The 63642-nt window shown below is 36.4% G+C and overlaps 1 protein-coding gene across 1 annotated transcript; it reads right to left on the bottom strand.

The window, feature by feature from the left end:
• Nucleotides 1-13452: 13452 nt before the first annotated feature.
• On the bottom strand, nt 13453-52868 carry LOC115514924 (cysteine-rich secretory protein 2-like). Its single transcript, XM_030317077.1, is given in 11 exon segments — nt 13453-13757; nt 31349-31530; nt 35013-35166; nt 37112-37200; nt 39565-39661; nt 40317-40463; nt 44179-44269; nt 45201-45271; nt 45274-45316; nt 51119-51189; nt 52838-52868. Coding segments are annotated over 10 exon segments (1248 nt in total). The 5' UTR covers nt 51188-51189; nt 52838-52868.
• Nucleotides 52869-63642: the final 10774 nt, after the last annotated feature.

The raw sequence follows: 63642 nt of genomic DNA on the forward strand, positions 1-63642 counted from the left end.
CAGGCCCCTCCACTTTTGCAAGCCGGACTCGGGGGCTCTGCTTGGCTGGCGAGCCGCCCCTCCGCCCCGGCTCCCTCCCGCCAGTCCGTGGAGCGCGCACCGCCTCGCCGCCCTTCCTACCCTCTTCCGTGGGCCTCTCGTCTGCACTTGGGTCCGGTGACTCCGTTCTGCTAATCCTCTGGCGGTTTTCTGGGTTATTTAGGCAGGCGTAGGTGGAATCTAAGTGATCAGCAGGACGCGCGGTGAGCCCAGCGTCCTCCTACGCCGCCATCTTCCTGCGCCTCCAACTGTGTGCATTTAAAAAATCACCAAACTACTCTCCTCAAATTTGCATTAATTTATGTTTTGTTAAGAGGGATTTTTTTTTCATTGACTTTGGATGCAATTAAACTTTAAATCCTCATGAATATAACACATGAAAAATGATAACTTTTCATTCTCTATATCTGCAAGTAAGTGTAAAGCTGGGCCTCTTTACATATTAGTGATTATATTTATTTTGTTATCACCCGATGAAGGCAATTTCTTTTTGGATTTTCTTGATTATGTTGTTCTGTATCAAGTCTAGGCATATTGTAGAAATTATCCCTTTGGTGGTCACATAATTTTATTAGGCATCCCTTGTCTTTTTTTCACATCATTTTTTCATTACTGAGTTATGTGATTAATGTTTGTGTTATTGAATGTATCATTCCATTCCTTTGTATTTCTGGGTTTTATTACATAATTGGAGGATTTTCTCTGTATCAATATTATTAAAATATTCTTTCATGTTTTCTTCAATAAATTTATGATTTCAATTTAGTTTAATTCTTTTGACCATCTGGAATTTGATTACATTGGGGTGGGATGAGGTAGAAATTTATATATATTTTCTTTTCAAATGAGTAGTCAGTATTTGCATTGACTGAATAATCATGACATATATATATGCACGCGTGTGCATATATATATGTTTGTATAAAGATTCTGATTAAAAGAAAAAAGGCTGAGGGAAAAGGATTTTACTATATAATAATTTTCAAAAGTTTATATTGAAGAAAAAAAAGATACATTTCTTTCCTGCCTAAAACTACTAGAGAAAGAGGGAGTTACTCCTTAATTGGATGCAGTTAGAAGGTCAATGAGGAGTATCATCTTTTCTTCATTTCTATGTGACCCTTGTGGGGGCCTGGGTAGGCTGCCCTAAAATATGCCACAATGACATTTTGATTATTTTTAATTAAAGTTACTTAAGAAACGGCCAGTGCAAGAAGCCCTCAAATTCCTCATTATCTTCCCAAAAGACAGAAAATACATCTCTCATGTGAAGGGTACCTTCTTTGTACCAGGAGATAAAGAGACATCTCCAGACATAGGGAATTCAGGACCAATAGTGCTGCATACACAAACCTCATTACTTTTGCTAACTTACTACTCCAGACCAGATTCTGTTTAGAATTTCTTACCAATGGAAGCTCTCAGACATAAGTTTTCTTCTTTTCTGTTAATTCTTCACAGATGTATGTTTCTTTGTCTAAAATGTATAACAGCTGCATGACTTGGTCATTTCTGTAGGACTCAATTTTATCAGGCCTCTGTGTGGGTGTAATTAAATTTTTTTTCTCCTGTTAATGTGTCTTTCACATTAATTTAATTCTTAGACCAGCTAAAAGAATCTTGAAGGGTAAAGAAAAAATTTTCCTCTCCAACACTCTTGATTTAAATCTTTCTTCCCTCTATATACAAGTGATATTGCCAAGCTTACTTGTTGATATGCCAGCTTCTGAGATCTTCACAATACTAATATTGTTAATCTTGCTAATAGAGGCAGGTTTTTGTAGTATTTAAGATCATGGGCTCTGGAGTTAGTTAAACCTAGCTTGTGAAAATTACTGGCCTGTTTCCTCATGTTTAAAATGGGTTCATAGGGGCGCCTGGGTGGCTCAGTCGGTTGAGCGGCCGACTTCGGCTCAGGTCACGATCTCGCGGTCCGTGAGTTCGAGCCCCGCGTCGGGCTCTGGGCTGACGGCTCAGAGCCTGGAGCCTGTTTCAGATTCTGTGTCTCCCTCTCTCTCTGACCCTCCCCCGTTCATGCTCTGTCTCTCCCTGTCTCAAAAATAAATAAAAGTTAAAAAAAAAATTAAAAAAAAAAAAAAAATAAAATAAAATGGGTTCATAGTGGGGCACCTGGGTGGCTCAGTCGGTTGAGCGTCTTTCGGCTCAGGTCATGATCTCACAGTTCGTGGGTTCGAGCCCTGTGTTGGGCTCTGTGCTGACGGCTCAGAGCCTGGAGCCTGCTTCCGATTCTGTGTCTCCCTTTCTCTCTGCCCCTCCCCTGCTCATGCTTTGTCTCACTCTGTTTCTCAAAAATAAATAAATGTAAAAACAAATTCAAAAAAAATAAATAAAAATAAAATGGGTTCATAGCAATACCTGCTTATGGGGTTGTTTTTTTGTTTAAATTAGTAATTTGTAAAAAGACTTTGCCATAGTGCCTCCACATAATAAGTGGTTAATAAGTGTTAATAATTACTATTACTATAACTTTTGTTACTCTTATTATACTTATTATTGTTCTCCCTAATTCCATCCTTGGAAATTCTAATCTAATTGTCCTGAGATGAGGTCAATTATCAGTAGTTTCAAAAAGGTCCCAGGTGATTTCAATGTGCAGCCAAGATTGAAGAACAAAATAACTTTTTGATTCAAACCAGCAGCCATCTAGTTAGTCTGGATAACTCACTCATATCATTGTCCTAGGTTATAAGCAGCCAGGGGATTACAATATTCAGATGATGCTTGCAATTGCTCTTGGCTACTCTCATTCAGCCCATGTATTTGTACTTTCGGCTCTCTAGAGAAAGCTATTCCTAGTTAAATTTCAAAATGAATTTTATTTTTGACCTAGGCTTTACCATATTAGAAAGATCCAATAAAGATTCAACTAGTCAGGGCCTCTGAATGATGATGTGTCTATAATGTCTGTAATGGTAAAATTGGTTGGTGTCACAGAAGTTGGATGAACAAGACCTAAATACCATATTTTCTATTCCTAGTTGAGGAGCTATATCCAGGACAATAATTATCAAATTAGAATAAATTACCCATGTTATATTTCAAAGGTCCATCTTTTGGTCTGATTCACTCCTTAATTTATAAAAGATAAATGGCAAATAATTACACAGAGCTTTTTTTTTTTTTTTTTTTTTTTTTTTTTGGTATGGTGAAAGTTCCCTTGGTACTACAATGTAAAGCAAGTTTTTAAGAGTTAATAAAATTTACATCATAAGCTAAAATTAAGCTGAAAGAACTTTCAATATTCTGTTATAAAGATTGGCTGCCATGAAATGCTTGTAAATATTGCCAAATTCCTACAGTGCACATGCCCACATTTTAATTAGTAATTCCTATAATATTAGGGAGAGATAGTTATAGGTATATTGGCAAAAATGTCTTGAGTTGGTTACAGTTGTCTATTATTGCCATCCTTATTCCTAATGATAAACTACTAATAATGTTGTTTCAGTTTTTTCTTCTACTATATTTTGTTGGGGATATTTGGTTAACATAACAGAATGTATTATTAGATTTTGAATTTTTTGATTATACTTTTCTAATATCTGGAACTGAGGACATAAATGTATTATGGTTCAAATGTTTCCAAAGTAGATACAGAAATAATACACACAATATTTATTTGGACTATGATTATTGTTACTGGTAATTTGTTTTTTTCACAGGTAAGAAGTAGTGAAGAGTTAGTGTGGTGGATTGAATACAGGTTTTTATTTCCACTCCATTCTCAAAACCCACAAATATTTGGGTAACAATATAAAAGGGAGAGAGCATCAAAATTTTGGAATCTGGACACTCATTGGCTAAGGGGCAAATGATTTAGCAGAACAGAAAAAAATTGAACACTAATAGTGGAGAAGCTCCAAAGAGCTGATTCATGATGTAGAACTCCAGAAAGTCTCAGGAAATGGTAACATCAAGTACTTCTGAAATTGCAAGTATAGATAGGAATAGAAAAATGAGAATTGGTTGAAAGTCTTCTATTTAGAGGAATCCCCCCTTCCTTTCTAATCACTCAGGTAACTACCTTTTCCTCCCTCTAATAGAAGATCAAAGCTTTACTTTTCAGACTGGTTAAACCAAGAAGTATTCATGCTTCAGGGAGACCAAGCATAGCTGAAGGAGAAATGCCATACAAAACACACAAGGACTAAATGGATGCCCAAATGTTTGTCTACCTTCCTCTAGTCAGGCTCTGAAATTCTGGAGTGTGGCTTGTGCTTCACGCTCAGAGATCTGAAAGATTTCTTTCTCCATAAATTGAGCAGCAAAAAAGAATATATCAATATAAATTAACGGATAACAGTGTTCTAATTACATAGCTGACTTCTTGCAAAATTATCCCAATATGATGCTCTCCTGTCAAGAAGTCCTGCCTATACAAAACTTCTGGTCCATATTTTAGTGTCCTATTTTTACATGTGAATTCACAGAGTCACCGGGGATTGGATGAAATGTTCTAATACCATTTAAGGTCAAAGTGTACATTGGTTGATGAATGGATAAAGGAGATGTGATATGTATATACAATAGACTACTATTCAGCTGTAAAAAAAATGAAATCTTGCCATTTGCAATATGTATGACACTAGAGAGTATAATGTTAAGTGAAATAAATGAGGTGGAGGGGCGCCTGGGGGGCTTACTCAGTTGCGCATCTGACTCTTGATATCAGCTCAAGACAAGATCTCATAGTTCATAAGGTCAAACTGACAGTGCGGAACCTACTTGGGATTCTCTCTCCCTCTCTCTGCTCCCTCCCTGTGCTCTCTCTCTCTCTTTCTATCTCAAAATAAATAAACTTTTTTTTTAAACAACAATAAGTCAGCCAAAGACAAATAACATGATTTCATTCATATGTGGGATTTAAGAAACAAAACAAACAAGCAAAGGGAAAAAATAAGGGAGAGAGACAAGGCAAGAAACAGGCTCTTAATTATAGAGAACAATCTGATGGTTGCTAGAGGGGAGGGGATGGGGGATAGGTTAAATATGTGATGGGGATTAAGGAGTATACTTATCATAATCACAGAGTGAGGTATGGAAGTGTTGAATGACTATATTGTACACCTGAAATTAATATAACACTGTATGCTAATTAATTGGAATTAAAATAAAATTTAAATTTAAAAATATGTATGGAAAAGAAACTCAGAGGTAATAAGGGCAATATAAAGATCAGAAAAAAAAATAAAACTCTTATCATTATTATCCTTTGAGAGATGAGAGAAGATATAATGAAACAAGAACAGGCTACTAAATCTCCATCCACAGATGAATGGATAAACACACACACACACACACACACACACACACACAGGGGTGCCTGGTTGGTTCAGTTGGCTAAGCGCCTGACTTCAGCTCAGGTCATGATCCCACAGTTTGTGAGTTTAAGCCCTGTGTCAGGCTCTGTGCTGACAGCTCAGAGCCTGGAGTCTGCTTTAGATTCTTTGTCTCCCTGTCTCACTGCCCTTCCCCCACTCATGGTCTCTCTCTCTCTCTCTCTCTCTCTCTCTCTCTCTCTTTCTCTCTGTCTCTCTCTCAAAAATAAATAAACATTAAAACACATGCGCGCGCGCACACACACACACACACACACACACACACTCAACGGAATATTATTCAGTCTTAAAAAAGGAAATTCTGACAACATGGGCAAACTTCAAGGGTATTACTCACAGTGAAATAAGCCAGATACAGAAAGATAAATATCGCATGATCTCCCTGATATGTGATTTGTAAAATAGTCAAACTCACAGAAGCACAGTAGAATGGTGGTTGTGAGAGGCTGAAGGGAAGAGAAAATGAGTAGATATTGGCCAAGGGGTACAAAGTTTCAGTTATGCAAGATGAATAGCATAATATATCTAATATACAGCATTGTGAATACAGTTAACAATACTATATTGTATACCTGAAATTTACTAAGAGAGTAGCTCTTTTATTTTTTTTTAAGTTTATTTCTTTATTTTGAGAGAGATAAAGACAACATAAGCAAGGGAGGAGTAGAGAAAGAGGTTGAGAGAGATAATCCCAAGCAGGCTCTGCACTGTCAGTGCGGAGTCTGATGTGGGGGCTTGAACTCATGAAACCTAAGCAGAAACAAAGTCAGATGCTTAACGAACTGAGTTACTCAGGCACCTCTAAGAGAGTAGATCTTAAGTGTTCTCACCGCCCCCCCACATACAAATAGTAACTATGTGAGATTAATATGTTAATTAGCATGATTATTGCAATTATTTTACAGTGTATAGAATATCAAAACATCAATTTGTACACCTTTTATTTTTTTAATGTTATGTATTTTTGAGAGTTGGCGGGGGGGTTGAGGGGCAGAGAGAGAGGCACACACACAAAATCTCAAGGAGCCTCCAGGCTCTGACCTGTCAGCACAGATCCCAACACGGGACTAGAACCCCTAGAACCCCTGAACCATGAGATCATGACGTGAGCTGAAGTCAGATGCTTAACCCAATTTGTACACCCTTTATATATATAATTTTCATGTCTCAATTTTACCTTAGTAAGGTTGGTGGGAAAAACAAGATATTAAGAAGAATATTGAGAGAACAAAAAAGATTTTAGAAATTAAAAAAAAATAAATGACAGTAGAATCTTCAAACATTCAATAGGCGCTTTAGAAGATAAAGTTGAAGAAAGCAGGAAGTGAAACAACATTGACAACAAAAGAAATGCAAATAAAAGAAAAAGTAAAGCAAATAAGATAAACAATCAAAGGGCCCAATGTCTGAGTATTTTTAAAAGCCAAGAACAGAAAATTGAGAGAAAATTTTCAAAAAATTAATTTTTAAAACTTCCCAGAATTAAAGGGTTGAATTTAAGATTAAGAAACTCCATCGAATGGCTGCTCAGTGATTGAAAACAAAACAAAACAAAACAACAAAAAAACATACACCAGTGCCATCATCATGAAATGTGAAAAAAACTACCAATAACTACTTTTATGAAAAGTTAAACTTTTAACATTTTTGAAAGAAAATAGGTGAGTATCTTATAAAATCAGTGGAAAAAGCATTTATGTAACACCAAAGGAAAAAAGCAAAAAAAAATCAACACATTGGAATGTATCAAAATTTAAATTATTTGTATCAAAATACATCATTTAAACATTGAAAAAGTAAGCCACAAACAAGGAGAAGATACTTTCAAAGCACATAACTTACTATAGAGAATATATAAGGAACTCCTATAATAAGAAAAATCATGCCCTCACCCCATTACCATAAATAGACAACTACAGTAGGCAGTATACTAAGGAGAAATTGCCAAATGCCAAGGAACATATGGAAATATTTGCAACCTTACTAATAATTAAAGGAATAAAAATTTAAACCATAACAGAGTATCATTTGTAAATTTTTAAAAATGCAATTAAACCCAGTGTTTTAAGGATATAGAGAAACTGGAAATCCTATTCTCTGTTGCTGGGAATGTGGTAAACTGGTTCTGCTAGTTGGAAGAGTAATTAGGCAATTTCCAGTAAAGTTGAAAATGCAAATTATCTTTCACCCAGCAATTATCGTCCCAGAGAATGCTGGTGCATGTTTACAAGGACATGTGTGAAAATATTTACTATAGCCATGCTTGAAATGGTGAAAAATTGGAGACAATCTAAGAGCCACAAATAACAAAGTGAATACATAGTGTTAGGGAATCAATTATCCACAGTTACTGAATTTACTATTTTTATTGCCTGATTTTCTTTATTCAGATTTATCAAAGTACACAGGGGCAAACATAGCAAACAGGGTACCCAAATCTAGCTCACACTCCATTCAACAAACCATACAAAGGAATAGTATTGTATGCTAGCAGACACTCTGGTGTGTATATTTATGTGTGAATGTAGTGTCTAAGGATTAATAGAAGGTAGCTGGAACTTATAACATAGGTGCTTAAAATAGCCCAAAGTTTCTTTTCAAAGTTCTTTTCAGGTGCCTGCTTCCCATGAAATGCAGCTATGAGGGAAGAATCAAGTGATGTAGTTGGTAGAGTGTGTTTGTGAGTGAGTGTGTGTGTGTGTGTGTGTGTGTGTGTGTATGTGTGTGTGTGATGGGAGAGGTGGCCACATTGGTGGAGAACACCACCCAGTTTCTCTTTCATACATTCCTTGGCTTTTCTGAAGCCTGACCCTATCTGAGACTGTATAGTCCATTTCTATACATTTGCCTTTCCCCTCCCTGAGAAAAAGGAGCTAATAGAAAAGAAGTACTTAAAGGAAAACTTCATCTCTACTTTGGCTTAACTTTGCTCCTCCCGACTACCTCAATGCCTACCTTATTTTAGTCACCACCAGTCTCAAATGACAGCTGAACTTACCATTTCATTTTTAGTTCTGTTATCACTGCCAAGGTCAAAATGCCTGAAGTAGGAAAAAGGACTCAGAAGCAGAAGGGGGAAATACATGTATCAGGGCAGATTCTGAGGTTGTCATCCTCTGTGAGGTAGACATAACCACATAAAGATGCAGGATGGATATTAATTATTGCAAAGCCCATTATCACAATGATGGGGGAAGTCTTCACATGGCTTGCCTCTTTTATGTGGAGTCTTCATGACTGCCCCAATGTTTCCACTGGCAATGGAATATTCAAGGGACAGAATCAGTGACAACACTAAGGAATACAGGTTGTGCCATGTGAATGGAATACACAACAAGAGTCACGGAAGCTCAGAAAAAGGAGAGAGAGATTTCTGAAGATTGGAACCACAAAGACAATTTCAAGGTAGATTGGTAGGATTTAAACATACATAGAAAAAGGAGATGGTGTTCCACTGTCTTTACAGTTCACCAAAGGTATGCAAGCAGAAGACAGGTTTGTAGTAAGGTTCCTAAGAATTTTGGGGACTGGCATCTCACAGAGTATTTCTTAATTTTTATTGAATAAATTTGCTTTCATTGAGAATCTATTATGTCCTATGAAGTAGGCTAGGTACTTAACATAGCCTATCATATTTACTCTTTAGAAAATCCCTGCAAGAAATGTATTGCTACTGCCTCTTTATAGATAAGGAAAAAGGAGCTCTGGGTTAAGTCATTGGTGAACTGAAGGCCACAAAACTACTTAGTAACAGAGCCAATGTTTGCACTTGTACCTCATGGACCACTGAGCCCATTCTCCATAGGAAAAGTAAAACTTTAACGTGTAATAATTCATATCACTGATGAGCAACTCTAACTGTAAAGAAGCTAGTTTAAAACATTGTTTTTCAGGGTGCCTGAGTAGCTTAGTTGGTTAAGCATCAGATTTTGGATCAGGTCACGATATCGCAGTTCTTGGGCTCAAACCCCGTGTCAGCTCTGTGCTGACATCTTGGAGCCTGGAGCCTGCTTCAGATTCCGTGTCTTCCTCTTTGTCTGCCCCTCCCCTGCTCATTCTCTGTCTCTGTCTCTCAAAAATAAATAAACAGTAAAAAACTTAAAACGTTTTTCGCAAAAAGCAGAACCAGACCTATAAATACAGGGAACAAACTGATGGTTGCCAGAGGGAAATGTGGTGGGGGAGGGGGGTGGGAGGGATGCGAAAACTGAGGGAAGAGGCGTGGGAGATACAAGCTTCCACTTATGGAATGAGTAAATCATGGAAATAAAGGGCACGACATAGGGACTATAGTCATTGATATTATAATAGCCTTGAACAGTGACAGATGCTGTACTTGTGGTGAGCACAGCATAATGTACAGAGAAGTAGACTCACCATGTTGTACACCTGCAAATAATGCGACCCTGGATATCAACAACATTCAAATCAAAAGAAATTATAAAATTTTATTCTACATGGATTAAAAACAATCACTTGTTTTTAAAAACTTCTTTTGGTCATAATAATCTTTAATGTACCACTGAAAAAAGCAAGTAACGGGTCTGCAAGGATATTCAGCAAGGTGGTAACAGTGAATACTTCTACAGAGTGATGGATTATCATTTCATTACACTTTTATTTCAGATAATTCTCTCCTGTTATTATTATGTTACTAAAGAGTTGCCAAGTGGCACTTTTATAATAATCTCTGTTTTATTTTAAAAACCAGTTCTTTTTTTAAAAATATAATTTACTGTCAAATTGGCTAACATAAAGTGTGCTCTTGGTTTTTGGGGGTAGATTCCCATGGTTCATTGCTTACAGACAACACCCGGTGCTCATCCCAACAAGTGCCCTTCTCAGTGTCCATCACTCATTTTCCCCTCTCCCTCACTCCCCCATCCACCCTCAGTTTGTTCTCTTGAACACCTTTTTTTTTCCCCATTAAATTTTTTAAAATTATTTTTCGTGACCATTAACAATTAAAGTTGGCTATCATTGTCTTGTTAGGGTTCCTGTCTGAAAAGTTGGGTAGCCAACCACCTTCAATCAATTTACGTACAATGTAGTTTTGTAGTTTTGAATATTATTACCCTAGCAGCTTTGTTCTGAATGCATTCCAATTTATCTATAACTCCTATTAAAAAGTGTTATGCCAAATATAAACACACTGTTCTTTTTTTTAAAAAAAAACTTTTTATTCATTTATTTTGAGAGAGAGAGGGAAGGGGAGGAAGAGAGAGAGAGGGAAAGAGAGAGATTCTCAAGCAGACTTCTTCTGCACCAGCAGTGTGGAGCCCAACACGGGTCTCGAACTCATGAACCATGAGATCATGACCTGAGCTGAAACCAAGAGTGGGTTTCAACCAACTGACTGAGCCACCCAGGTGCCCCTAAACACACTATTCCATGCATGATCTATCTTTTGAGTTATTTGGCAGACATACTGGACTAAAGCAATGCTGAGAAAATTTTAAAAATCCTAATAATTTATACTCCCATCTACTAGTAGTAAAGTTGAGAATAAAATTAAAGGTTACTAAAGGTTTTCCTTTTAGTAAAAGGAATAGCTCTTTTTATTAAATAATTCAGCAAATGTTTTACCTGAGATAAGCAGATGGGAAAAATAATATGTTTTATGTCCAAAAGGGAATGAACATATTTTGATCTTTGGCACAGCAGTATATATGTGTGTGTGTGTGTGTGTGTGTGTGTGTGTGTGTATGTATATATACACATATGTATATATATATGTAAATATACATAAACATATATATGTATACATATATGTTTATGTATATGTATACATATATACAGATGTGTATATATGTAAATATACATAAACATATATGTATATGTATATATGTAAATATACATAAACATATAAGTATATGTATATATATGTATATATTTACATATGTGTATATATATATAGGTAAACCATATATGTATATATATACATGTGTGTATATATATATATATAGAGAGAGAGAGAGAGAGAGAGAGAGAGAACACCAAGTGCTTCTTTTTCCTGTTTGGTTACTCTGAGTTGTGCAAGGTGGTAGTAATGTATTTGGAAAAAAAAAAACAAACATCCTAAAAGATCTTATCATCTGCTTCAGTACTACAGTACCATTATTTAATTCTAAAGAGGAACTTTGTTAATAATTACTGTTTTCTTATAACTAGGTTTAACAGTGTTCGTAATAATGGGTTAGGAAGGGTTATGCTTTACTGCAATGGTATCGCTCGATAGCGTAACACTATTTAGCTACGGGAGAGATTTATGTATTTTTTTTTCTTAATAGCATTCCATGAATCACAAACTGATCACTCAGCTTTTAGTAAATTGCTTTATGTAGTCTAAGATTTATATAATACATGTTATAAAATCCCACATTATGTTCCATTATTAATTTGATCATACCTTCTAATATGAGATTTAATGAACATAGAAATTAATTTTTACTTTATTTTTATTACCAGAATGCCACCATATTGAAACAAAATGTTCCAATAATTTTCTAGAAATGATTATCATAACTTAGTGAAGGAAAAGATCTCCCATATAAATCAAAAGGGAAAAGATGAGCTTTATGTAAAAATTTTTGTAATACATTTTTTTCTGAAAACTGTTAATTTCTCATGCTTTCATTAAAAAATAATTTGCCTCCAATATTGTATTGATCTAGATTAGGAAGGCAGCCACATTTTAGGGGGTGGTCCCTGGAGGCAGTCACCCTTGTTCATACCCCCTTTGCCACTCACTAGCTGAGAAAACTTGAGCAAGTGATATATTCTCTTTGTGCCTCCATTTCCTCATCTGAAAAATGGAATAATATTAATAATCATGAGATGTTGGGGTTATTATTAAATAAGTTCATTATCATTAAGTAAGTTCATTCATTAAAAAAATCCAGTGCTTGCAATATTGTAGGTACCTAGTGATTATTATTCCATTTCACTAATTTTTAAACAATTTGTTAGCAACACTAGACTAAGCAAGATACTATGAAGAATATAGAGAAGAATATGTGGGAGTGATAGCAGCAGGGCAGTGTAAGACATTCTCTTTTTATCTCCTGTATTTTTCTAAATTTTTAAAATTTAATTAATTATTTTTAAAAATGTTTACTTATTTTTGAGGGAGAGGGAGACAGAGAATCCAAAGCAGGCTCCACGCTGTTAGCATAAGCCGATCTCCATCCCACAAATCTTGAGATAATGACCTGAGCCACCCAGGCGCCCCTTTTTATCTTCCTTTTAAAAAAACGGAGAAGGGGCGCCTGGGTGGCTCAGTCGGTTAAGCATCCGACTTCGGCTCATGATCTCGCGGTCGGTGAGTACGAGACCTGCCGGGCTCTGTGCTGACCGCTCAGAGCCTGGACCCTGTTTCAGATTCTGTGTCTCCCTCTCTCTCTGACCCTCCCCCGTTTATGCTCTGTCTCTCTCTGTCTCAAAAATAAATAAACGTTAAAAAATTAAAAAAAATAAAAATTAAAAAAAATAAAAACAAACAAACGGAGAAGGCATCCATTCCTGAATACAAGCGACTTTGTGGTATTTTAGAACCTAGTAATGACTCCAAGAGTCCACTGAGGAATTTCACCTACCAGTGCTGCTGGTAAAACACAGACAAACCTCCGGAAAGGCTGTGGAACCAGAGGAGCCAGCAAAACTGCCTAGATCCCTCCTGCTTCTGGGCTTTTATGCTGGGACAGGCATTCAGGCCCAAGAGAGAACCTGCATAAGTCCAGCCTTCCTCCTCTAGGAGACTCCAGCACACGACTGGAGGGTGGAGGGGGAGGGGGGGAATAGGAATTTGGCCCCTCAAGGAAACACTGTGTGGGCGACGATTTATCCAGCAAAGGCTATCTCTTCCGCAGGGGAAAAACAAAGTGGTGCCCGACAGTCCACTACCCCAGATAAACAGGATATGGCTGGAGAAACCGATTTCTCCCCACCAACACCTGGAGTAGGGAGTTGGGAGCTCCAGCCCGGGTCGGGGGTGGGGTGTGGGGTTGGGGTGGAGGGCATAGGGAGGACAGTCAGGAAGACACTGATAAGAATTTCAAATGGTGTTAAAGGGATTGTGTTCAGCAGAACCATGAATGTCTTGGAGTGACACCCTGGAGATCTCCCTAGCAGATCCACGTGCACCCTCAATGCGCTGAGTTCTACACCTATTATCTAGTCCCCATTCGTTGCTGAGTCCTTGTGCCTGCTCCTGAGTGAGCTTGGGAGAAGGAGCCCAGTAAAGTGAGCCCAAAGAGAAAACAGGCCATAGTTGGTGGACAAAGGACAAACGACCAACTTGAGCTATAGCGCCCCCTTCTGGGAACAAAAGAGAGGTTTCTAAAAGCCCCTGGGTGAATTCTAAGAACCAGGGTAGACATAAAAGATTAGATTGGGGAAACAAGAGGAAACAACAGTGAAGCAAACACATTTTCACAGAGGACAAACACACAAACCTTTCAGATCAGAGCAACACCATAGAAATAACACTTCATCTGCTAAAGGCAAGGGGCCTTTACTATCGTTAAGGAGACGTCTGCTCTGAGCCCCCTGTCTTAGACCTCACTGGGACAAACCCAGACACATAAGAGAATGTTCTGCAGGCCTTTAGAAGTGACCTTCACAAACAGCACCCTCTTGATCTACTACACTTACCATCGGTAGATTTTATTCAAACTTATTCCAAAGCTGAAACTAAAAGAAATAGGGAATCCTACTTTGAAAGCTGAGCAGCTCCAGGAAAACTAACAACCACCCACAGAAAACTCCAGCAGGCTACCTGTACAAAACATAGGGAGCCCATTCTTGCAAGGGCTTACTTCAGTGAGAAAATATACCTAAGGATAACTTGAATCTCAGATGGCCCAAATGGGGTTCTTTTGACATGTCTGAATTAGTTTTCTTGAACACACAATTAAAGAAAGCTGGCTATTAAGGGTAAGCAACCAGAAACTAGGAATCCTTTTGGTTCAGTCAGTAGAGCCCCCAACTTTTGAGAATAATACAGGTAGGCACTCTGGGCTTCATCTGTTTTTTTGGTATCTTTGGACAAAACTGACCACGTTTTAACTGAAAAATGGATAATAACTAATGGATCCCTAAATTAGAATGCTACCTTGCAATTAGTTTTGTTTAATAAAAGAAATACTTTGGAAATTGGGTCTTTAATATCTTTGTACAAATATCTTTGTAGTGAAACAAAGACTAGGTCTTGTTTATATCTTGTTTGTGTTTATGTGTCCATATGTGTTATAAATGTGTTATAAACCTCTTGCATAAATTATCTTCCCACTGGAATTAATGAACTGATTTGTTAGCACATAAATATTTCCAACACAGTATTTGTTGAAGGCCTTTTATAAAATGCACACTTTATTACTCACTCACGTTACTTCAGTAGCATGCTAACCTTTCATTCTGCTTTCATTTCTTGTCTTCCTTTTTTCCATGTTGATGGAATTTTATAAGTATTTTTCTCTCAGTGTCTCTTAATTTCTTGTTGGCTCAGATCTTCAGGTATGATCAGACTAGGGTGAAATAATAATAGCTTCCTGAATTGGGGTGACTTAATTATCAGATTGAAATGATCTTTCAATTGTCAGATATTCTACTTGTCTTTCAAGTTACAGTTTCTATTCAATAACCTGGGGCATTTCTATCAAGGCATGTAAAAGAAGATACATCTAAGAAATTCCAGGAATATCATGTGTTAACCTGCATAAATGGCTCAGGTGAATTTGAGGATTTACCTGGTCTTTTACAAATGCTCTTGCAAATAATGCCATTTATAATTTTCCTTAGTTATAAGATAAATCATTGCAGTTTATCCTAATATTTATTATTTTCTTACCAAGTTAGAGAAATGCTTTTGATACTCTATAGGTATGAAATTATTGATTATTAATTCCCTCCAAGGGATTTGCTACCCCAGAACAAGAGGAAGTGAGATTCCAGTTTGCTTTGTGCAGCTGTGAAGTATGAGCAGTGCCAATCTGAAAGTTTTTGTGGCAAGTTTCCCTACCTCCTCTTTCCCCCAGGCAAAGATGGTCTTCCATCTGTGAACTGAGAATCCCATGTCATTCTATACTGGCTTCAGATAATCTATGTGTGCAATTCCTTGTGGTATGAATTGCCCCCATCTCATTAAAAACAAGCACTCAAAGAAATAATGAAAGTGTCATTGTTGCTGTGTCCTCAGTTACTATCACTAATACAATGGGGCAGAAATAATGGGATATCCTTTATTTCCTTTTGTGCCAGTATCGGTTGAAAAGAGCCTCTTTGGTTAAGGCACCATTTAAGTCATGGACACTGCTGGTGCACACGTCTCCCATCTGTCCTGAATGTTGGTTTATGTCTGCATGGTTAATGGCTCAGCAGCCCTCTTTTCAACACAGCCCTTGCCCTTGCCCTAGGATGTTATGCACTTTCTAACATTTAGGGGAACTTAGGAGCCAGATACCTCCATAAAAAGGCCAGTTCCCTTGTTTCAAGATGGGATTAATTTTGACATGCAATGTATGCCTAGAGTGTGCTTGTAGTATGGTCAGAATGAAGTTAGTCTCCAGTAGAAACCAATTTCTTGCTTATCTCTCCCCTATCCTGTTTTCCTTACTCTCCTCTTGAGAGCATTCCCCAACAAATCACCTGAATCAGAATTCCTCCCTTTGGCTTCCCTTCTAGGAAACCTGACCCACGATACTTGTTTTCTCCCTCTAGGTTAACATTACCCATTTGATGGATTTTTTGAAAAGCTATAGTCTCATTGAATGTTAGAACTCATTCTAAAATTTAAAAGAGAGGGAGAAAGACAAATTTGACAATTAAAAAAAATTCCCTTTGAGACCATGAAATTCAGATGTAAGCAATTTATGCAGTGAGTATCTGATTTATTAATATCACTATACATATGAATTTATCAGCTAAGAAAGTTAATACAAGCTGCTTTAGAGTTATCTCAGTTGCCTCTTTGGGTAAAACAGTGTAAGGATTAGGAAACCAAATTAGATCAGATTGTATCAGTGTACAAAAGAAATTTGTAATAAGAAAACTTTTGCTTTTAAAAATAAACACAAATCAGGCATTTTGCATTGTTTATTCTAGCTACGTCTTGTCATAATCAGACATGGAGTAGAGAAAAATATTGCCTGCCCTAATGGTTTCCTTCTCATTTGAGAAGTGTCTAATGGAAAAAAAAAATAATTAAAGGAGTTGAAACAAAGACACTGGAATCAAATTCCAGTTCCAACTTAAAAGGTACACAAAGTCAGGCATGGTACTAAAAATGTCTAATTTCTACTTTTCTGATTACCAAAAGATGGCTTGCTTCCCAATTTGATTGTGAGGCTAAAATAAGAAAATACATAAGAAAGTGTCCAATAAAGAGTAGTTTTCCAATGGTTTGCTCCCCTTTTGAGAACTCTGGTCAAGCATTTAGTGACTATTATGCACTGCCTTATTTATTCACGTAAAAAAGGTAATAAATGCCCACTGTTTGTGTTTTTTAGCTAAGTTTAATAAAAATAGGCATTGCTGTGGTAGGATTTGCAGTGACAACATGGGAAAGGCATCTACTTATATAATGATTATACAAATTAATCTGGGCTGCTTCTTCTTGTCCTCTGCTTCCTCTTCTTTTTCCTCCTCTTTTCTTTGCCTCCTCTGCTCCTTTTTGTCTTCTTCCTTTTCATTCATAGTCCAGAATGTCCTGGATGACATGCATAGGAAAGATTAAGGCAAACAGATTTCATTTGTTCTGCAAAATAAACTAACAGCAATATTCATGTTTTCTTAGTGACTTGGGAAAATTTTGTCTTTATGCAGTAAAGAGACAGAAGAAAATAAGTTCAGAAACTAGTTTGTATTCATGACTTTTTTAATTTAAAAATTAATGAAAGAGAACAAACTGAGGGCTGATGGAGGAAGGTGGGTGGGAGATGAGCTAGATGGGTGATGGGAATTGAGGAGGGCACTTGTGATGAGCACTGGGTATTGTATGTAAATGATGAATCACTGAATTCTACTCCTGAAACTAATATCGCTCTGTATGTTAACTAAAATTTAAATAAATATAAAAGGTAGAGGACTTGATATTCTAGTGACACATTACCAAGTGAAATCAATACACTTAATCAAATTACCTACTTACTAGGATTATAACTCAATCTATTCATCAGGCATTTTAAAGAAAAATAATTCATATAGAACATTTAATAAGATATGGGTAATGAAATAAAAGTATATTTTCATGTTCCAGGTTATGAATTTTTTAATGGGCAGTCTTTAGTTTTTAGTAGAAATGAGTGTTATAAGAGTTATTCTACAAGTGTAATATTTATATTCAGAAACAATTGAACAATTTTAGTTTGATAACCATCTGTATATACTTATGTCCAAAATATTTCATGCTAAAAATTTAATTCTGTTCATATATTTTATTTGATTGAACTCAAGAAAACACATTTTGTTTGATGTGTGCTTAACGCAAGCATCAGCAAACACTTTGGTGTAGGTATCCCCATCCAGTTTTGTGTTATACTTGTATTGTTATGACTAAGATTTATGAAGGACATCAGTTTGGTGAACGATTTTTGATGACCTTCTAACATCATGTTTGCCTTCCTTCTTCCCATCAGTACTCATATGTACTGGCAGACTCTTGTGGTTCCAAGAAATATAACCCCACACCTGGTTCCTGACAAGGGAGAGGGCTACATAGAGCTTCAACTAAACTCATTCAGAACACTACTCAAGCCACTTTATTCCACAGTGATTGAAAAAAGCATATGACCTAAGCTAGCTCAATTCATATGAACCTTAGGATAAATGTTTACATGCCAGTGTAAAGATATTACTTACTTTTCCCTCATTTGGATGTGTTATCTGGATATGTAGTTGGAATATCTATGATTATGGTTGCCACTGTTATAATCACACTCTTCAGTTCTTTGTTGAGCTGCCTCTAATCAAAATTTTTCCCCTAGGACTCCATGAAAACTGCCTTTTTAAAGGGCATCAATGACTCAATTGTTGGTCCTCTTCTCTTGTTTGATGTATTGGCAGTTTATCTCTCATCCTTCAACCATTCTATTTTTCATGTGGCTTCTACTGAGGTGCAATTAATTCATACCTCAGAGGCCACTCTTCATTTTTTTTTTCTCAGAACTGTTAATGTTTTAGTATCCTAGGGCTATCTTCAGACATTTTCTCTTTCCTATTTACACTCCCTCTATGATCTCATCAAATCTAATGTCTTTAAATATATATTTTTATATGCTGAGGATTCCCACTTTTATACCCCACTCTGGAGCTCTTCCCTGAACTCCTTATTCAAATTTCCAACTACCTACTCAACATCTCTACTTGATTACCTAAAGGCATGCACAACTTATCCAAAATTGGACTCCTGATCTTTCCACTGAAATATGATCATCCTGAATCTTCTCCCTCCCGTGAAATAACAATTCCCTAATTCTTATTGTTCAGTTCCAAACCTCATACTCTTGATTTTTCTCTCTCTCTCTTACTCCCACATCAGATCCATCAGCAAATTTTGATAACCTTCCATTCAAAGTATACACTTTGAATCATACACTTCCTCATCATTGCCCAGAACCCATCTTCATCTCTTGTCCTTAATATTTACTACAGCTTCCTAACTGTCCACATCTAGTCCAACCTCACGGCAGTAGAAAAATTTTGTTAAAACATTGATCGAACTATGCCATTCTTCTGTTGAAACCCTATGACAGCTTCTCCAGAATCTCTCTTCCAGCATCTCCCATTTCACTCTGAAAATAAGCAAGGAGGCTTACCAATAGGCCAGGAGGCCCTATATGATTTGCTTCCCACTATTTACTCCTCTGATCCCATTTTCCAGTAGTTTCCACCTTGCTCCCTCAACTCCGAGCCTATTACTATGAATCCTAATATATATCTTTCTAATTTATACTCATAATTACCTGTCTCCCTCTTCTAGAACATAAGGGTAAGGAGTTTTGTATGTTTGTTATAAATTTTGAGCACAGGTAACATTGCCTGGCATATAGTAAATACTAAATAAGTATTTGTTGAGTGAATGAAATGATGAGGAGTCCAAAGCAAAGTAAATAAAAAAAACAGAAAATTTCGTATGATTCTTGGTTTGCTTATTATGTATAGCTTCAGTAGGAAACACCTTTCCTTTGATCAACCAATGCATCTCCCCCTGCCCCCCATTATTTGAAATTTCTAGGTTTTAAATGGAATAGAGGCTGACATACTCATTATAATTTGACAATTGTAACTGATAATCAGATGTTGTTTAAAATGTGATGTGATTCTTAAAAATAATTTAGAAGAATGGATGGGCCATATGTTCATGGACAGCCTACTTTGCTAATGCCAAGCCATTCTTTATAAGAGCTGTGACTATATGTAATTAGTAATTAGTTGATATTGCCCCATTGCTCCTTGGTCCCCATGGCCTCGTGACTATCATTCCTGGGAAGTTTGAGGTAGCAGAGAGAACACCCAGTCCCATGCCTGCCACATGCTGTTACATTCCACTAGTGAAATTTCTTTTTGTCCCTTGACTAGACAGAGAAGCCCCAGCTTCTCACTCACCAACCTACATGGTTGTCTGCCATCAGTCCTGTGCCCTGCCTGCAGTGGTAAGAAGCTGCATCTCATTACCCCTCCTTGAGTTACAGACATTCTTATTCCTTGAAATTTGGCTTAAGGAAACTGGGAGGTGACAATTAAATCTCACTTCTTTATTCATTCCCTGTTGCTGTGTAAAAAGCCATTCACTGAGGAGACAAGTATCTTGCTTTTAGTTCCATGTTTAAAACTACAGATTGATTTTTAATAGGATTGCAACATAACCTGCAGATAAAGCTAAAACAGGGAGGGGAACAGAATTGAGAGGACTGCAGAGAAACGAATCTGGTGACTTAAGGACATTGAAAACTTTGGTTCCAGCAGTGTGCCCACATTTGGTTTTTATTTTTAGTCATACAATTGAGAAAATGCCCTGTACAGTTTATATCATTTTGGATTGAGTTTTCTTATTTTTCAATGAAAGAATACTAATACATCTATGCAGTTAATTAGGGATATGCATAAAAGTAAATATTTTGAAATCATACACTCTAATGAATAAGAATTGAAATTTATAGACTATCAGGTACATATATTGGATTTAGCAGGTATGCAGTAAATGCAAGTTATGTTCCATATATTGGTGATATTGGTGCCTTAAAGAGGAAAATCAAACATCACATCCTTCCTATCATAGATGAGCTGGAATAGCCTTGGGATTCTACAACAAGAGGGAAATCTACTTATTCTTACCATGGAATCTTCTAGGGACTTGCAAATAGTTACATTATCCTACTATGGGAAATGAACATAGTTGGGAATAGAGTTTATAGCCAATTTAGAAGGTCATAACCTTTCAACCAAATGCTCTAATTTATAGGAAAGAGCATCTGTTGGAAGATTTTTAAGCAGAAGTTAAAACCATAAGTATGCTCTAGGAAGTATGGTTTGGTAGCAGTGTATATGGCGAATTGGATTTGATAAGTTAGCACACTAAAAATTAATAGCCCAGGGAATGGGGTTTAATGATATTTAAGGATAGTATCATATCCTCAGAACCTCAATTTTTATCTTGTTGTTTCAAGAGTTTATAAGTCATCATTTTCAGGGACTTTTCCTCTAAGTCATCTTTTACTGAAGGCTCGTATTCAGAATTATACATTAGAAAATAATGCTCCTCATGTAGTCTGAGCAGAATGATAATGATACCCAATGTTTGTATAACTTTTTTGTACTGTCATGAAATGTTCAGAAATGTTATGTTGTGATATCACAAGACTGAGGTAATTGGGCAAAAAAATTATTGACACTCAGAAAAACTGCAGCTCAGAGAGTTAAGTAATTGTATGATGTGTGAGTTCAGACAATGGGAGCAGGTGCTGGTCATGATTCTCTAGAGATTCTTAGCTTCTCATTTCTCCACATGGCTTCATAGTAGGAAGAATGGGTTAACACCTTCAGTATTCCACCAAAGAAGATTTAAATTAATTTAGTTTCTCAGCTACCTCCTGCTTACTCTGATTCAGTGACCCAAGAGTATACCAGAATCAAAGTCTTTTTGCTTTCTATTATTTTCTTCTTTCCTTCTTTCCTTTCCCTTCCTTCCTTCTTTTTTCCCCTTCCTCTCCCTTCCTTCCTTTCTTTCTTTTTTCTCCATTCCCTTCCCTTCCTCTTTCTTTCTTTGTTGTAGAGTGAGTTGGCTTCACCTCATTGCTCACTTTCTTCTTGACTTTCAGCTTATTCTTTATCCTTGCAAGCTGTAGTTCAACCTGAATTTGGCAAGTCAGCACCTTGACTCATAACTCCAAGTTGCCAACAAAAAAGTTGAATCAAATGGCCTACAGTAATGGAGTTCTTTATATTTAGAAAATAATATAAAATCTACCTGCATTATTTTAAGGTGATGAAGGAGATCTATACTTTCCATGATGTCAGGATTTCCCAATGCAACTAATCAGCACATGTAAAATGGTAAATCCTCAATATCAATATAAATATAATTTATATATATATATATATATTGATTATATATATATATATTTCATTCAAATTTGAATGAAAGACTAGCACTTGCTTGCCAGACATATAACGATGGTGCTGGATACCCAGTAGGTACTACATTATAAGTATAACTTGATATATATCAATGCCTATGGTTGCTTTTTACTTTCAATGTTCTTATTCCATCAAATATACTGTAGTATGTTTCTTTACATGAAACATTTAGATACTTTTATTTTTTCCTCCAATTGTACGTGCACCAAACAACCAATATATCAACTTACAATTTTAAATAATAAACATGGTATTAAAGAGAGTGGAAGAACTTCAGAATCAACTAAACTTTCATGATTCCTTTAAATAAGTTTCTTCCTTGTATTTATTATGTCTCAAAGGGAAGTTGGCTCTTATTCCTTCCTCTTCACAGAAATAGAAGTGATGTTCCATGTTTACCAAAGAGGTGGAGATGTCAACTACTCTTTTCTTTATTTTTGATAAAGGTAGTGTTCTTTTGCATAGAACAGGAAATGCATTAAGGATTTCTTTGGCAATACCTCCTTCTTGAAATATCTACGTCAGTCTCACAAAATACAGTTCACAATTTCCAGGTGAAGTTGATGCTCCTGGTTGCGGGAATGACTAATTAAGGGCCACTGCCTTACAGTGACCTACCCTGTTTAATTATATAGTCTTTCCTTATTAAGTTGCAATTTAATAAATTATAATTACATTCCAATCTTAAGAGAGTAAATCTAGGTTACCCTCACTGGAGTTTTGGGACTTCCCAAACATTTCAACTGAAATTGTTTTATTTTGGTTTAACTAAGTTCACTTGGTTTAACTAAGAAATAAAATTATATTCATAAATTTCTCAGAGATTGGTCATTTCTGACCCAATGCACAGCCTAATTGCCTGATTGCACAGAAGTTACTGGAAACATTGATTAGTAGCACCCAGTCAAGGTCAGAATCTTGTGCTAAATAAGTAGAGAGAACTAGACTTTGATATTTTCCCTCTAATTAGCATTTTCAACCATTTCCAAATATCCATAATAGTATTTGCAAAGAGTCCCCATGCTTTAATAAGAATTTAATGAAATTCTACTGAACATTTAGATGAACAGTAGGCACACACACATAGTTTTATAAAATGAGATCAATCTTGATTTATATGCATAAACTATCAAAAAGAGAAACATTGAGTTTTGTAAAACATTTTTTAGAGGCAAGTTTGTTTATTACTCTCCTTTATATGTGAAACCATGGTTCAAGATGCTAAAATATAAAAGAAAAAAAATTTAAATAATAAGAATTTCCAGCAGGTTAGTCTCAAGCTTTCAAGTTTTTTTGTCTGTCCCTTGCACTTGTCATGTCAGTCACCTTATATTGTTCTTCTTCAGCGTTTTTCAAGGCTAACTTATAGTGATACTATGATTACTTGGAAAAACTTTTCAATATCCCCCAAGCATTAGATGATTTGTTACTCTCTCCTCACAGATTAAATTGTTCTTTTCTTTCCTTCAGATAATTGCATACTGAGCTATAGAGTTTAAAGATTCATCCCTTGATAGAAGAAATAAAAATAAAATAGGAATTAGTAATCTGTCTTTGTGGCATTCATTTACACTATACTCTGTATTATGTTCTTTAATCCTTTCTAATTCTTCTGTTTTTGACACTTTTGGTGGACCTTTACATCTTATTTTCACAAGCTTCAGCATATTCTGGGATTTCGCATATTACTTCACTCACTCCCTAGGAATCTAATGTTGCATCATGACTTTATTTTTTTAATTCTATTAGTTTTAATTTGAAATATAAATATTTTCTAGTTTTTGAAACACATATTTTCTTTTTTTAATTTAAATTCAACTTAGTTAAAGTGGTGTTGTCTTGGCTTCAGGAGTAGAACTCAGTGATTCATCTCTTCATACAACACCCAGTGCTCATTCCAACAAGTGTCCTCCTTAATGCCCATCACCCATTGAGCCCATCCCCCCACCCAGCTCCATCTGTCAAACCTGTTTGTTCTCTGTATTTAAGAGTCTGTCATGGTTTGCCTCCGTCTCTGTTTTTATTTTATTTTTCCTTCCCTCCCCCTATGTTCATCTGTTGAGTTTCTCAAATTCCACATATGAAGTGAAATCATAGGGTATCTGTCTTCTCTGACTGACTTATTTTGCTTTGTATAATACCCTCTAGTTCCATCCATGGTGCTGCAAACAGCAATATTTCATTCTTTTTGATTGCTGAATGGTATTCCATTGTGTGTGTGTGTGTGTGTGTGTGTGTGTGTGTGTATAACACATTTTCTTTATCCATTCATCAGTTGATGGGCTTTGCGTCATGACTTTAAGTATCATCTATGCTGTGATGATTCCCAAATTTTTATTTCCATTCTAGACTGAATCCCAGATTCATGTAATCGATTGTCACTTGATACCTCCACCTGTAATTTGCCACAAACTCAACACCTGATTTTCTACCCAAACCTCCTGTGCCTCCTTGTCATATCACAACAATCTCTCCTTTCCTTTCCTTTCCTTTCCTTTCCTTTCCTTTCCTTTCCTTTCCTTTCCTTTCCTTCCCTTCCCTTCCCTTCCCTTCCCTTTCCTTCCCTTCCCTTTCCTCTCCTCTCCTCTCCTCCCCTCCCCTCCCCTCCCCTCCCCTCCCCTTCTTTTCTGAAACTGTTTATTTTTTAAATTTTTTTAATATTTATTTATTTTTGAAAGAGAGAGAGAGAGAGTGGACACAAGCACATGTGAACTGGGGAGGGGCAGAGAGAGAGGGGGACAGAAGATCCTAAGCAGGCTCTGTGTTGACAGCAGAGCCTGATGCGGGGCTCAAACTCACAAATGGTGAGATCAGGACCTTAGCCCAAGTCTGGCGCTTAACTGACTAAGCCACTCAGGCACCCCATCTGTGTCTGTTTAAATTAAGGCACAACTTATATACAATATGGTGCACAGAATATTAAGGATATATAACCAATTTAACTTTTTCATGTGTATTTAGCTATGTAAGCAGCACTCCAGGGTACTCCCTCATGCCCTCATTTATCAGTATGCTTCCAGGTCTAGTCTATCTCTTGTCACCTTTTTCATAATTACAGAACAGGTACTTAAATGAATAGAAATGCAAGTCAGTAGGATTGAGTCACTATGTAATTTTATGAAGTTATAGAAGGTATTCTATGCCTGAATATTATGTAACTACAAGTCTTAAATGTCACATTGTCAAAAAAAAAACATGTTTATGCGTATAGAACAAGCAGTCTAAGAACTTTATATAAAGAAAAATTTTCTTTTCAAGTAAATACATTTTAACACCCAGTGTAAATTAATTTTAGTAGATCAGGAAACAGCATTGTGCAATACTTAAAAGCATTAGGCTTTCATCAGGCTATTATATTCAGGTGGAGTTCACGGTCTGACCTTGGCTGGCTGTTTATATCTGGGAAAGGTACTTAACCATCCTATCCCTGTTTACTTTTCTGTGAAATGTAGACAAAGGACTTTTGTGAGGATAAAATGCAAAAATGCATATAAAAATTCAGCATAGCACTTGGAATGTAGTATATTTTCTAATTAACATTGGTACTCTAAGGGGAAACAAAAGAAATCTAGAACTTATTAAGCATTACTGCTATCTCTCTCTCTTTTTTTAAATGTTTATTTTTGGGTCGCCTGGATGGCTCAGTCAGTTAAGCGTCCGACTTTGGCTCAGGTCATGATCTCACGGTCTGTGAGTTCGAGCCCCGCGTCGGGCTCTGTGCTGACAGCTCAGAGCCTGGAGCCCTTTTCAGATTCTGTGTCTTCCTCTCTCTCTGCCCCTCCCCTGTTCATGCTCTGTCTCTCTCTGTCTCAAAAATAAATAAACATTAAAAATTTTTTTTTAAATAAAAAAATAAATGTTTATTTTTGAGAGAGAGAGAGAGAGAGAGAGAGAGAGAGAGAGAGAACTAGTGGGGGAGGGGCAGAGGGAGAGAGGGAGAGAGAGAATCTCAAGCTGACAGCACACAGCCTAACACAGGGCTCAGTCCCATGAACCGTGAGATTATGATCTGACCCGAAATCAAGAGCCAGGTACTTAACCGACTGAGCCACCTGTATCACCAGTATGCCCCCATCACCAGTATGTTTTACGTGTGTGTGTGTGTGTGTGTGTGTGTGTTTTATTTACATCCAAGTTAGTTAGCATATAGTGCAATAATGATTTCAGTGATTCATCCCCTATGTATAACACCCAGTGCTCATCCCAACAAGTATCTTCTTCAATGCCCCTTGCCCATTTTGCCCATCCTCCCGCCCACAACCCTTCCAGCAGTCCTTAGTTTGTTCTCTATATTTAAGAGTCTCTTATATGTTGTCCTATTCTTGTCTTTATATTAATTTTGCTTCCCTTCCCTAATGTTCATCTGTTTTGTATCTTAAATTCCACATAGAAGTGAAGTCATATGATATTTGTCTTTCTCTAATTTTGCTTAGCATAGTACTCTCTAGTTCCATCCACGTAGTTGCAAATGGCAAGATTTCCTTCTTTTTGATTGCCTAGTGATAGATACTCCATTGTATATATATACCATATCTTCTTTATCCATTCATCAGTTGATGGACATTTGGGTTCTTTCCATACTTTGGTTATCGTCGACAGTGCTGCTATAAACATTGGGGTGCATGTGTCCTTTTGAAACAACACACCTGCATCATTTGGGTAAATACCTAGTAGTGCAATTACTGGGTCATAGGTAGTTCTATTTTTAATTTTTTGAGGAACCTCCATACTGTTTTCCAGACTGGCTGCACCATTTTTCATTCCCACCAACAGTGCACAAGAGTTTCCCTTTCTTCACATCCTCACCAACATCTGTTGTTGCCTGAGTTGTTAATGTTAGCCATTCTGATAGGTGTCAGGTGATATCTCATTGTAGTTTTGATTTGTGTTTCCCTGATGATGAGTGACATTGAGCATCTTTTCATGTGTCGGTTGGCCATCTGGATGTCTTCTTTGGAGAAGTGTCTATTCATGTCTTTTGCCCATTTCTTCACTGGATTATTTGGTTTTTGGGTGTTGAGTTTGGTAAGTTTTTTTTTTTTTTTTTTTTTTTTTTTTTAAATTTTTTTTTCAACGTTTATTTATTTTTGGGACAGAGAGAGACAGAGCATGAACGGGGGAGGGGCAGAGAGAGAGGGAGACACAGAATCGGAAACAGGCTCCAGGCTTTGAGCCATCAGCCCAGAGCCTGACGCGGGGCTCGAACTCACGGACCGCGAGATCGTGACCTGGCTGAAGTCGGACGCTTAACCGACTGCGCCACCCAGGCGCCCCTATTTTTATTTATTTTTATTTTATTTTTTTTTTTTTGAGTTTGGTAAGTTCTTTAATAGATTTTGGATATTAACCCTTTATCTCATATGTCGTTTGCAAATATCTTCTCCCATTCTGTCAGTTGCCTTTTAGTTTTGCTGATTGTTTCCTTTGCTGTGCATAAACTTTTTTTTTTTTTTTAATGAGGTCCCAGTAGTTCATTTTTGCTTTTGTTTCCCTTGCCTCCAGAGACGTGTTGAGTAAGAAGTTGCCGCAGCCAAGATCAGAGGCCTGCTTTCTCCTCGAGGATTTTGATGGCTTCCTGTCTTACATTTAGGTCTTTCATACATTTTGAGTTTATTTTTGTGTATGGTGTAAGAAAGTGCTCCAGGTTCATTCTGCTCCAGTTTTCCCAACACCATTTGTTAAAGAGACTGTCTTTATTCCATTGGATATTCTTTCCTGCTTTGTCAAAGATTACTTGGCCATACATTTGTGGGTCCATTTCAGGGTTTTCTATTCTTGATGATTACAGCTTTATAATACATCTTGAAGTCTGAGATTGTGATGCCTCCAGCTTTGGTTTTCTTTTTCAGGTTTGCTTTGGCTATTTGGGGTCTTTCTAGTTCCATACAAATTTTAGGATTATTTGTTCTAACTCTGAAGAATGCTGGTGTTATCTCTATAGGGATTGTATTAAATATGTGCATTGCTTTGATTAGTATCAACATTTTAACAATATTTCTTCTTCCAATCCATAAACATGGAATCTTTTTCCATTTTTTTGTGTCTTCTTCAATTTCTTTCATAAGCAGTCTATAGTTTTCAGTGTATAGATTTCTCAATTCTGTTAGGTTTATTCCTAGGTATTTTATGGTTTTTGGTGCAATTGTAACTGGGATCGATTCCTTGATTTTTCTTTCTGTTGCTTCACTGTTGGTGTATAGAAATGCAATCAATTTCTGTGCATTGATTTTATATTCTGCTAAGTTGCTGAATTCCTGGGTCAGTTCTAGCAGTTTTTTTTTTGGTGGAATATTTTGGGTTTTCCATATAGAGTATCATGTTGTACGCGAGGAGTGAAAGTTTGACTTCCTCCTTCCCAATTTGGATGTCTTTTATTCCTTTGTGTTGTCTGATTGCCGAGGCTAGGACTTCCAATATTATGTTGAATAACTTGGAGAGAGTGGACATCCCTGTCATGTTCCTTACCTTAGGGGGAAAGCTCTCAGTTTTTCCCCATTGAGGATGATATTACCAGTGGGTCTTTCATATATGGCTTTTATGATCTTTTATGATCTTATGATTTTTATATCCCTACTTTCTTGAGTTTTTTTTTTTTCACCAAGAAAAAAAAAGTATTTTGTCAAATGCTTTCTCTGCATCTGTTGAGAGGATCATGTGGTTCTGGTCCTTTTATTAATGTGATGTATCACATTGATTGATTTACAGATATTAAACCAGCCTTGCATCCCAGGTATAAATCCCATTTGATCGTGGTGAATAATTCTTTTAACGTATTGCTGGATCCGGTTGGGTATTATCTTGTTGAGAATTTTTGTGTCCATGTTCATCAGGGAAATTGGTCTGTAGTTCTCCTTTTTAGTGGGGTCTTTGTAGAGTTTTGGAATCAAAGTAATGTTGGTCTCATAGAATGAGTTTGGAAGTTTTCCTTCCATTTCTATTTTTTTGGAACAGCTTCAAAAGAAGAGGTATTAACTCCTCTTTAATGTTTGGTAGAATTCCCCTGGAAAGCCATCTGGCCCTAGACTCTTATATTTTTGGGAGGTTTTTGATTACTAGTTCAATTTCTTTACCGGTTATGGGTCTGTTCAAATTTTCTATTTCTTCCTGTTTTGGTTTTGGTAGTTTATATGTTTCTAAAAATCTGTCCATTTTTTCCAGATTGTCCTTTTTTTTTTCCTATAATTGCTCATAATGTTGTCTTATTATTGCTTGTATTTCTGCAGTGTTGGTTGTGATCTCTCCTCTTTCATTCTTGATTTTATTTATTTGGGTCCTTTTCTTTTTCTTTTTGATCAGACTGGCTAGGGGGTTATCGATTTTGTTAATCTTTCAAAGAACCAGTTCCTGATTTCATTGATCTGTTCAAATGTTGCTTTTTTTTTAAAGCATTTATTTCTGCTTTAATATTTATTATTTCCTGCCTTCTTCTGTTTTTGGATTTTATTTGCTGTTCTTTTTCCAGCTCTCTTAGGTGTAACATTAGGTTGTGTATCTGAGACCTTTCTTCCTTCTTTAGGAAGGCTTGGATTGCTATATACTTTCCTCTTATGACCACCTTTGCTGTATCCCAGAGGTTTTGGGTTGTGGTGTTATCACTTTCATTGGCTTCCATGTACTTTTTAATTTCCTCTTTAACTTCTTGGTTAACCCATTCATTATTTTAGTAGGATGTTCTTTATTCTCCAAATATTTAATGTCTTTCCAAATTTTTTCTTGTGGTTGATTTCGAGTTTCATAGTGTCATGCTCTGAAAATATGCACGGTGTGATCTTGATATTTTTCTCCTTGTTGAGAGCTGATTTGTGTCCCCATATGTGATCTATTCTGGATAATGTTCCAGGTGCACTTGAGGAGAATGTGTATTCTGCTTTAGAATGAAATTTTCTGAATATATCTGTTAAGTCCATCCAGTCCAGTGTCATTTAAAGCCATTGGTTCCTTAAAACAGTTTAATTTTTTTTTATTATTTTTAAAAATTTTATGTTAATTCTAGTTAGTTAACATAGAGTGTTATATTAGTTTCAGGTATGCAGTAGCATGATTCAACACTACCATGTAACACCTAGTGCTAATCACAAGTGCACTCCTTAATCACCATCACCTATTTCACCCATCCCCCCAGCCCCATCCCCAAACCATCAGTGTAACATTTTTGTTTTGTTTTTTAATTATACTCAGTGAGTTCAGTTTTATGCCTTTGGGAAATTTTTCATTTAAATAACTGTACTAAATCAGATAAAATATTTTATATATTTATATATTTTGCATATTTAATCCATTTTTGTACTTCCAATATTCTCATTATATGCCTACATAGTCCATTAATTTCCACAAAATTCATAAGTAAACTTAAAATTTAACACTCATCTTTCACCCTCATTCTCAATTATCTCAGTTTTAGTATCTGGTAGGATGACAATATAGGTAGCTAGAGTCTGCATGGAGTATACGCATCCTGCATAGGAAGTTATGAAGCCTAGTACTGCTTCTTAAGCGTCCAAAGACAAAATGATAATTTTTATTATTTATTTATTTATTTATTTATTTATCTATTTATTTATTTTTAAGTTTATTTATTTTGAGAGAGAGAGAGAGAGAAGGAGAGAGACAGCAGGGGAAGGATGGAGAGAGAGATACAGAGAGAGAATCCCAAGAGAATCCCAAGAGAGAGAATCCCACACAAGGCTTAAACACACGAACCAAATCATGAGATCATGACTTGAGCTGAAGTCGAGTCGGACGCTTAACCAGCTGAGCCACCCAGGCTCCCCAGAATGATATAAATAGGTCTCCTCTTCTCTCTCTCTCTTTTTGTTACATGCTCCTGCTTGTATTCTTTATGACACTTGTAGTGTACAATATATGATTGACTTGTTGGCCTATTCACTGATATAATTTATTTATGGTACAAACAGTTGTTGAGGGCCTATGTGTGAAACACTCTGGTGAGTGCTGGAAATACAGCTGTGAAAAAAACAAGAGAGGCAAGGTCCCACTAGAATGTGAACTTCCTGAAGACAAGGCCTGGAGCCTGGGTTGGCCAGGCTGACAGGGAACCTGGTACCAAGGGTGGTGCTCCAACCTCAGGAGAAGCTGCTGCTTGGATAAGCTGGGAGGCTAAATTCATGGGATCACCCTGGAAGTTTGGTGACATGGGAGCTGCTTAAGGTTGAAGGAGCCTGTCAGGATTCTGGGGCCACAGGAGCTGCCTGGAGCTGTGGAAGCCAACATAATCCAGGGTAGATCAGCAGACGAGGTTCATGAGGCCCACTGGGATCTTGGACCCAAGTAAGCTGTCTGAAGCATTAGAGATCTACCTGGGGCCTCTAGAGCCAGTAGCACTGGGGTGAACTGGGGGCTGGATTTGCAAGTCTGCAGGGAGCCTCTGAGGGCTGCAGGAAGTTGTCTGGTGCTGAGGTAGGCCAGCTCTGAGGTCTGTGGTGAAGTCAGGTGCTCACTGCACTCTACTTCCCCACAGTCCACACTGGGTTGCTTAGGTCTGGGGTAGGTGAAGGATCAGGTGAGTGTGAATCTTTTCTTGTTTCTGTGCTTCACCCAATTGCTGTATCCCTCACCTAGAATCCCTGGCTCTTGTGAAGGTATTTTTGTGAATGATGTTTTTGGGTGGGGGATAAGTGCTAGAAATTCCTATGCTGCCATTTGCTGACATCACCCTGCAACCAATTCTATGACATTTTTTAAAAATTTTAATTAATTAATTAATTTTATTTATTTTGAGAGAGAGAGAGAGAGAGAGAGGGAAAACAGGGGAGTAGCATATATATATATATATATATATAGAGAGAGAGAGAGAGAGAGAGAGAGAGAGAGAGAGAGAATCCTAAGCAAGCTTCATGCTCTCAGCCCAGAGCCCAACATGGGGCTTGACCTCACAAACTCATGAGATCATGACCTGAGCCGAGACCAAGAGTCAGATGCTTAACTGACTGAGCCACCCAGGCACCCCAACACTATGACATTTTATTTAAAAAATGTTTCTTAATGTTTATTTATGAGAGAGAGACAAAAAGAGAGAATGAGTGGGGGAGGGGCAGAGAGAGAGGGAGACAGAATCTGAAAGCAAGTTCCAGGCTCTGAGCTGTCACCACAGAGCCTGATCAGGGCTTGAACTCATGAGCTCATGACCTGAACCTAAGTCAGACACTTAGCCAACCGAGCCACCCACGCTCCCCAACACTGTGACATTTTAAATGCTTACCTATATCATTAAATTTTTACCAAATATCCTTATGAGAAACATAGAATTATTATAGTCATTTTACAAAAGAGGAACTTTAAGTCTGATCTGCTTTGTCACTATAGTTTGCATTTTCTAGTTTCATATAAATAGAATCACACAGTATGTACACTTCTATGTCTTCTTTCACTCAGACTACTTTGAGACTCATCCGAGTTGTTGGTTAATCCATTTACATGTTAGTGGGCATTTGGATTGTTTCTAACTTTTTGCTATTACAAGTAGACCTGCTATGGATGCTCAAGGACAGGTCTTGAAGAGATCTATGTTTTCTTTTCTCATGGGCACATAGAAATGGAAAGGCTAGAGCGTATGGTAGGTATATAGCTTTTTAAGAACCTGAATACATGTTTTCTAAAGTAATTGCACCATTTTATATCCTCAGGAGGAGTATATGAAGGATCCAGGTCCCCTACAACTTCACCAGCACTTTGTATAGTGAGTGTTTTTCATTTTATTTGGTCTGATACTTGGGTAGTGGTCTCTCATAGTGGTTTTAATTTGCATTTTTTAACAAGTGGTGATGTTGACCATCTTTTCATATTCTTATTTGCCATCTGTACATGTTTTTTGATGAAGTGTTTGTTCACATCTTTGGCCCATTTTTATTGGGTTGCCTGTGTTCATCAGTACTGAGTTTTGAGAGTCATCATATATTCCTGATACAAGTCCTTTCTCAGATGGATGATTTGTAAACAATTTCTCATGGCCTATGACTGGTCCTTTCATTCTCTTATGAGTGTTTTTGAAGAAAATAATTTTTTCATTTTGATGAAGCCCAATTTATCAGTTTTTACTTTTATAGATGACTTTGTATATAAGAAATATTTGCTTAACCAGAAGTCACAAACATTTTCTCTTACATCTTCTAAACATTTTCTAATTTCTTTATTTGGGTGTATGATAAATTTTTGTATACAGTGCAAAGTATGGATCAAACTCATTTTTTTAAACATACGGATGTCAATTTTCCCACCACCACTTATTGATAAAACTCTTCTTTCTCCATTGAGTTTCCTCTCTACCACTGCCAAAAATCCACTGTCCCCATACAGCTGACCCTTGAACAACATAGGTTTGAACTGTATGAGTCCATTTATACATGGATTTTTTTGGATAAATACATTTAGGGTACTGCAGAGTAAAGTACTGTACAGAAATTATTTTAATAATATTTTTTCTAGTTTACTCTATTGTAAGAACACAGTGTACAATACATATAACATACCAAAAATGTGTTAATTAGCTATTTATGTTCTCAGTAAGGCTTCTGTTCAACAGTAAGCTATTAGTAGTTAAGTTATTGGAGAGTCAAGAGTTATACACAGATTTTCGACTGTGTAGAGTATCAGTCCCCAACCCCTGTGTTTCAAAAGTCAACTGTATATGTAGGTATATTTCCCAGTTGGTGATTATGTGTGTCATTGCTTCTATCCATAAGACAGTTTTACTCCTTCATTTCTAATTAGATGTTTTTTTTTGTCTTATCTGATTCACTGGCCAGAACTAGTATAATGCTTAGTGATGAGAGTGACATCTTTGCCTATTTTCTGAACTTAGGGGGAAAAATTCAGTCTTTCACCATTAAATACAGTGTTAGCTATACATTTGTTTATAGCTTTTCTTTATCAAGCTGAGAAACTTCCCTTCTTGTTTTGCTGAGAGTTTCATCAGGATTGGATACTAGATTTCATAAAATGCTTATTCTTTCTTTTAAAGTTTACTTATTTATTTTGAGAGAGAGAGAGAGAGAGAGAGCAGGAGGGAGAGAGAGAATCCTAAGAAGCTCCACTCTAGCAGTGCAGAGCCTGATATGGGGCTCGAACCACAAACTGTGAGATCATGACCTGAGCCAAAACCAAGAGTCAGAGCCTTAACCAACTGAGCCACCCAGTCACCTCAGCCTCCTTAACCGTTTTTAGATTTCTTGTGTATGTTTTCTCACCTATAAAATGGGTCTACTTCACCATGTTTTGTCATCAATATTAAATGAGAATGTATGCAAACTTATAAATGATAAATCTCTCTGAAATATTTTTTTTTCTTGGAAGGCTATCTTTGTATATGCTCTCAGATAATGTTTTCTTTTAACTTATCAACAAAACCTGTAGGGAGATCAAAATATCAAAGAATAAGTAAGAACAGAGCTGATTTCCACTTTTGTTAAAATTTTATAGGCAAATATTTTGGAAATTTTGCACTGTATAATCATTTATCTGGGCTGAGTCTAGCTGGGGTGAACTATGAATACTCAAAAATATTGTGCAAGAGTCATTTTTTTATTCTAAAACGTGATTACTTTTGTTTAAAGAGGAAGCCATAAGACAAAGGTACATGTCAATCTTTGAATTTAAACTTTATTCAAGTAAAAATTCATGTAGTAGGAATGACAGTGATGTTATAGTTTTTTTTTTTTTTTTTTGCATGATGTTTCAAGAAACGTACTTCTCCATTCTGATCCCTTTCAGTGACCAAAAGTCTATGATTATACAACTTTCAAAATTCTCAACTTGATTCAATTCATTAAGTTTAAAGTACCAAATTGCTATCAAAGTCCGAAGTTGTCATCATAGACTATGCTGCTTTTGTAAATCACTGTATGAAAGAGATTTCTATAAAGATCCAGGAGAAAAAAATGCATTACTGTGTGGAACCATATTTGTAACTAACATGCCTAAAATCCCCTGCGATATGTATTAACTAAATGATGCAGCCCTCTTCACTTAGTTTTGCAATGCATACTGGGCGTCTCAGTAAATTTGTTTTCACACAGGCAAGTAGCCTTGCACTTTTCCTGAAGCAATTCATGTCCACAGCCGGCTGTTGTCTTCAGGGAATCACAGTTACTAAGGAGATCTTCATACTCGCAACTATTGGCTGTGACAAAAACAAATTATTTACCTCATTATCATATTCCTTAGTAGCAGCAAAACAATCCACACATTCAAAGTGCATGAGATGGGTAGGAGACTGGACAAAACAAGTCAACATCACTTACACAATGATGGGCTTTTCCTTTCTTAAGGGACATATCAGGTGCCTTAGTCAAGCTCACTGATCAATCTAACACTTTTTTATTTTGAATTTGGTCATGTTTCTAAATGAATTGACCTACTTTTCTCCTTAGCCAAAAGAGTAAAATGAATATAAATAAATCTCTCTACACCTGCAGTATAATGTAGGGGCCACTAGTCACATGTAGCTATTGAAATTTAAATTATTCTAAACTAAAGTAAAAAATTTAGTCCCTTAATCTTACTAGCCACATTTCAAGTGTTCAAAGGTCACATGTGACTAATGGCTAGTTGTAAGACATATGCTGATAGAGAATATTTCCTTCATTTCATACTCTTCAATAGCACTGTTTCAGACTCCAAAGCTTTCTTTCTGGAGAAACAGATATCTATGGGAAGATAAAGATGCAAAACAATGATAATATGCACTCTTTCCTTCTGGTATTTCTTGGATCCCCCCCAAACTCAATAATTTCAAGCTACTCATCATACTGCCCACAAGGTTGACAATTCTTGGGTATGGTCTCCTTGTACCCCTCCCACAATCTCAGACAAATGGCTCTCTGACTACTCAGTAATTTAGGCCGAGACTGGATCAGTCAGAACTTCATCTTTCCTACTTCAGACCAGCATTCAACCAGGACGGGTAACAAACCCTGGCTATTCTATTCCTTGTTTTCCAACCCTGTCCAATTATCTCATTCATTTTGTCAGTAATGCAGTAAAGACATTTTTTTTTTTTTTTTTTTTTTTTTTTTTTACCCATAGTTTTCAACAATTTTCTAGCTGGCTTCCATCCAATTGTTTCTACATATTATTGTTAGGAAGCTCTTTATAAAACATGGTTCTGGCCCTGTCACTCTTCTGTTTAAAACCTTTCAGTTGAGTGCTTATTGATAACAGGATAAATTCCATGCTTCTTAGCAAATAGCATTCAGAAGAGTTGTTAATATGTAACCCTTTTTTCTTCATTAGTTGATTTATAGCTTTAATACAATCAATATTACGAATTATACCTATATAATTCAGTCAGTAAGAATGCTAACTAAAGGTGAATGTACTTGAAAGGTAAAAAATCTCAACAAATGATATTTATTCAACTCTTATTCATAATAATTTTAATCCAAACATCCCAACTATAAAGAGCTAACAGCTATTTTTACTTCATTACAACTTTAGAAATCATATATGATATTTTTTTAAATTCTCTCCTGTTGCAACAATATTTTTGTGGGTCTACGAGTCAGTGCTACATACAGATTTGATTTTGCCATTAAAAATATGCAGTGAACTACTATCAAAACACAGGGAGAGTAATTATTAAGTTAAACACTGTGATTTCAATTATACTACAGGAAAAAGAGGAAATCAGCATGATGAACTCATTAGCACACAAAAATATAATATTTCATTTGTCTGTCTAGATTGAGCTATAATGTGATCTTACACCCATAGATTTACATTTCAAAATAAGACTTTCGGTATAAAGATACTAACTTTGAGGAAATGAACTATTTACCAGAAATATGTATAGTTAATATTAATGAGCTTTGCATAGTCACAAAAACACATTGATGGTAGATCTTTCATTATCTTACATGTGGTAATATTTTCACTGCAAGTAATGTGTAGGTTACTAAATAAACTGTGTAAAATATTTACATAAACACAGTCTGTTAAGTAACATATTTGTCTTTTGCATAAGGATACTATTTAAATTGGTTCCTTTAGGAGATTTCTTAACCCATAAAAATAAAATAAAACATCAACTGTTTCTTATAATAGCAAGGTAATCACTTCAAACTTACTGCATAGTCCATCCTCACAGTTACCAGGGCAACTGGCACAAGGTGTTCCTTGCTGGTAAGGGGTATTCTTTTTACTCACATTGTTACCGCTGGAATTTAAAATACATAATGTCAAATAACTTCACTTTACAGTTTAGTTTATACTCCCCCAAAGCAGTATAAATTACCAAATATGCATGACTATTAAATGCCTTTAGGTATGTTAACAAAACTGAAAAAATATAATTCCCAGTGAGTAATTCAGGTAACATTCAAATTAAGAAAATACTTCACATATTGACCCATGTCCTTGACTATAATTTTTCAATCTGAGCAACTAAATCACATTAATGGGAGTGTAAAGTTTTTAGAGTATATTTCAATGTGGCAACACTTTTCATCTCCCACTAGACATGGTCAAATTTGTTAAGACAGTACACCCAATGTGAGTGCTAGGGAATACAGCATATCCGCCAAGAGAGACAAAAGAGCCTCTGGAACATAGGGATTATAGTTTGGAAAAGAATATTTAATATTACAATATCACTTTTATTTGAAACATAATAAAATACCAAATTTCATATATATATATATATATATATATACACACACACACACACACACAGACAGACACACATATATATACATTTTACTTTTAGAATGAGAGTAGTAATATTTAAGTAGTTAGTGGTGTGTGTGCTTGTCAGACAGGGAAGGAAAAGAAGGTTTGTGAATTTCTAGAGGCGGTATGTGAAAGATTTTTGTTTACTAAAAGGGAACGTTAATTAAAAAAAAGTTTGAGAAGCATGAATATCCAGAGTGTAATCACATTATAGTGACTAACTTATAACTCACTTGTGATCATTACCTATTGGCCATTTAATTCATTTGAAATACAAGGGAGTCCAAATATCAATAGTGTCAAGTGGGACAAAGACACAAGGCCATGCATTTGAATCTCAGGCCCTACACAGGATATATCTGAATGTGTGTGAGCCCCTGGAAAAATGTGAACTAGACACAAACATGTTCCGAAAGTGCTCTCACCCCTGCTTCCCCTCATTATTCACTCCAACTCTCACTTCAGATACCTGGCGTCAGACCCTCCTCTCTTATAGCCAGACAGTGAATTTGGATGCATTCTCCTAAGAACTTTTCAATTCTTTCTACTAAACCCTCATAGGTGCTTGCAGGAAGATGGCATTGGAAGTCACACTTCTCAAACGGGAGATCCATATACTTGGGTTATCGACAGTCTCAAAATAAAACCCGAAGGAAGCTTGGTTTTAGGGGTCTCCTGTCCCTGGTGGCAAGGAATTTCAAACATTTAAAGAAATTAAGGTTAACAGATATGCTGAGATTAGATCTTCAGTATATCCACAGAATTTATTTTGGGTAAGTTCAAACATAATCTTTGATGAAAGAACACATTTCCTGCTGCAAGTCAGGACCTTAAAGGATGGTTCATTATGGAGATTTTGTGCAAACTTCTGAAAAACAAGGATTAAGGATGTTCTCTCCTGACTCTGAAATACATTAAAGATCTCTTGAAAACACCTTTGAGAGCCAATGAATGAGTCATCTGTGATGGTAATAACATAGGCAGCATTTTAGATAAGCAGGGGTGGGAACATTTTAGCAGAAAGAGCTGAAATCACAATCAGCCATTCCCAGTTTCCCAGTCCAATACCATCCATTGCTTAACCATCAGGCTGCCACCTTCCTAGCGTATGAAGTTAGTGAGAACTAATGACATCAAATCTACAGAAATGCACACTACCCACGCTTTCCCTCATTATAGCTGTGAGCCTAAGGGAAAGGTCACTGAGAGAAAAGATGTCACATTAAGGAAAGAGAGTTTCAGATTTTACACTTGGAATTTAGAATGTGGTCTCTTCTCTGATAATTGAATGTATCACGACTTAAAAGGCATTTCTAAAGATCTATCCCTTTTGGATAGGCCTAGAGGGTATTATGCTAAGTGAAATAAGTTAGACAGAGAAAGACAGATAGCACACGATTCACTTGTATGTGGATTCTAAAAAACAAATCAGGCAAATAAGCAAAAAGCAGAAACAGACCATAGGTATAAGGGGGTGGGGGATGGGTAAAATGGGTAAAGAGGAGTGGGAGGTATGAACTTCCAGTTATGGAATAAATAAGTGATGGGGATAGAAGGTACAGCATAGGGACTATAGTCAATTGTATTGTAATAGCATGTAATAGCATGGTGACTGATGATAGCGACACTTGTGAGCATGGCATAAGGTATAGACTTGCCACTATGTTATATACCTAAAACTAATATGACATTGTGGATCAACTATGCATGAATTTTAAAAAATGAAAAAAAAAATTCCTTCCTTCCCTTTACTGAAATGTGTTTTATATCCCAGTTTGTTTATTCCGTAAGAATTTCAAAATATTAAACTGCACATAGGATTATTGTGTTAAACTCTAAAGTATATACTTACGCAGGACAATATTGGCAAACATAGTAGTATTTTAAACTTTCTTGATTGGGACAATAGGCAATTCCACATCCAACGTGGAAAGAGGAATACCAGACAAGCTACAAATCCAAAAAGGAATATGGGAGAGTACATTAAAGAAGATAGAAAATATTGAAAAAATAATAACAAATGTAAAACTGAAAACATGGTACTATTATAGTTTGTAGCCAAGTACCTTATGGAAATATTTAGTTCAATTATTGAAACAAAGTCACAAATTTTAAAATATTAAATTTTAACATGCATTCACTATTTTATCCAATCCTAATTTAGAAAAAGAATGGAGTATGCTTTCTTACCAAGAGTTTTGCAAACTATGGGGAAAAAAAGACAGCTCTAGATGAAGTACCAGCTAATGCTAGGACTATTCTATCTAGTCAGGTTCTTACCCAAATTAAATATTGGGCTTGGTCATAATTTAAAATTTATTTAATTATTTTGAGAGAGAGAGAGAGAGAGAGAGAGAGAGAGAGAGAGAGAGAACACACACAAGTGGGGAAGGGGTAGACAGAGGGAAGAGAGAGAATCCCAAGCAGTCTCCACGCTGTCAGCTCAGAGCCCTACATGGGGCTCGATCTCATGAACCTGAACCGAAATCAAGAGTCAGACACTTAACTGACTGAGCCACCTGGCGCCCCAGGGCTTGGTCATAATTTAAAGATGCTTTCTATATTAGAGCATTTGTGGCAAAAGTGTTTTCATTTGTTTCTCTTCCTGGGTGTAATGTCCAACAACTGAACTGGAACTCTTAGGTCCTACACCATAGACAAAATTATTGCGTTCCTCATACCAGTTTTGGATCGCATTCGACCAGGAAGCAGGGTCACTTGACATATAGAGATTCTCACCACATTTTGTACCTAAAGAGAAACATCATTCATGAGGAATCAATAAAGTATGCAATGGCAAAAGCAACCAACTATAGGAACACAAGGTTGCCTTTCAAACATAGTGCCTATACTTGCCAACTGTTAATACATAATAAAAGGACTTCTGTCCTTATCAGCTATAAAGTTGAATAGAAGAACAGATCTGTCTAGCATGCTAAGGCTGGCCTCATCATGTACAACTTTGAGTAGGTTGAGAAGACCGTATGCTTTAAAAATCCTCTGGATTGCCAAAAATGCATTCTTTTTCATGCTAAATTCACATGTATAATATCTTCTATGCTCTCAGCTTTGTATTGTAAATTTGCAAAAAGCAGTGACCAACTTTTATTCTTTTCCTCTTCTTGTTCACCCTCACCAGAGATTTTTCATATACTGGACTCTGAGTAAATGATTATGATTATGATTATGATTATGATTTTGTGTGAACTTGGATAAAAAGATCTAGAAGTGATTTTAAGAGCACCAGTTAAGAGGCAACTGACATCAGGGGGGGACGGAAGTTTTGAAAAGTTTTTGGATCCTCCCTTAATCAATGAATCAGAATATCATAAGGCCAAATCTTCTGAGGAAGATTTGGTAAGAAAAACCTTGCAGGGTGACATCAGCAAGATGGCAGGATAGGAAGCCCGGATTCTCCTTCCCCTAACAAACACACTGATTCAGCAACAATTCCCAAACAAATTGCCCTTGTGAGAATTCCAAAACTAATGGAAAGTCTTCTATACTCTGGAAAAATATGAGCCCAGACTCACTGAAGCCTGTAGGGAAATTGGGACACCCCTCTTGCTAGAATATCTACCCTCAGCACAGTGCCTGCCATATGATCAGGAGAAATCCCATGTCTCCCAGCTTCTCCCAGGGAAGGAAAGAATTGGTTTATGTGTCCAGCCACCCAACCTTCCCAAAGAAAACTTCCCAGATGGGTGGCTTCTGTCTTGTTAGTCTTGGAGCTCTGGTAGTCAGGCACAGGCTAGCCACCTGGAGGAGAATGGAGATAGTGTCTGGGGCTGGTAGATACCATATCTCCTCTCCCTGGCTCAGCACAGAGCAAACATATGAAAATGATAGTTCTCAGTTCCTCCTTGGGAAACAAGTCTTGACTGGTGTGTCTAATGCCTGAATTTCTCCAAGGCTGCCCAAAGAACTCACATATGGCTTGGTATTCTTGGAGCTCTGACAGGTTTGGCACAGTCACAGTCTTGCCCCCTGGGGACAATAGAGATGGTGGTTTGGATTGGTAGATGCCATGGCTCCTCTTCCTTTCTCAGAAACAGAGCCTGTTTCTCCCAAAGGTGGGAAAGAGTTGGTCTGGGCATCCAGGGCCACAAATTTTCCAGATGCTGCTCAAAGGACTGACTTCTGACTTGCCTCTCTGAGAATGTTAACAGACCTCACGTAACAAGATGTGGGGCTCATGAGAATAAAGATTTGCCATAGCTTCCCTCCTTGTTCAGCATAGAGTGAGGAGATAAAAATCACAAGCTTCTAGCCTCTTCCTGGATAGGGAAAGAGTTGGGCTGGAATGCCCAAAGATCCTTTGTTTTCAGGGGCCTGCCTGAGGAATTGATATGGATCTTTTCTGACCACAATTTGAATAGACATTCTCCAAAGATATACAAATGACCAACAGGTATATGAAAGGTGCTCAATGTTGCTAATCATCAGGGAAATGCAAATCAAAATAATGAGATATCACCTTATATCGATAAGGATGTTTATGATGGGTGGAGAAAGGGCAATGAGTGAAGAATGTGGAGAAATTTGAATGGTGTACACTTTTGGTGGAAATAAAATGGTATAGGTGCTATGGAAAAAAGTACAGGGGTTCTTCAAAAAATTTAAAACTAGAATTACCAAATGATCCAGTAATACCACTTCTGAGTACTTATCCAAAAATAACTGGAATCAGGTTCTTAAAGAGATATTAGCATTCTCATGTTCATTGCAGCACCATTCACAATAGCCACCATGTGGAAAACAACCTAAAATCCATGGACAGATGAATGGATGAACAAAAAGACACATATACATACAATGGATGTCACTCATCCTTACAAAGGAAGGAAATTCTACATTTGGGTGAGAAAATATAGATGAATCTTGAAAATGTTAACTGAAATAAGCCAGTCATAGACAGACAACTATTACATGATTGCATTTACAAGAAGTACCTAAAATAGTCAAATTCATAGAATCAAAGAGTAGAATAGTGGTAGCCAGGGATGGGGGAAAGGAGAAATGAGAAGTCACCAATCAATGGGCATAAAGTTTCAGATAAATAAGATGAATAATTTCAGATGAATAAATTCTTCTATGCAACATTTTACCTAGACAACAATATTGTATAGTACATTTAACTATTTGTTAAAGGTGTAGGTCTCATGTTAAGTATTCTTACCATTATAAAATTAAAAGAGAGAAAGAAGTGTCCTTGCTGCCCAGAAATTTTCTCTATCTTTTCTTTTTTTTACATTTTGTTTTACATTTTTACTTATTTTGAGAGACAGAGAGAGACAGAGCACAAGTGGGGGAGGGGCAGAGAGAGAATGAGACACAGAATCCGAAGCAGGCTCCAGGCTCTGAGGTGTCATCACAGAGCCCAACGCAGGGGTCGAACTCACTAACTGTGAGATCATGACCTGAGCCGAAGTCGGATGCTTAACCGACTGAGTCACCCAGGTGCCCCTTCTCTATCTTTTCAAGATCTCAAATAATATTTACATTTTGGTAGCTTGAAATATAAGGTCTACATACTGCTTAAAGCGAGTATAAGATATTCTTGGCTATCACCTTCAATATGGAAAAATAAACTAAGACTCTAACCATGTAGATTTGTATCATTAAGACCATTTGTTTCATCTTCTACTGAAAACCATCATTCTCTTCATAATTTTTAACAGATTAGCATCAACAATATAAGCGATAATTATAATGAAAATACAGGTAAAAATTCATTACTTTCAACTGAGTTGCCTAAATGTATTATGTTTGATAATGTAAATAATTACTTTATGTAAGATTTATGCATAAAAGTATTTTTCTTTCATAGTTTTTATAACCCTTGATAAGATATTGTATAGTTTTTGAGTATAATATATTATCTATGCAAATAAGCCCACAGTCCATACAAAGTAGTTAGCAAAACTTGAAAACTTAATCAATATATGCAAAGTATTCATCATGATTTTAAAAGCTTTAAGTATTTTCAGAGTAAAATTCAGGGAAAAAAATAACAATTTAGTATATTTTATAAATATAAAGAAGAGATATCAAAATGCCAACACTTACACAATATCACAAAATGGCAGTGGATTAGAAATCAATAAGCCTGGCTATACAACTTCAGAATGTGCTCTTAGGTCATTTCTCCCATGTCCCTAATCTTTAAAGTTAGAGAAATGATGACTGTTGACTGTTGACTCATGAGCTGGTTAAGAGGGACAAATGAAGTGTTCCTTCAGAAATTATTTGCATAATGTAAAAAATCAAAAGCACAAAATGGTACTTATAAGGATGTCTCCCTATACAGATACTTTGATTTTAAGAAGAGCAGTATAAGCAACATTTATTTAGTAGATCTTCTTACAAGGTCCCAGAATGTTCCATTCTATTTGATGTTCCATAATATTTTGCAATATTATTTTATTTGTTCACTTATTTAACAGATATTTGCTCATTTACGTACTGGTTTTTTTCGGTCCTTCTGCATTGCTGTGTTCTAAAGTGCACTTGTTTGCCCATTTTTGGGCATTTGCTGCTGTTTCTCTGTTCCATTCCTAAATGTCACAAGAAAAAAATACACTTAGAGATTCAACTCCAAAGAAGCATATGCTTTATAACATACTTGGTCAGTTGATTTGCACTACTTTAACTTCTCTAGGTATATTATCTAATTGTCAGTGGTATCAGAAGACCTATTGTTAGGGGTGTGTGTGTGTGGTGTGTGTGTGTGTGTGTGTGTGTGTGTGTTTATCTGCTCCAGTGCCAATTTCTACATGAAAAGTTCATAAATGAAGTGTCTACTGAGAGAATATCTAATAAAATAATATCTGGCAATTTATGATTGTACAGGAACCACACATAGGATTTTTAGTAATGGGGCTACTCTAAATACTCAACATGTGAAGTCTTGAATTATATTCCTTAGTAATGAATAGGCCTAGATTGTTCCCAATTTCAGTCATAGCCCATTACATTCAAAATGAGAGATATCTAGCTTTTTTGGACGATTCCCTGGAAAGCGGCTGTTATCTACCCTAAATGGCACTGATTTTGAAGGAAAGGGGACTCCGAGGGGGTGCCTGGCTGGCTCAGTTGGTAGAGCATATGACTCTTGATCTTGGAGTCCTGAGTTTGAGCCCCAATGGGCACAGAGATTACTTACAAAAAATAAAATATATGAGGGAAAGGGGACTCCATTATCTTAGACTAAAGTGGATAGTGAACAACATGGCTTCACATTTGAGGTCTGAAGATTTGGCTTCTAATTTTTGCCCTTCCCAACTTAATAAGGCTTATAACGTTGACAAATCATTTAACCATTACAAAGGAAAATTAATTTCTATTTTGCTCATAGTGCAGTTCAAATTAAATAGCAAAACAGACATAAAACTTTGTAAGTCACAAGGTTCTTAAGAAATGCCAGTACCAGCTCCCTGCTCTTACCACCACTGATTGATACCACTAGGCTTTATCACTGCTTCTTACCATCTTCAGCATGTTGCTGGCAGGTGGAGAAACGGATTTCCTTAATTCATTATGTTTATTTACAATCTCTTTTGGATTTGAGTTTGAGTGGTTAACAAAGCAGTAAAGGATGGATCCTAAACAGAAATAAAATTAAGGTTATCTTTTTAACATTTGTTAAATTGCGTATGGTGGGGGCTAAGTTAATTTGAAGGAACAAAGATCACTTTAAAGAGCATTCAGTTCAGGCTCATAGTAGTTGTTAAGAATTGCCAATGGACCTGAGCCAAAGCTATGACAAATAGAAAAGAAGTAACTTGAAGCTTCAAGAATGAGAATAAATTCATGGCATGATAACTTAAAATCTCCTCTGAGGCCACAGACGCCAATTTCTAGTTTCAAGGAACTCTTAATGTGCTTTTTCTCCTTTAATGGTCCTTCCAATCCTTTGTTATATCTCTGGTCATTTCCTGGTCTTCATTTACAAAATTATTTAAAAGAGAGATATATTTTGCTCTTTTGAATCACTAAATGTTTGCTAATAAGGATCTTTACATACCTTCTGCCCCATATGGGTTTTCTTCACCTTCTCTATGCTTTTTATAGACATATAAGTGATAATATTTTATAACCACAAAGGCACACAATAGGAACATTAAGACACATTCATTCAATATTCGATCAGGCTGCAGCAGATAGAATAAGGGTGGAGCTCAAGGTTCATCTGGGAGTTTAAAGGAATCTTAAAATCTGTATTACGGAATGCCAAATGAGTTTTGAACCCAGTGTCAGGATCTCTGGTCTGATGAGTTCTAGTCCTAGCATTCTGTGGTCTTGGATGTCCTCTTATAGAGAAGGGTTAAAGAAGGTGGGGAAACAGCAACGACCAGAGCTTCTCACATTCAGAGATTTTCTGATCAAGAGATAGACACTTTATATGGACACATACCCTCTAATCATTGAAAAGGATGATGGATTTGTTCTTGGGATTATTTAAGCAAGTAGCTTATTATCTTATTTTTTAAATTTACATCCAAGTTAGTTAGCATATAGTGCAACAATAATTTCAGGGGTAGATTCCTTAATCCCCCTTACCCATTTAGCCTATCCCCCCTCCCATAACCCCTCCAGTAACCCTCTGTTTGTTCTCCATATTTAAGTCTCTTATGTTTTGTCTCCCTCCCTGTTTTTATATTATTTTTGCTTCCCTTCCCTTGTGTTCATCTGTTCTGTGTCTTAAAGTCCTCATATGAGTGAGGTCATATGATATTTGTCTTTCTATGACTAATTTTGTTTAGCATAATACCCTCTAGTTCTATCCACGTAGTTGCAAATGGCAAGATTTCATTCTTTTTGATTGCTGAGTAATACTCCATCGTATATACACCACATCTTCAAAGTAGCTTATTCTAATTGTAAGAGTTGAGTTCAAGAGTAGGGCTCTCACATACCAAGTCTATGAGAATGAATAACAAAGCAAAACAAACACTAAGACCTTTAGAGGTTGTACATTTTAAAACATTTTTTTTAACGTTTATTCATTTTTTGATAGAGAGAGACAGAGCACGAGTGGGGAGGGGCAGAGAAAGAGGGAGACACAGAATCCAAAGCAGACTCCAGGCTCTGAACTGACAGCACAGAGCCCAATGTGGGGCTTGAACTCATGGACCGTGAGATCATGACCTGAGCCGAAGTTGGACGCTCAACCGACTGAGCCACCCAGGTGCCCCAAGAGGTTGTACATTTTCTTAATGTAAAAAATTGGTATATTTTACCATACAGTAATGATGAAAATTAAACATGGTGATACATGAAGTTGTGTTAATTTAGGGTTATGGTATTGTTAATTTCTTTTTGAGATCACACTGATATGAATTTTAAGAAGTAAATAAGAAAAGATCTTGTGGGGAGAAGACTATCATTTACTTTTTAAATCATAGACCATGGGTCCATTAGAAAAACAATTCAAGCATAATATGTAATTTTAACTTTTTGGTGGTCACATTTAAAAAAAGTAAAATAAGAAGCAGGTAATATTAATTTCTTTTATATATTTTTTATATCTTATTCACCATGATAAATGTACTCTTTAAATGTTTGTTTATTTATTTATTTATTTATTTATTTATTTATTTATTTAGAACATGCAAATAGGGGGAGGGGAAGAGAGAGAGGGAGAGAGAATTCGAAGCAAGTTTTGCATTGTCAGCATTGAGCCCAAAGGGGAGCTTTACCTCACAAACTGGGATCATGACCTGAGCTGAAATCAAGCGTCAGATGCTTAACTGACTAAACCACCCAACTGCCCCAATAAGTGTACTCTTTAATCCCCATCACCTATTTTCCTCATTTCCTCACCCACCTCCCCTCTGGTAACCATCTGTTCTGTATAGTTAAGAGTCTGTTTCTTGGTTTCTCTCTCTCTCTTGCTTGCTCACTCTTTTTTCCTTTGTTCATTTGTTTTGTTTCTTAAATTCCACGTGAGTGAAATCATATGGTATTTGTCTCTCTCCAACTGACTTATTTCACTTAGCATTATACTCCCTAGATCTATCCCTGTTACTGCAAATGGTAAAATTTAATTCTTTTCTTTATGGCTGAATATATAATATATATATATATATATACACACACGCACATATATGTACATATATATGTATGCCATATCTTCTTTATCCATTCATTTATCAGTGGACACTTGGGCTGCTTTCATAGTTTGACTATTGTAAATAATGATATATGCAGGGGTGCATATATATTTTCTAATTAGTGTTTTCATATTCTATGGGTAAATATCCAGTAGTGAAATTACTGAGTCACATGGTAATTCTAATTTTTTGGAAACCTCCATACTGTTTTCCACAGTGTCTGCACCAGTTTGCATTCACACCAACAGTACACAAGGGTTCCTTTTTCTCAAAAACCTCTCCAACACTTGTTTCTTGTGTTTTTTTATTTTAGCCATCCTGACTGGTGTCAGGTGGTATCTCATTGCAGCCTTGATTTGCATTTCTCTGATGATGAGTGATGTTGAACATCTTCTCATGTGTCTGTTGACCATTGGTATGTCTTTTTATAGACATGTCTGTTCATGTCTTCTGTCCATTTAAAAAAATTTTTTAATGTTTATTTATTTTTTGAGACAAAGAGAAACTGTGTATGAATGAGGGAGGGGCAGAGAGAGAAGGAGATGCAGGATCAGAAGCAGGCTCCAGGCTTTGAGCTGTCAGCACAGAGCCTGATGCAAGGCTTGAACCCACGAACTGAGAGATCATGCCTTGAGCCGAAGTTGGACACTTAACTGCACCACCCAAGCACTCTTCTTCTGTCCATTTTCAATTGGATTATTATTAAAAAATTTTTTAAACATTTATTCATTTTTGAGTGTGAGAGACACAGAGTGTGAGTTGGGGAGGGGCAGTGAGGGAGACACAGAATCTGAAGCAGACTCCAGGCTCTGAGCTGTCAGCACAGAACCGGAGGCGGGACTCAAACTCAGACAGTGAGATCAGGACCTGAGCTGAAGTCAGATGCTTAACCAACTGAGTCACCCAGGCGCCCCTGGATTATTTGTTTTTGGCATGTTGAGTTGTATCAGTTCTTTATATTTTGGATACTAACCCTTTATCAGATATGCCATTTGCAAATGTCTTCTCCCATTCTCTAGGCTGCCTTTTAGTTGTGTTGATTCCTTCACTGTTCAGAAGCTTTTTGTTTTGATGTAGTCCCAATAGTTTATTTTTGCTTTTACTTTCTTTGCCTCAGGAGACAGATCTAGAAAAGTGTCCCTACAGCTGATGTCAGAGGCATTACCTCCTGTGCTCTCTTGTAGTATTTTTATGGTTTCAGGTGTCACATTTGGGTCTTTAATCCGTTCTGACTTTATAATTTTGTGTATGGTGAAAGAAAGTGGTCCAGTTTCATACTTTTTCATGTGACTGTCCAGTTTTCCCAACAACAGTTGTTGAAGAGACTGTCTTTTTCCCATTGTATATTCATTCCTCCTTTGTTGAAAATTAATTGACCATCAGTTGTGGGTTTATTGCTGGGTTTTCTGTTCTATTCTGTTGATCAATGTGTCTATTGTTATGCCAGTACCATACTGTTTTAATTACTACAGCTTTGTAATGTAACTTAAAGTCTGAAATTGTGATACCTCCAGTTTTACTTTTCTTTTTCAAGATTGCTTGGCTATTTGAGGTCTTTTGTGGTTCCATACAAATTTTAGGGGCCTTGTTCTAGCTCTGTGAAAAATGCTGTTGGTATTTTGATAGGGCTTGCATGAAATCTGTGGATTGCTTTGGGTAATATAGACATTTTAATAATATTTGTTCTTCGAACCCATGAGCATGGAATGTCTTTCCATTTGTTAGTGTCCTCTTGAATTTCTTTCATCAGCATTTTAGTTTTCAGAGTATGGGTCTTTCATGTCTTTGGCTAAGTTTATTCCAAAATATTTTATTGTTTTTGGTGCAACTGTAAATGAGATTGTTTTTTCAATTTCACATTCTGATGCTTCATTATTAATGTATAGGAATGCAACAGATTTCTGTATATTGATTTTGTATCTTGTGACTTTCCTGAATTGACCTATCAGTTCTAGTAGTTTTTTGGTGGAGTCTTTCAGGTTTTCTATATAGTATTCTGTCATGTGCAAATAGTGAGAGTTTTACTTCTTTCTTACCAATTTGGATGCCTTTCATTTCTTTACGTTGTCTAATTTCTTTGGTGAGGACTTGCACTACTATGTGGAATGAAAAGTGGTGATAGAGGGCATTCTTATCTTATTCCTGACCTAAGGGAAAAGCTCTCATTTTTTCACCATTGAGTATGATGTTGCTGTGAGTTTTCACATAAGGCCTTTATTATCTTGTGTTCTCTCCAGACTTACTTTGCAAAGGCTTTTTATCATGAAAGGATGTTGTACTTCGTCAAGTTTTTTTTTTAGAATTATTGAAATTATTGTTATTTTTTATCCTTTCTCTTAATCACATGATGATTCACATTGATTGTTTTGCAAATATTGAACCACACTTGCATCCTGGAAATAAATGCTACTTTATTGTGGTGTATGGTTTTTTAATGTATTCACATTATTTTAAATAATAAATTTTATTTGTAATGAGTTGACTAGAAGTCTACAAAAATTGTATGTCTACGTCCTAATCCCCAGATTCTGTCCATGTGACCTTATCTAGGTAAGAGTCTTTGTAGATATAATTAAGTTTAGGATCTCAATATTAAATCATCCTGGATTATTCAAGATTATTATTATTCAAGTAGGGTCTAAATCGAATGACAAGTACCCTTATAAGACACAGAAAGGAGAAGGGAAGGTAGAGAGTAAGTGATATAGCCACAAGCCTAGTAATCCTAGTGACTGGTGGAAGCCACCTGAAGCTAAAAGAAAAACAGACAACAGATTTCCCTCCCGATCCTCCAGAGGGAGTGTGGCCCTGCCGACATCTAAATTTTAAGCTTCTGGTCTCCAGAACTGTGACAGAATAAATTTCTATTGTTCTAAGCCACATAGCTTGCATTTATTTCTTACAACAGCCCTTAGACCTAATACATTATTTAATTATCTAAAATAATTCCATCGAGTATTGAATATCTAAGTTAGTTATTGAATATATTTTCTCCCCCTCCTCCTCCTCCTCCTTCTTTTTCAGTACTACATCTTTAAAATCTAGTGTGTATTTTATACTTACAGTATATTGTTTTGGACAGCCACATTGTGTTCATTAGCCACATATGACTAGTGGCTGCTGTATTGGAGAGCTCAGCCTTAGAATGTCATCTAGATAATTGCGTTAAGGGATCTGAGCTACCAATCAGTACTTTGTGATGTCCACTCTTGCCCCTTCTACTCTCAAAGGACCTAGCCATCCCGAAAGATACCTGGATAGCTTTAGAAAGATTTTACAATTTAACTTTACCTTTGCTTCTGTGGGTAAAGACGGAAGCAGCACAGCAGCCAGAAACAACGCTATCAGAAATACAGCCATTGCTGGAAAGTAAATCAAAGAGAGCAAAGTTCTGCATTAAAATATGTAGTACATAGACCTCTGACCATGAGAAAAAAACAATGTAATGATCTTGGCTATTTTAATGGAACTGTAATTCCCAAATTCATAAGAAATGTAACAAGATTTCATCTGGTGCAAGCAAAATCATAGTGGAATCAACTTTGTCACTGATAGGGACAATAAAAAATAAATTGAAACACTTGTCTGACGCTCTTGAAGTATACCTATAAAGGTTAGGAATATATCACCATGTTTCTGCTCAGCTCTATTGCTCCATTAAAATCCATTAAAAATATGGAAAACCAGATTTCTTCAGAGTTAATTGATACTGTATTGATTAATAATCCCAATCTTTGGGGAAAGTTTATTTTCAATGTGCACCATCTCTTGGTGTTCTATAAAAACCAGAACTCTTTGTTCTTTTATTGACATATGACAAGATTCCAAGATTACTATTATACAGAAATAAATGTACACTTTATTAGTGGTTATTTCCCCAGCAGAGGGATTAGAAATTATTTTGATTTTATTCCTTATACTTGCCTATATCTCAAATTTCCCTGTATAAAAAAATAAAATACAAATATATATTGAAAATCTAGCCTGTCCAAATTTGCTGAACTCATGATTTGGTATAAAAGTTGTTTAATATATTCACTAACTTTTTAAAAGGCATTCAACATTGGGTGGCCCATGTTGTCCTTTCTCAGTTATGTCAAAAAAATTCTTGGTCCTCTAGGCAAAGCAACAAACCCACTAAAGCTTAAATAAGCACTGATCTTCTGGCAGTTAGTCATATAAATTACTAACTTTGTAAACTGAGGGAATGCTACATTGATTGGTGTTCTTCATGTGAGATTGGTACTCCCACATTCTTGAAGAGAAAGAAAACTCTGAACAATTTATCTGTGGTACTTCTCAGGACTTATTGATGGGTAAATAGTAGACAACTGATACCTGTTCCCTGCATTCCCTTTATCCTCAATAATGTGCTCACAAAAAGGAGAGGATGAACATTTATTGACAGTGCGATGCAAAACTTGATGTCTAATTTCACTATCATACCTTGGCTAGTATGACTATATTTTACAGATGAAGAAATTGAAGATTAGGCTAATTTATCTATGCCAATGGTAAGTTCTTAAGTAACTTCAGAAATTAACCTTCAACCAAGTAAGGTCAAAGCCAATGCACACTGACAGGAACATTGTTTTTACCTGAGAAAAGCAATCATTTTGTAGCACACTGGAGGCACTCATCCCTATTTTAACAATACCTGTATTAATACATGACAATGCATGTTCATAGCAAAAATTATCAATATGGAAGTATAAAATATGCAATTTGCCATATTTACATTTCTTCTAGTTAAGATGGTTCCAGAATAATTGTTTCGAAGTCAAACACAAAAATTCTATTATCTATTTTAAGCTGAAGTGTAAAGAATTAATTTGAGTTTCAACTTGATAAAATGAGTAAAGAGTAAAATTAACTTGATTCTCTTAATAAAAATTTATCCATAATGTTTTGAAAATCATAGATAAACGTATTAAATATATTTTTTACCACTGGAAAAAAAGATGACTGACACATAAATGTTCACATTAAAATAAATGAGTTATCACTTACTGTTGGTTCTCAGAGCAGGATGAAGTATTTGCTTTATCTGTAGAAAGAAGGGAGGTGGAGAGGACCTTAGAGCACAATACATGTTACATCTATTTATATTTAGCAAATTCTGGTTGTGCAAGTAAACCTAAATGAATAGATTTCTGAAACAGAATTTTTCACACCCATATATTCAAATTTCATTGCTAGTTGTCTGGCATTGCTCTTGATATTATTTAGTTTCCATACAGCTTTTAACACAAGTTAATACAGCATGCCTTCCCTCCCTAACCAGCCCCGCCCCCTCTTCTAGATGCTGCTTTTTTGACCTAGTATTTTTATAATAACCACTGATGACTGGTTAATCATTGTGAAGATAACCAGGGTCCTACCTTACAGTTGAACTTCTGTGGCTCAGCTTTTAATTCCCAATTAGCAACTTTCTATGGCTTATTAAACATAGTCTTTAGAAACCATCAGTTCTCAGAAATCCTGAGCGTCAAGGTTCTCTGCTGTAAAATGGGGACTATCACATCAACAGCTTTGCTTTGCAAAGGGTGTGGCACAACATACATAAAGCACCTAACATAGTGTCTGCAATATAATATTCAGTAAATGGAAATTATTAATATTTTTATGATGATCCTTTACAATGTGTGATAGTTTGCTGAGATTGTAAGATCTTTCCATAAATGCATGTTGTTTGACTCAATTTCTAATTTTAGAAGTGTCATAAGATCTGTTTTTACATCTGGGTATCATAGGAAAAAAATCAGCATAATCTCATCGGAGATTCAAATGTTCAAGGCCCAGGTCTACTAGGAATCTTGTAACTTTAAAAAAAATGTTCTAACATCTGAACTTTGCATCCTCATCAGCTCATTGATAGATATACACATTAGCTGGGTAATTTTATATAGCTCAATCATTCAATGGGATTATATTAGATGATCCACAATTCCATAATTCAACAGACTATGATGCCACATATTCCTCCCTACCACTCTCCTGTTCCCTCCCCATCACTTACCCAACCTATAATCATCTTTGTTGCATCAATGAAAGCAATGGCAAAATCCACATTCATACAGAGCTGAAAAGTTGGCTGACATTTTCCCCCTTGCTACTTACTAATGGAAAAGTACTGTCCCCTTTCTTGCAGGTGTTTTAAGACTGGGATGACATGGTTCTACGGTGTCTGTAGGAAGAGCATGATGTTCAGTTTCATAATCCTAGAATAGGGGAAAAAAGACAATATTTAAAATAAAGATGGAAAGCATAAATAAGTAGTATTAATCATCTCTGTCACAAACCTAAAGCTTAACTGTGTTTAGTATTACTAATATTAGTAATTTTAATTTATTTGATCTTACCCATCAAGAATCCTTCTGAGATCAGATTATATTTTGATATCTTGGTATTTCCTTCAAACAGTAGCAAAGAAGTGGGCTTCTTAAACAAGTTCAATTAACTACTGACTGACTGACTTCCTTGGAATATCACGGTATATTTTCCAGATTCCCAAATCCTTATACACTCTTTGGAAGATAATTTCTATAAGTAGTCACCCGCAGAGTAACCTTTTACTACATGGATTTGGGGTCACACCTACATGTCTTCATGTCTTTTCCTGGAAGCCAGTAGATGACATGTAGTCCAGAAGAGTCAACAGCCATCATTCTAATTGCCTGCAATATATAGTTCCTAATAACAGTGCATTCAAAACAGAAATAAAAAACTGAAGTTCTTAATTTGACCTCATGAAAGGCCTGATTGACAAATGACTTCAGGCTTCAGCTATGAATCAGAGCATTTCATGTAAATGGAATGATTCATCTTTTAAGACAGGTAAAGCGTTCCAACTGGATAAACATCAAGAGGCATGTTGAAAGTCTTCGGTGGATCAGAGATATGCAACAAAACCGAAACTCTGCGTGCATCTGCACTGATCAGCCGATGTGCCCACCAGAGTCCCAGAAGAGGCGCGGAGGACCAGAAGACTCCTCACCCCACAGATCTTTCTCTCTCGTCTTCACCCCACCTCCCGGGCCCTGATCATTGCCTTTCCCAGACTGCTGCAAGTCTTACCCTGGCTCCAGAGCTCAGATCTTCCTGCAGGGTGGACGGAGCCAGAGAGAGGCTGCTGCTCGCTGCTTGGACAGCGAGAGTAAGATACTCCCAAGCAGGTGTGAGCGAGGAGCTACGTCACGGACTTTGTGCCCTCAGCGCAGTCGTCAGCTTACTGAATTCCTACAACCGCCTCCCCTCCAATGGCGCGCGGAAAAAATCTTGCACACCTTCCCTTGAGGAAGGGAAATGTCTGCTCCCACAATTGAACCCTAGGAAGAAGATGGAAATAATACCAGGATTCAAAATGCAAGGGGTGACTGAAAAAGGAGCCGCTCCTTTTCATACAAGAGTTCCTGAATTAACACAGGTCAGCATTTAAAGAGCAGATTGGTAAAGGCCATAGATACCTTAAGTTTTCAGTGCAATACCAGTCTGGTACAATAGTGTATTCAGGGTTACATAAAGAGGACCTTTTGCAGGTTTGCTTATAAACAACCTAGTGTTCAAACTTAGTTTAGTTAAACAAACTTAGTGTTCCTTCCCTTCTTCCCTTCCAAAATGGTTTGTAGTGAAGAAATTCAACAAGAGTAACAGGAACAGGTCTTAGGAAAATGCCCAGAATTCCTGATCCAAGACCGGTGGCTTCAAGTGCAGCAGGCTTATCTGGCCTTGGTTGAAGATGCATTTATTGTCTGTCTTCACAGATGGCAGATGAGTAATAGATGCATTTTCTTCAATGCTTAGTTGTTTTCAAGATTTAAAGGAATGAATGAATTCATCACACCAAGAATACATTTGGTCAAAAGATGATAAACCAAGGATCAATGTGCATCACACGTTAGTTCTCTGTACCCCCTGCGAAGAGGCTTGAAATTTCTCATTCCAACCTTTGAGACTATAACAAACTGCCATGTCTCATAGTGCTGAGTGTCATTTTCCCCTGGCAGTGTTAAAATTCCAAGTGCCCAATGCACAGACGTTATTTTAACTCTCTTGTACTGTTCTTTTAGTTCAAATACCACTAACTAAAAACTTCAGAATTTAGAAGTCATCCTAGCCTGATTTACTCTTATGGTTACGTTCAATCAATGTTAACTCCTGACAGTTTGCCCTTCTGAATGTTTACAAAATCCAGCCCCGGATCTATCTTTCTCACTGTTATATTCATGTTTTCATTGTGTCTTGCTTAGCTTATTAATTTAACATTTCAATTACTTATATCCACATAGTTGCTACTCATTTATTTATAAATAGAATTGCTTAGTCCATTTGTTTTTTTATTAGTACAACACAATCATTGTTATCCTATAACAGTCTATAATTTACTGTGAATATCCTATTTTTAATTCTGGGAGACAGCATACCTATAATTATTACCTGTTCCCATTGATGATGTCAAAATGAGAGCAACTTGAGTGTGGTAGTGATAGATATTGTGAGTAAATGTGTATTTGAAAAATGGACTGTATCTCTATAGATTATTGCTATATGTCAAGACTAGCATGATACCAGTTACCTGAGTAATAATTTATAAATATTTGTTGAGAAAATAAATATATTGACTTGGCCTAGATTCTTAGGGAATTCAGAGAAGAAGGCACATCATGTCTTTCCTCTAAGACATATAGTACTGTAGGAAAAATACATACACATGAACATTACCAGGCAGTCCGGTTTAGTTCTAAGTAGCTGGAATAGGAATATCTACAATAATTAGGAATTCTGAGCTGATACAATCTGGATAAAATTAGGTGGTGGAGTGACACTTGAACTTCTTTGAAAAATGTGCATGGCTGGATTAGAAAAAAAAAGTTTAGAACACTTGTTTGGAAGGGCAGAAACAGACAAATCAATGTATCATAAGGTGTATATAAGTCAGAATGATAGGCTGGTGAAAATGTTGGCATAACTTTGTGTAGAAGTCTAACAAGATTTGCTTCTTTATATAACATGGGTACTTTCATTGAGTGTTGGGAAATTTTATGATCAAATATTATTTTATAAAAGCTTCAGAACGGAATATTACTCAACCACAAAAAAGGAAAGAAATGTTGCCATTTGCAATGACATGAATGGAGCTAGAGAGTATTATGCTAAGTGAAATAAATCAGAGGAAAAAATACTATATGATTTCACTCATATGTTGAATTTAAGAAAAAAAAACAATGAGCACAGGGGAAAAAAAAAAGAGAGGCAAACAAAGAAATGGACTCTCAACTATAGGGAATAGACTGATGGTTACCAAAGGGGAGGTGGGTGGGGGCTGGGTTAAAGAAGTGATGGGGATGAAGGAGTGCACTTCTTGTGATGAGCACTGTATAATGAATGTATGGGAGTGTTGAATCATTATATTATACACATGAAGCTAATATTACACTGTGTGTTAACTAAATAAATTTAGGAATTTAGGAATTTAGTAAATTTAGTAAATTAGGAATTTAAGTGAAAACTTTTTTAAAAAGGTACCTAATAATGTTGTGCAGGGTGATTCACAGAGTGGAGAAATTGGTGACAGAAAAAATAAGAAGATGGTGACATTTTCCCATATTAATTTTAGAGCAGTAGAAATAGAACAAATGGTTGGGATGTGAAGAGATTAAAGAGCAGTGTTGATGATGAATTTGGTATGGAGGGCAAATTCAGAACAGAAGAAACCTTGTAGGTTTTGAGGCACTTGAAAGTACAACTCCACTATTGAAAGGAATAGTACAAGTGCTTCTAAATATTCAAGTAAAATCAAAAGTTAACAGTGTGCTGAGCTCAAAGGAGCAGTGTTGAAAGTGCCTGAGAGCTGGGGGTAGCATCTTGCATGAACTTTGCAGAGAAATCCACTGTAATTCTTACCTTATTCCTTTACATGTAATATACTCTTCTCCCCCTCCACCCTGTAAACAAGTGACCTTGCTAAACTTGCTTATTAGTTCCTACAGCTATTTTATAGATTCCTTTGGTTTTCTACAAAAATAATTTTAATTTGCAAATAAGGACAGTTTCTACCTTTCCTTTCTCTTCGTTTTTTTAAAATTATTATTCACTTAATTTATTTTTCATCTTGGTCAGTGAACTCTTTAATCCCCATCACCTATTTCACCCATTCTTCACACCCACCTTTCCTCAGCTAACCATCAGTTTGTTCTCCATACTTAAGAGTCTATTTCTTGGTTTGTCTCTCTTTTTTTCCCCTTTGCTCATTTGTTTCATTAAATTCCACATATGAATGAAACCGTATGTTATGTCTCTCTCTGACGGACTTATTTGCTTAGCATTAAGCTCTCTAGCTCTATCCCTGTTGCTGCAAATGGCAAGATTTCATTCTATTTATGGCTGAATAATATTCTGGTGTGTGTGTGTGTGTGTGTGTGTGTGTGTGTGTGTGTTTATCACTTCTTTATCCATTCATCTATTAGTGGAAACTTGGGCTGCCTCCATAGTTTGGCTATTGTAAATAATGGTGCAAAAATATAGGGGTGTGTATATATTTTCTAATTAGTGTTTTCATATGCTATGGGTAAACACCCAGTAATGAAATTACTGGGTCATATGGTAATTCTAATTTTAATTTTTTGGAAACCTCCATACTGTCTTCCACAATGGCTGCACGGGTTTGCATTCCCACAAACAGTGCACAAGGGTTCCTTTTTTTTTTTTTTCCAAAAAACCTCTTCAACAGTTGTTGTTTCTTTTGTTTTCTATTTTAGCCATTCTGACAGTTGTGAAGCGATATCTCACTGTAGTTTTGATTTGCATTTCCTTGATGATGAGTGATGTTGAACATCTTTTCACGTGTCTGTTGACCATTGGTATGTCTTCTTTGGAGAAATGTCTGTTCATGTCTTCTGTCCATTTTTAATTGGATTATTTGTTTTTGGCATGTTGAGTTATAATCAATTCTTTATACATTTTGGATACTAGCCCTTTATCAGATGTGTCATTTGCAAATGTCTTCTCCCATTCTGTATGCTGCCTTTTAGTTGTTGTTTCCTTCATTGTTCAGAAGCTTTTTGTTTTGATGTAGTCCCAATAGTTTATTTTTGCTTTTACTTCCTTTGTCTCAGGAGACAGATCTAGAAAAGTGTCCCTATAGCTGATGTCAGAGCTCCTGTGCTCTCTTGTAGTATTTTTACGGTTTCAGGTGTCACATTTGGGTCTTTAATCCGTTCTGACTTTATAATTTTGTGTATGGTGAAAGAAAGTGGTCCAGTTTCATTCTTTTCATGTGGCTGTCCAGTTTTCCCAATAACTGTTGTTGAAGAGACTGTCTTTTTCCCATTGTGTATTCATTCCTCCTTTGTTGAAGATTAATTGACCATCAGTTGTGGGTTTATTGCTGGGTTTTCTGTTCTATTCTGCTGATCAATGTGTCTATTTTTATCTCAGTACCATACTGTTTTAATTACTACAGTTTTGTAATGTAACTTAAAGTCTGAAATTGTGATACCTCCAGTTTTGCTTTTCTTTTTCAAGATTGCTTCATTATTTGAGGTCTTTTGTGGTTCCATACAAATTTTAGGGGTCTTGTTCTAGCTCTGTGAAAATGCTGTTGGTATTTTGATAGGGCTTGCACGAAATCTGTGGATTGCTTTGGGTAATGTAGACATTTTAATAATATTTGTTCTTCGAACCCATGAGCATGGAATGTCTTTCCATTTATTGGTGTCTTCTTGAATTTCTTTCATCAGTGTTTTATGGTTTTCAGAGTACAGATCTTTCATGTTTTTAGTTTAGTTTATTCCTAAATATTTTATTGTTTTTGGTGCAACTGTAAATGAGGTTGTTTTCTTAATTTCATTTTCTGGTGCTTCATTATTAGTGTATAGGAATGCAACAGATTTTTGTATATTGGTTTTGTATCCAGCGAATTTCTTGAATTGACCTATCAGTTCTAGTAGTTTTCTGGTGGAGTCTTTTTTTTTTTATATTGTATTCTGTCATGTGCAAATAGTGAGAGTTTTACTTCTTCCTTACCAATTTGGATGCCTCTCATTTCTTTATGTTGTCTAATTTCTTTGGCTAGGACTTGCATTACTATGTTGAATAAAAGGATTGAGAATGGACATCCTTGTCTTGTTCCTGACCTAAGGGGAAAAGCTCTGAGTTTTTCCCAAAGGCCTTTATTATGTGAGGTATATTCCCTCTAGACCTACTTAGGAGAGGCTTTTTATAATGAATGGATGTTGTACTTTGTCAAATGCCTTTTCTGCATCCATGGAAATGATACTTGTCCTCACTGCTGCAGGAACTGAGGTCCAACAAAACACAAGGGTTGGAGATGTGGTGTTGACAGAGTTTGTGGTGGTCTTCTGGGAGGGGAAGGGGGGACACAATGCTAGGAATGAGACAAGCATGACTGGGAAGGGTGGATCCACTGATACAGGGGGTGGGCAAGCTTGGTGCAAGCAAGTTAGGTAAGAGTGTTGGTGCTTATTTCCCACAGGTGGCCATTGTTTATGCTGTGGGCAGGAGAAGGAAATGGCACTTGCCAGGTCCTTTGTTCCTAAAGGGGTCTTCCATGATTTATCTCTCTCCAGGCGGCACTCTGAGATGAACAAATCAGTCTCCCTCCCATCTGCCACCAGCTTTTTTTAAACTGCTGGTTCTGTGCTCTATCTGAATGGGCTGTTTGTTGTGCTCTTTCAGGGCAAGGATTCACCTTCCTCTTGCCCTCTGGGCTCTCCTAGAGACAGAGCCCACTGATTTTTAAAACTGTATGCTTAAGTCTTGATCCTGGCTGTAAGAATTCACAAAATTCAGCCCCCTTTCAAAGGCAAATGTTACAGGAATTTGTCTTCACTGTTTGTGGGCTCCCCAGTATGAAAGTCTGTTTTTTGCCTTTCTTCATGCCACTGGTTTTCTCCCCACTGTTGATGGCCATGGTCCATTTCACTCCCAAACCGTGTCTTCACCCTTCTTAACTTTTTTTGATGTGGCATCCCCCCTACTTTTAGTTGTGAGGTTTGTTCTGCAGTCTCTGGATCATTCTCTGGGTTATTTACACTGATGTGAATGTTATCTAGTTGTATCTGTGGGACAAGGCGAGCTTAGGGTCCTTCTACTCTGCCATCTTCCCCCAAGGTTACATGTAGGTAGTCCAGGGAGAGCAAGATTGGAACCTAGGTCTCTGGACACCTACCCAGTGCCCTTTTCCACTCTGTATGCTTTTATTTTCTTCTTATTAATTTTACTGCATTGGCAGTTCACTTACAATGTGAACAAAGTGGTGCAAACTGATAGCTTTGCTTTATTACTGTTAGGGGATTCCAGATTAAAAAATACTTTAATATTGTTTTCACCTATAATATAAAGAAAGAATTCAGTCGCTCACTACTACATATAAGGCTAGCTGGAGGATTTTGTAAAATATTTCTTATTAAGATGAGGAATACCTTCTATTCCCAGTTTTCTGAAAATTGTTTTCATTAAAGGTGTTGAATTTGTCAAGTATATTTTTTGCATCTTTTTATGCATTTTTGCATATCTAAATATATGATACCTTTATTTTAAAATGGTATATGGCATTAATTGATTTATAAATGTTGAAATAACACTTTATTCCTTCAATAACTTCACTTTCTCATGGTGTATAATCCTTTTCAAATGTTGTATCTATGTTCATGAGAAATAATAGTATGTAGTTTTCTATTCTTTTGTGATATCTTTGTCTGCCTTTGGCATAAGGTAATGCTAGCCTGAGTTGGGAAATAGTTCTCCTGTTTTCTGTCATGACATAAACAAAAATAATCCTGAAATTGCACAATATGCACTGTATACATGGTATATCTATAATCTAGTGCAGTTTAACTTAATCTCTCTTCTAGTCAATAGTATCTTAACTGGGTTTTTGCTCCCACTCTTATTCTCTTACAGTCTGTACCTCATCATCTCACTCTCTTCTTCAGTACACTCTCATGGCTTGCTATCTCGCTTACAACAATATCCTAATTCTTTATGTGCCCTAGGGCATACCATGGGACTAAATTTCTGCCCAATTCTCTGACCTGCTTTCAAAATGATCTTTATCTTGCTCATTCCACTTCAGTCATTCTAGTCTTCTTGCCTTTCCTCAAATATGCTAACTGTATTCCTACCTTAACAACTTTATACTCACTATTCTGTTTTTGTTTCGATCAAATTATCTTATCCATTGTTCTCTCACTTCTGTTATGATTCTAATCCATCCTTAGAAAGGATGTACCTGACTCTCCTATTAACATTTTTCTAGTCTGTCCTCTTTATTCTCTATTGTGTTGCCCATTTAGTTCATAGCACTTACCACCTCCAATATCTTAAGTATTTATTTGCAAATAATTTCCTTCCTCTTTCCTGTATGAAAGTCTGAACTCCATGAAGTTTGGAACTTGGTCTCTCTTGTTAATCACCCTATTTCAAAGTACCTAAGTAAATACCAGAGACATTTTTCAATAAATATTATTGAATAGAGGAATGAATTATTATACATTGCAATGATTATTGTAAAAGAAATACAAGGAGCTATGAGAGAAAATGGGGGAGTTCTTCACATTAAATACTCAAAGGAATCTCTTGGGTAAGGTGGCATTTAATGTGAAGGAGTTATTCTAGCAAATACTAGAAGGATGACTCTTTCAGACAGAGCTATAGCAAATAAAATGCCCTTAGGTATGGAAAATCTTGCGGAGCTTGAAAGAATTTGATAAGATCATTGTACTTAGAGCATAAGAAATAAAGGAAGAGGAATGAAGTGAGGTTAAAAGGGAAAGTATAAAAAAACATTCAACTTCTTGCAGATCAGTTTAAGAGTGTTATCCTAAGTACTTAAGAAGTCAATGGAAAGATTTTGAAAGTAGACTAACAAACTTTCACTTTAGATATTAAGGAATGTGCTGCAAATATAGCATTCAAGGGGCGCCTGAGTGGCTCAGTCAGTTGAGCATCAGACTTTGGCTCAGGTCATGATCTCATTGTTCTTGAGTTCGATCCCTGAGTTGGGCTTTGTGCTAACAGCTCAGAGCCTGCAGCCTGCTTTGGATTCTGTGTCTTCCTCTCTCCCTACCTCTTTCCTGCTCATTCTCTATTTCTCTCTCAAAATAAGTAAGTGTTAAAAAAATTTAAATGACATTCAGGAACTGCATTGATCTTGAACCTCTCCCTATTTTCTGTTTACCCCATGACTATTCCTGTCCTTGAAATAGTGAATCTTGACACTGGATAAGGATATGAGTCTAATTGACAGTCCAATCATTGGTATTATCTGGAAGGTCCATGAAAAAAATAAAATCAAACATTTAGCAATGGAGTAGAGACACTGGGGGAGGGTTGCTGAGAAAGAATAACCGGATATCAAGAGGAGAATTTTCCAAGCATTATGGAGCCAAGAAAAGTGTTTTTTTTTTTAATGCACTTTTTATTTTGGAGTATTTTTAGATTTATAGACATTTTGCTAAGATAGTGGAGAGAATTCCTATATACTCTTCACCCAGTTTCAGTTTCCCCTCATGTTATCATCTTGTATGACGGTAGTACATTTGTCAAGAATAAGAAAGAGACATTACTATCAAAAACAATTCAGACCCTATTCAGATTTCACCACTTTTTCCGTTAATGACCTTTTTGTGTTCCAGAATCTGATCTGAGAGACCACGTTCCATTTAGTTCTCATGTTTTCTTAGTCTCCTCTTGTCTGTAATGGTTTCTCAGAATTTCCTTATCGCTCATAATTTTACATGAGCAACATATAATATAATCATAGATTATGTAACTTTTTAATCCTTTGATGACGA

Source organism: Lynx canadensis, chromosome B2 (genome assembly GCF_007474595.2).
Source record: "Lynx canadensis isolate LIC74 chromosome B2, mLynCan4.pri.v2, whole genome shotgun sequence".
NCBI classification, from domain to species: domain Eukaryota; kingdom Metazoa; phylum Chordata; class Mammalia; order Carnivora; family Felidae; genus Lynx; species Lynx canadensis.